This window comes from Oncorhynchus nerka, linkage group LG13, assembly GCF_034236695.1.
Source record: "Oncorhynchus nerka isolate Pitt River linkage group LG13, Oner_Uvic_2.0, whole genome shotgun sequence".
NCBI lineage: Eukaryota > Metazoa > Chordata > Actinopteri > Salmoniformes > Salmonidae > Oncorhynchus > Oncorhynchus nerka.
This window is the reverse complement of record NC_088408.1, coordinates 71,685,355-71,757,443: the sequence shown is the minus strand read 5'-3', so window position 1 is coordinate 71,757,443 and position 72,089 is coordinate 71,685,355. Positions and strand designations below refer to the sequence as shown.

Below are 72,089 nucleotides of genomic sequence, written 5' to 3'. Positions count from 1 at the left end.
CTGTGAATGCGCCAGGAATGAGCCTGCACTTTGTCGTTTCCCCAAGGTGTCTGCAGCATTGTGACGTATTTGTAGGCATATCATTGGAAGATTGACCATAAGAGACTACATTTACCAGGTGTCCGCCCGGTGTCCTCTGTCGAAATTATTGCGTAATCTCCAGCTCCATGCACGTTTCCATTTTCTTCAGAGGAGAAAGTCAACTGCCACGAATGATTTATCATCGATAGATATGTGAAAAACACCTTGAGGATTGATTCTAAACTACGTTTGCCATGTTTCTGTCGATATTATGGAGTTAATTTGGAAAAAAGTTTGCGTTGTAATGACTTAATTTTCGTTTTTTTTCTTACCCAAACGTAGCAAAACGGAGCGATTTGTCCTACACAAATAATATTTTTGGAAAAACTGAACATTTGCTATCTAACTGAGAGTCTCCTCATTGAAAACATCTGAAGTTCTTCAAAGGTAAATTATTTTATTTGAATGCTTTTCTTGTTTTTGTGAAAATGTTGCATGCTGAATGCTAGGCTTAATGGTATGCTAGCTATCAATACTCTTACACAAATGCTTGTTTAGCTATGGTTCAAAAGCATATTTTGAAAATCTGAGATGACAGTGTTGTTAACAAAAGGCTAAGCTTGAGAGCAAATATATTTATTTCATTTCATTTGCGATTTTCATGAATAGTTAACGTTGCGTTATGGTAATGAGCTTGAGGCTATAAATAGGATCCCGGATACGGGATTGCTCGTCGCAACAGGTTAAAGAAGAAGTAACAGGTCTGTGAGAGCCAGAAATCTTGCTTGTTTGTAGGTGACCAAATACTTATTTTCCACCATAATTTGCAAATAAATTCATTAAAAATCCTACAATGGGATTTTCTGGATTTTTTTTCCCTCATTTTTTCTGTCATAGTTGAAGTGTACCTATGATGAAAATTACAGGCCTCTCTCGTCTTTTTAAGTTGGAGAACTTGCACAATTGGTGGCTGACTAAATACTTTTCTGTCCCACTGTACATGTATATGAGCAGTAGATGAGAATGTAGTATCAGTAGACAAAACATGAACCTGAACTAATAAGCTACTGTTCTCTCTTTTCAGCTATGTGTCAGCCTCAAAAATGATACTCCTGTGTAAGGGTCTGCAGCGAATCACAGCCAGCCGCCAGAGAAGCAAATGTCACCACAGGACATGTGACAGAGTTGATGGACACCCTATGTTCATCAATGGACAGAAAGTTCCACAGAATGGAATATAATCACGTGCTATCAGAAACGGCTGCACTTGACCCCAGGCTTAAGAAGTTAGCCTTCAGTGATACCAGAGCGATTGATGAGGCTCTTCAAAGAATAACAAACTATAGTTTTGGCAAGTTGGTTAGGACATCTACTTTATGCATGACACGAGTACATTTCCCAACAATTGTTTACAGACAGATTATTTCACTTATAATTCACTGTATCACAATTCCAGTGGGTCAGAAGTTTACATACACTAAATTGACTGCCTTTAAACAGCTTGGAAAATCCCAGAAAATGATGTCATGGCGTTAGAAGCTTCTGATAGGCTAATTGACATAATTTGAGTCAATTGGAGGTGTGCCTGTAGATGTATATCAAGGCTCACCTTCAAACTCAGTGCTTCTTTGCTTGACATGGGAAAAAAAAAAAAATCAGCCAAGACCAATGCTGGTTCATCCTTGGGAGCAATTTCCAAACGCCTAAAGGTACCACGTTCATCTGTACAAACAATAGTACGCAAGTATTAACACCATGGGACCACGCAGCAGTCATTCCGCTCAGGAAAGAGACGCGTTCTGTCTCCTAGAGGTGAACGTACTTTGGTGCGAAAAGTGCAAATCAATCCCAGAACAACAGCAAAGGACCTTGTGAAGATGCTGGAGGAAACGGGTACAAAAGTATTAATATCCACAGTAAAATGAGTCCTATATCGACATAACCTGAAAGGCCGCTCAGCAAGGAAGAATCCACTGCTCCAAAACCGCCATGAAAAAGCCAGACTATGGTTTGCAATTGCACATTGGGACAAAGATCATACTTTTTGGAGAAATGTCCTCTGGTCTGATGAAAAAAATAGAACTGTTTGGCCATAGTGACCATCGTTGTGTTTGGAGGAAAAAGGGGGAGGCTTGCAACCCGAAAAACACTATCCCAACCGTGAAGCACGGGGGTGGCATCATCATGTTGTGGGGGTGCTTTGCTGCAGGAGGGACTGGTGCACTTCACAAAATAGATGGCATCATGAGGTATGAAAATTCTGTGGGTATATTGAAGCAACATCACAAGACATCAGTCAGGAAGTTAAAGCTTGGTCGCAAATGGGTCTTCAAATGGACAATGACCCCAAGTATACTTCCAAAGTTGTGGCAAAATGGCTTAAGGACAACAAAGTCAAGGTATTGGAGGGGCTCTCACAAAGCCCTGATAGAAAACAAAGTCCCATAGAAAATTTGTGGGCAGAACTGAAAAAGCAAGGAGCAAGGAGGCCAACAAACCTGACTCAGTTACACCTGTTCTGTCAGGAGGAATTGGCCAAAATTCACCCAACTTATTGTGGGGAGCTTGTGGAAGGCTACCCGAAACGTTTGCACTTTGTTTATATACATTGAAAAAGTTACTTTACTTTAAATGCACGTGTAATAGCATCTTTCTTTTTACATTTATTTCAATTTGTGGGATGCTGCAGCTTTGATATTGTGCAAAATCCTTTTGAATGGTTAGATTTATATGCACTTTGTTTATATACATTACAAAGGTATACTTTAAATGCAAATGTTTAATAGCATTCTTTTTCATAACAAACCAAAGCATTTTTAAATACATTGTGGTAAAGGTAGAGTATGATTTCATTTAATAATTTCATTAGAATTGTTTTAACACCAATCATAGTCAAACTATCGCATACTGTATGACTTGAAAAAATACAAAACATATATTTTTTTAAAGAGCCGTTTGGGAGCCAAAAGAGCCGGCTCTTTTTTGGTGAGCTATGCTGAACGAGCCAGCTCACTGAAAAGAGCTGGAATGCCCATCACTACTTCCTTCACTGTTCATAGATGACAAAACCAGGGGTTTATTCATTAGTAGGATTCCGTTGAAAAACGTTTAGTAACGGAAACGTTTACTCTAGGAACCAAACGGTTCCTGCCGGCGCCACTTCCGGCGCCGGCAGAGATGGCCGCCTCGCTTCGCGTTCCTAGGAAACTATGCATTTTTTTTTTTACGTGTTATTTCTTACATTAGTACCCCAGGTCATCTTAGGTTTCATTACATACAGTCGAGAAGAACTACTGAATATAAGATCAGCGTCAACTCACCATCAGTACGACCAAGAATATGTTTTTCGCGACGCGGATCCTGTGTTCTGCCTTACAAACAGGACAACGGAATGGATCCCATGCAGCGACCCAAAAAAACGACTCCGTAAAAGAGGGAAACGAGGCGGTCTTCTGGTCAGACTCCGGAGACGGGCACACCGTGCACCACTCCCTAGCATTCTTCTTGCCAATGTCCAGTCTCTTGACAACAAGGTTGATGAAATCCGAGCAAGGGTAGCATTCCAGAGGGACATCAGAGACTGTAACGTTCTTTGCTTCACGGAAACATGGCTCACTGGAGAGACGCTATCCGAGGCGGTGCAGCCAACGGGTTTCTCCACGCATCGCGCCGACAGAAACAAACATCTTTCTGGTAAGAAGAGGGGCGGGGACGTATGCCTTATGGCTAACGAGACATGGTGTGATGAAAGAAACATACAGGAACTCAAATCCTTCTGTTCACCTGATTTAGAATTCCTCACAATCAAATGTAGACCGCATTATCTACCAAGAGAATTCTCTTCGATTATAATCACAGCCGTATATCCCCCCCCAAGCAGACACATCGATGGCTCTGAACGAACTTTATTTAACTCTTTGCAAACTGGAAACCATTTATCCGGAGGCTGCATTCATTGTAGATGGGGATTTTAACAAGGCTAATCTGAAAACAAGACTCCCTCAATTTTATCAGCATATCGATTGCGCAACCAGGGGTGGAAAAACCTTGGATCATTGTTACTCTAACTTCCGCGACGCATATAAGGCCCTGCCCCGCCCCCCTTTCAGAAAAGTTGACCACGACTCCATTTTGTTGATCCCTGCCTACAGACAGAAACTAAAACAAGAGGCTCCCACGCTGAGGTCTGTCCAACGCTGGTCCGACCAAGCTGACTCCACACTCCAAGACTGCTTCCATCACGTGGACTGGGATATGTTTCGTATTGCGTCAGATAACAATATTGACGAATACGCTGATTCGGTGTGCGAGTTCATTAGAATGTGCGTTGAAGATGTCGTTCCCATAGCAACGATTAAAACATTCCCTAACCAGAAACTGTGGATTGATGGCAGCATTCGCGTGAAACTGAAAGCGCGAACCACTGCTTTTAATCAGGGCAAGGTGTCTGGTAACATGACCGAATACAAACAGTGCAGCTATTCCCTCCGCAAGGCTATCAAACAAGCTAAGCGTCAGTACAGAGACAAAGTAGAATCTCAATTCAACGGCCCAGACACAAGAGGCATGCGGCAGGGTCTACAGTCAATCACGGACTACAGGAAGAAATCCAGCCCAGTCACGGACCAGGATGTCTTGCTCCCAGGCAGACTAAATAACTTTTTTGCCCGCTTTGAGGACAATACAGTGCCACTGACACGGCCTGCAACGAAAACATGCGGTCTCTCCTTCAAGAGGGCCACCATTGTTCCTGTTCCCAAGAAAGCTAAGGTAACTGAGCTAAAGGACTACCGCCCCGTAGCACTCACTTCCGTCATCATGAAGTGCTTTGAGAGACTAGTCAAGGACCATATCACCTCCACCCTACCTGACACCCTAGACCCACTCCAATTTGCTTACCGCCCAAATAGGTCCACAGACGATGCAATCTCAACCACACTGCACACTGCCCTAACCCATCTGGACAAGAGGAATACCTATGTGAGAATGCTGTTCATCGACTACAGCTGGGCATTCAACACCATAGTACCCTCCAAGCTCGTCATCAAGCTCGAGACCCTGGGTCTCGACCCCGCCCTGTGCAACTGGGTACTGGACTTCCTGACGGGCCGCCCCCAGGTGGTGAGGGTAGGCAACAACATCTCCTCCCCGCTGATCCTCAACACTGGGGCCCCACAAGGGTGCGTTCTGAGCCCTCTCCTGTACTCACTGTTCACCCACGACTGCGTGGCCACGCACGCCTCCAACTCAATCATCAAGTTTGCGGACGACACAACAGTGGTAGGCTTGATTACCAACAACGACGAGACGGCCTACAGGGAGGAGGTGAGGGCCCTCGGAGTGTGGTGTCAGGAAAATAAGCTCACACTCAACGTCAACAAAACTAAGGAGGTGATTGTGGACTTCAGGAAACAGCAGAGGGAACACCCCCCTATCCTCATCGATGGAACAGTCGTGGAGAGGGTAGCAAGTTTTAAGTTCCTCGGCATACACATCACAGACAAACTGAATTGGTCCACTCACACAGACAGCATCGTGAAGAAGGCGCAGCAGCGCCTCTTCAACCTCAGGAGGCTGAAGAAATTCGGCTTGTCACCAAAAGCACTCACAAACTTCTACAGATGCACAATCGAGAGCATCCTGGCGGGCTGTATCACCGCCTGGTACGGCAACTGCTCCGCCCTCAACCGTAAGGCTCTCCAGAGGGTAGTGAGGTCTGCACAACGCATCACCGGTGGCAAACTACCTGCCTTCCAGGACACCTACACCACCCGATGTTACAGGAAGGCCATAAAGATCATCAAGGACATCAACCACCCGAGCCACTGCCTGTTCACCCCGCTATCATCCAGAAGGCGAGGTCAGTACAGGTGCATCAAAGCTGGGACCGAGAGACTGAAAAACAGCTTCTATCTCAAGGCCATCAGACTGTTAAACAGCCACCACTAACATTGAGTGGCTGCTGCCAACACACTGACACTGACACTGACTCAACTCCAACCACTTTAATAATGGGAATTGATGGGAAATGATGTAAATATATCACTAGCCACTTTAAACAATGCTACCTTATATAATGTTACTTACCCTACATTATTCATCTCACATGCATACGTATATACTGTACTCTATATCATCGACTGCATCCTTATGTAATACATGTATCACTAGCCACTAGCCAAAACGTTTTGCAACAGGCCAGGCTAAGCAGGGTTGGTCCTGGATGGGAAACCAAATGCTGCTGTAAGTGGTGTTGGAGGGCCAGTAGGAGGCACCCATTCCTCTGGTCTAAAAACAAAATCCCAATTCCCCAGGGCAGTAATTGGGCAAATTGCCCTGTGTAGGGTGCTGTCTTTCAGATGGGATGTTAAATGGATGTCCTGACTCTCTGTGGTCACTTAAGATCCCATGGCACTTATTGTAGGGGTGTTAACCCTGGTGTTCTGGCTGAATTCCTAACCTGGCCCTCATACCGTCACCTAATAATCCCCAGTTTACAATTGGCTCATTCATCCCCTGTAACTATTCCCCAGGTCGTTTCTGTAAATGAGAATATTATCTCAGTCAATTTACCTGGTTAAATAAATATAATCACTCAATTTTTTTCCTGGCCAATTACAATATATGAAGGAATCCAGCAGAGGTCAGTACAGGCCTTCTGATGGTGTGATGAACCTTGATATTGATCATCCAGCTTGGCCTCAGAGCCCTACGAAACATACTATACATATTTCTGCACCTACAATGATGCAGTATGATGTACTAAAGGTCTAGTCATACTGAACAAAAATATAAACGCATGTAAAGTGTTGGTCCTATGTTTCATGAGCTGAAATAAACAATCCGAAGAAATGTTCCATATGCACAAAAAGCTTATTTCTCTCAAATGTTGCGAACAAATTAGTTTACATACCTGTTAGGCAGCATTTCTCCTTTGCCAAGGTAATCCCATCCACCTGACAGGTGTGGTGCATCAAGAAGCTGATTAAACAGCTGATTAATCAGCATAATCAGCTCCTGAGTGGCACAGCGGTCTAAGGCACTGCATCTTAGTGCTAGAGGCATCACAACAGACACCCTGGTTCGATTCCAGGCTGTATCACAACCGGCTGTGATTGTGAGTGCCACAATTGGCCCAGAGTCATCTGGGCTTTGCCGGTGTAGGCTGTCATTGTAAATAAGAATTTGTTCTTAACTGACTTGCCTAGTTAAATGTAAATTAAAAGTTCCACCTTGTGCTGGGGACAATAAAAGGCTCCACTAAAATGTGCAGTTTTGTCACGAAACACTATGCCACAGATTCCTCAAGTTTTGAGGGAGCGTGTAATTGGCATGCTGACTGCAGGAATGTCCACCAGAGCTGTTGCCAGGTAATGGAATGTTAATTTCTCTACCAACATTGTTTCAGTGAATTTGGCAGTATGTCCAACCGGCCTCACAACCGCAGACCACGTGTAACCATGCCAGCCCAGGACCTCCAGATCCGGCTTCTTCACCTGTCTGGGACCAGCCATCCGGACAGCTGACGAAACTGAGGAGTAATTCTGTCTGTAATAAAGCCTTTTGTGGGGGAAAACTAATTCTGAATGGCCTGGCTCCCCCGTGGTTGAGGCTGGCTCTCAAGTGGGTGGGCCTATGCCCTCCCAGGCTGGGCCCATGCCCTTTCATGTGAAATCCATAAATTGGGGCCTAATGAATTTATCTCAATTGACTGATTTCCTCATATGAACTGTAACTGTAAAATAGTGGAAATTGTTGCATGTTGTTTTTATATTTTTGTTCAGTATACATTTGACAGAAACAAGTATTCCATTCATAATGTAGCCTAATGTAACGTTATATATCATAGGCTACTAAATGCCGGGAATAGACTTGCATACCAAATCCGATTAATTATATGTATGTTTTATAAATGGTTTATATTTCCACAGACGCCTACATTTTGGGGGGGCATTTAATATTTAAAAATAGGAACATTAATACAATTGGAGTAACAGAATGCTTAATTTGAGTCATTCTCCACAGCTGTGAAAAACACACTGTGTCACTGTTGCACTTTTAATTCAACATCAACTGGATTAATATTACCTTTGTGATACATTTCCCATCAGAATAGGCCTGTTAGTTGCAAGAACCTGTCACAATCTGTATACAAGAAAGGCCAGTTTGGAGCTAATGTCTAACGAAAGTTGTTTACAGACCAAACTTTTGTTGGTTCAAATCCCATAAGGAACATTTTGTTATCCTTCAAGGTGGTTTGGTTTAAGAAATCCATTGTTTTTAATAAGTAAAGGACTTTTTTCTTATATTGAATGAGGTATCCATGCTTGGCTACAGTGTTGTGAACGATCTTACTGTGAACACATTCCTATGCAAATGCTGAGGGATTCACTGGAGTCTGACTACTTCCATGGAGCTGTTTGCAATGTGTTTTGTCAATTTGTGTGATAGAAAGCTCTAGATCCTCCCAGGTACAACCAAATAAATGTATTTCAGTAAGTGCAAAATCAAATAAATTGCAATTTGTTGGAGCACATAACCTGATATTTTGGGAGACATGACAATCATCCAACTGTTAATGAGAGGTATTTGACATCTCAGCTGGAAATGGGAGACCTGTGGATTCTTGTAATGAATGTGTCTTAATTACGGTGTTTGACATTTAGAAATTCAGATGATCACTCTCATTCTTCAGTTCTATTTGCATTGCCTTCTTTAAGGTCAAATGGGTATGAATAATACATTAAGCAGGGGGTTCTTCAGCTCACAGCCAGCTCAGTGCCAGCTGAGTCTTGTCAAACTCATTGAACGTTGGGGATACAGTCAATTAATATCACGTTGGGAAAGCAGGGTAAAAGCACATACACTGGAACCTTCCAGACACTTCCAACATCCTGTATCTATCGATAGGAGCACCAAGATAATGACAAAGGAAAAATGAGCCGTGATTGGATAAGGTTCAAGTTTTAATGAGTGCATAGAGACAGTGCAAAAATAAAATACAATGGTCAACTCAGTTAGTCCATGTAGCCATTTTGTTAGCTATTTAGCAGTCTTATTGCTTGGGGATAGAAGTTGTTCAGGAGACTGTTGGTGCCAGACTTGATGCACCGGTACCTCTTGCCGTGTGGAAGCAGAGAGAACAGTATATTGCTTGGGTGGCTGGAGTCCAACGATTTCCGGGCCTTCTTTTCACACCGCCATATATAGAGTCCTGGGTGGCAGGGAGCCCGGCCCCAGTGATCTACTGGGCTGTCCGCATCACCCTCTGTAGTGCCATACGATTGAGGGCGGTGCTGTTGCCTTACCAAGCAGTGACATAGCCAGTCAAGTTGCTCTCAATGGTGCAGCTGTAGAACTTTTGGAGGATTTGAAGGCCAGTGCCAAACCTTTTCAACCTCCTAAGGGCGAAGAGATGCTGTCGCGTCTTCTTCACGACTGTGAGCATGTGTGTGGACTATTTTAAGTCCTTAGTGATTTGGACACTGAGGAACTTAAAGCTGTGCACCCGCTCGCTCCACTGCAGCCCTGTCGATGTGGATGGGGGATAAATACAGAAAGTTTACAATACAGGCTGTTCTAAAGTCAGTTTTACTGTATATGTAAACCCTTTGTATAATGTATTACTTTAGTTGACGATATGTTAGCCTCTGTTTGTTCTGGCTGTAGACAATAACACAATTTAAATGTGAGACTACACTAATTGTGTGTTTTGCAGCTCTGTCTCAGACTCCCAGGCTGTCCATGTAGAATGACACTGATTACTTACTCAACCTGACTTCTGTTATTATGGCTCATACTTGCTAGCTAGACCTGACTCCTTGTAGCCTATAGGCCACTCCTAGGATTTGATGTCCTTTTGACAGCGTGCTACCAGCATATAACAACAGGATGTTACATTGTCTCCTCCATGCCAAACCAAATAGATTTTTCTCTATAATCCCATAGTATGATATATCTCTAAGAATGAACCACTGATATTCTAACCTGAGAGGAATCATATGAACTCCTCTGTCTAATTGGGGACTTATTTGTGTCTCTACGGTGGAGATGTGTCTATGCAATGTCTCCACATCATGCATTTGAAATATCAAAGGGTTAACCTGGAATTCATTTGTGATCAAAGGAGGGCCCAAAAAATAACCTTGGCAAGAGACTGCAAGAATTTAATGAGCAAAATTAACATGTATTAAAGCTGACATTGTGCTTACATGGCAGATGTCTAGTAGAGCAACCAAATACTACACTTATTATTGCATAAACAATTCAGACTCCACAATGTTGTGCAAATAAAACTTAAAATACAAATATCAAGAAAAGAAAATGTTGTATCCTATATGTGCAGTATGAGAAAACAAATAGGAGAGGATTTGTTCAAATATGAATTGTACACATTGCAGCTACATATGAAACACCAAAACAACTAACACTATTGCCTCATCACAAATTGTGAAGCTGTATTCCTGTGATAATTTTGAAACAATTATGCAATGGTGGATATTGTCTGAAATTCATTGACAGTTATTAGATGGCTTGAAGCCAGCCTGGAATAGCCAGTGTGCTACATTTGAAGTTATTCACCTGGAGTCTCTCAGTTTCATAATGTGTTACTGTCTAAGGAGAATGCAACATTACAATAGATCTGTATCCTTGAGGAGGCAGTTTCACTGGCTGTGTTTTACAACTCATTACCTGTAATTTCAGTGACGGATAGGGGAAGCAGCTTGAGGGCAGGCAGACATGGCACCAGAGACCACGGCCTCTGCCTGGGATGAGGTAAGAAAGAGAGGCAAATAAGCAGAGACTTATTATAGCTAATGATTGGTTAAAACATTGCTGGGAGACTGACAGCTCAGTATCTCACCGCAGGGCAAAAAAAGGCACAGTCTGTCGCTTGTGGTTCAGACCATAAAGAACCCAGTCTGAGAGAGAGACGCCCTTGTCTGAGGGCATTGTACAGCGTGTTGAGGAAATGGTTCAAGTTATGGCTTCTGGAAAATACTAATGAATGACAGCTATTGGTATTGGCTGCATACATAAAACATTTGAATAAAACTCATTTTGACTCTGCTCCATCCTAATTAGGCTAATGTGTATGTTCACAGCCTCTCTATAAGAGCTGATAAGGATACTGAGCATGGTAAGCAGATGAGAGAGTATGCATGTGGTTAACCATTGTTACTGTCAGACTCAGAAGGGGCTACACTGGGCCCTGGGGAACACACAGAGCTGTGGGTTTGGAAGGCAGGTCAGTCTCCTACCATCTGGATGTTGCAGGAATACAATGCATCAACTAATTGCTTACGTCCATTTGTTTTTTTGAATTACCGAACTGCCACTTAAATAGATGGGCATTTCAATGACAATCTACAGTCACAGCAGCTCTGCTTTCACCCTTCTTTATAAGAAGTGTGGGTAAGGTCTAAAACATAGTCACAAGGTGAAGGAACTTCATGTGCCAGTCCTCCAGCTAGAGGCTAATTGGTCCATCCCTGGCACTGCTCCCCATGTCCAAAGCCACCAAAAACTAACCTACCGTGTGTATCTTTTACTAATTGAATTGCCTAATGAGGTCCCAGGGGCTACATCCCAATACCTCAGAGTTAATTAAAGCCTCAGCACTGTGCCAAATGGTGAATAAAGATGCAGTAAAACAGGGAGAGCGCGAAACGGGTTTGGTGTGCTGGGGACCAGTCTGACCTGCTTTTTTGTCGTTGTTATGGGACTCTACATTCCAGGAAGGAACAGATGCCTATTTATTTTTGTTGGCTTCAAATTTTGTTACCTTGGCACGGCTTTTCATTTTCCGGTGTGGTTAGCCTAAATTCACCCAATTAAAGATTAACTAGTGATTCTTCTCCCACTATCGTCATGATCTTCATTATAAACAACTAAATTGACAAAAATATAGAGATGTAAAGATGAATGACCATTTCCAATATTTATCTTGAAGAATGTCAGAACTTAACAACTGATGGAGTTCTAAAACTCCCAGCAAATAGTCTTCTTCCAAGTTAGTATCTGTACCTGTATTTACAGGTTTGAACCTGTAGGAAATATGTTCATTGCTTATATTGCATATATGTCGTCAAAATTATGTTATTGATTCATATATATTCAAATGAATGTGCGTGATCAGGCAGTGATGGAAGAAAAGAGAACCAGGCATTTCTAAAAAACAATCTCAAAGGTTTATTTAACATGTCAAAAGAAAGTCACACTCTTGGGAATTTAAAAGGGGCATTTGCAAGGACTGAAATTATTGTCCAGAACTATAAATCGAACTCAATACTAACATTAATAATGTTTTGGCTAAAAGGAGAGGGTGTTTTTTGTTCCTTTTCTTAATTTTCTTTTATACAAGTAGTTTATTGGATAAATGCATCAAAAAAAGAAACCTGTTCTGCAGTAAACTTTACAAAAAATACATTTTGTTTCATTGGAGAGAAGTAGAAAAGGATGGGATCAAATATTGACCAATAATATTTATTCCTTTTCATCATTTAAAAAAAAGTTCTAATATCTATTTTTTGAAAAGTAAAAGCAATATACAGCACAATAAAAGAGAAAAAAAGAATTGCTTTTGTAGATTTAGTCAGACGATTTGGTTACCAAGGAGAGGGGCTGTGACTGGAAGAGGGCATGATGGGAATGTAGGGCTGCTTGATGGAAAGGAGAGGGCGGTGAGAGCATTGAGTGGTGCAGGGAGCTGAAGGGGATTGGCCGAGGGAGAATGGGTGTGGAGTGGCTGCCTGAAGTACCAATAGGGATGGAGATGCTTGGGTGGGAAGAGGAGGAGGAAGAGGATGAAGATGACGAAGATGAAGCAGATCCAGAGGGTTTGCCAGTTAGAAAATGGTGGTGCAGGCGTCCTTCTGGTTTGGTGGTGAGGGACAGTGGCTGGGCCTGCTCTGAGTGTGTGGCGGCGGGAGCAGCCGGGGAGGCCAGAGCTGCAGAGGGTGTGGCTGGAGAATCCAGCATGCTGCCGTGAGACGAGGCAGGGCTGTCACACATTTTCTCTGAGGGCAGGTATTGTACACACTGCTTCTTGTTACTGATTGAGAAGTCTGGAGAAACAAAAGGAGGGGGCTTTGTCAATATTGCTGTTAAATAAGCCTATAATCTGTTACAAGTCCTTCAACAGTGCCAGTTCCCTTGCATACATGATAGTTGGCCAAAAATACAAAACATTCACAGACAATGTACAGAACATGGAAAACCAAAAGGTCTGTGACAATTTTTTTAATGTAAAAAAAGAAGAAGAGAAAACAAAGAACACTACCGCAATGGGTGAAATGCACAACTAAATGGCATAGGTTTTTAGAAACTAAACAGTTTGGGTGAAAAAAAAGTCTATGTCTATGTCAATAACACATTAAATGCCTCTATGTAAATGAGGTTTGACTGCTGTGCTGCAACAGACCAGACCAAACCACTGCGGGTGGAGTGGAGAGCAGTGTCCTGCAGTTCAGCCTTAATGGTTCATAACAGCAGACATACCTGCCTCAACGTCACAATTAGCACTGCACTTCATATGCTGCTTGTGAAAGTATAGAGGGAAGAGAGGAGTTAGTGGCAAGCCAAGTGTAGCTAGCAGCACTGTTTCACACAGGCCTATAGATGGAGTTCTTTCTGCCCTAAATAGAGAGGATAGGTCCAAGAGAAGAACAGAGAGAGAAAAGGACCCCTTACCCTCCGGTGTTGAGTCTGGCTTATTATCTCTCTTCCTCTTTTTCCGCTTTCCCTGCACAGATAAACAAAACAATGTAGTCAGAAAAAAACAGGTTACTATCAAAATGAAAGCAACATGCTTCAACACTACATCAAACAACTTCAGTGTATGAGAACAAAAGTCTTGTAGATCATTAGAATCACAGTATATATGGAATTATTTTTTAACCAACTGGAAATGAGGCGCTTACTTCCGTAACCCACATTTCCCTCCCTTATTGAAAGATCCATGGGAAAAAGTCCTACTCACATAGTTATCTCGTGCTGACCAGCCTGGGTAGAGTTGGGAGTGGAGTTGCCTCTCTTTCCTCGCCAGCTCATAGTATTTGGCTTGCTCTTCTCTCGATAGTGAGTGCCACTAAACACAAACATGACAAAAGTCAGAACTGGCCAAAGCATGTAAAGAATTTACACACAAACATACCTGCAAACTGTGGTGTGTCTTTGTGTGGTCAGGCAGTGTGTTGTGCTCACCCTTCGGCCCAGTATCTGGTTGATGGCAGCGCTCTCCTTCAGGGTGCACTCAGCCACCACCTTGGCCCTCATCTCCTTCATGTACAGCATGAAGGCATTCAGAGGCTTCTTGATGTGGGGCTTTTTGTCCTCCTCCTTCTTCACCGGGCCGGGAGACTTTCTGCTGAGACACAAAATACACATTGCAAATGTCACTTAAAATAGTCCTCCTTGTGTATGAGGTCCGATTCCATTCCAGAAGACCTGGCTGACCTCTTACAAAGAAACAGGATGCTCTAGAATCCTGGCCCTCCAAATGGAATTATGAATAGAGACGGGATACTCAGTCAACAACCAATTTTAATAAGAGTAAATAAAGTGTTTATATGTTTGGATAAAGGTAAATGTGAAGAATTTCAGTTATTGGTCCTTACGAATGCATAGAGGGGCTCATGTGGTCATGAGTGTTTGGTTCCTGCTTGATGGCTGGTGATACGATAGCAGGATGAGGGATGCCAGTCTGGTGCATGCCGTGGGGGTGGTGGGGCATCATGTGGGGGGAGAAACGGCTAGACACCAAGCTGGAAACAACAAAGACAACACAACCCTAACGGTTAACAAACTTTCAACAAACTTCTTACACACTCTTTCGGTCTGACCTGTCAAGCCGACTGTTTGTCTGGAGTCTAGACTAAAGTAATGTCCACAATGAGCTACATATTTCTTTTTTTTGTTCAAATAAAGGCTTTTTCAAAAGTCCCTTTATCCAACCATGCCTGGAGAAAAGTGAAGTGTATGGTAACCATGGTGACAGAGGGGACCTGACACCGGAAACCACTGCTTCCCGTGTTCAAAACCATGCAGGGTCTTTCTTCCACAGCTATCAGAACAGAACACCTTCAGATAGCCGTTGGAAAATGAGAGTGGTGCTAACACAATGGTACATTGTACATGGACAAAGGGGGAAATTAAGTTCCATGCTCCTCTGCCACACATTCTTGTTAAATAAACGAAAGGAAAATCCTTTAATGCTTCATAAAAATCTCAATTTAACAGACAGATATGGTTTTTGAAAGTCCAAAATACACTATAAGCTTGTACTTCATGCGAGTGTGTCCAGACGCTTTTCTTGCTATAAAAAAGGTTACTTAACAGTAGCACGTCAAATTGAGGACACCCCATTCGTAATTGGGTGTACACTTTAATCTCTCCAATATCTTTCTACTTAAACTATCATGTCATACATAAAAGAGGGGGCTCTTCCACCATTACGATCCCAGCAGCCACTAAAAAACTAGCTGAGGAGAAAAAAAAAAAAAAAGAGTAGAACATCAAATACAGTGGCTTGCAAAAGTATTCACCCCCCTTGTCATTTTTCCTATTTTGTTGCCTTACAACCTGGAATTAAAATGGATTTGGGAGGTGGGGGGGGGGTTGTATCATTTGATTTACACAACATGCCTACCACTTTAAAGATGCAAAATATTTGTTATTGTAAAACAAACAAGAAATAAGACAAAAAAAATGAAAAAAACTTGAGCGTGCATAACTATTCACCCCCCCAAAGTCAGTTCTTTGTAGAAACACCTTTTGCAGCAATTACAGCTGCAAGTCTCTTGGGGTGTGTCTCTATAAGCTTGGCACATCTAGCCACTGGGATGGTTGCCCATTCTTCAAGGCAAAAAACTGCTCCAGCTCCTTCGAGTTGAATGGGTTCCGCTGGTGTCGGGCAATCTTTAAGTCATACCACAGATACTCAATTGGATTGAGGTCTGGGCTTTGACTAGGCCATTCCAAGACATTTAAATGTTTCCCCTTAAACCACTCAAGTGTTGCTTTAGCAATATGCGTAAGGTCATTGTCCTGCTGGAAGGTGAACCTCCATCTCAGTCTCAAATCTCTGGAAGACTGAAACAAGTTTCCCCTCAAGAATTTCCCTGTATTTAGCGCCATCCATCATTCCTTCAATTCTGACCAGTTTCCCAGTCCCTGCTGATGAAAAACATTCCCACAGCATGATGCTGCCACCACCATGCTTCACTGTGGGGATGATGTTCTCGGGGTGATGAGAGGTGTTTGGTTTGCACCAGACATAGCATTTTCCTTGGTGGCCAAAAAGCTCAATTTAAGTCTCATCTGACCAGAGTACCTTCTTCCATATGTTTGGGGAGTCTCCCACATGCCTTTCGGCAAACACCAAACTTGTTTCCTTATTTTTTTTCTGGCCACTCTCCCGTAAAGCCCATGCCCAGCTCTGTGGAGTATACGACCTAAAGTGGTCCTATGGACAGATACTCCAATCTCCGCTGTGGAGCGTTGCAGCTCCTTCAGGGTTCTCTTTGGTCTCTTTGTTGCCTCTCTGATTAATGCCCTCCTTGCCTGGTCTGTGAGTTTTGGTGGGCGGCCCTCTCTTGGCAGGTTTGTTGTGGTGACATATTCTTTCCATTTTTTTATTATGGATTTAATGCTGCTCCGTGGGATGTTCAAAGTTTCAGATATTTTTCATAACCCAACCCTGATCTGTACTTCTCCACAACTTTGTCCCTGACCTATTTGGAGAGCTCCTTGGTCTTCATGGTGCTGCTTGCTTGGCGGTGCCCCTTGCTTAGTGGTGTTGCAGACTCAGATATATATATCATGTGACACTTAAATAAAGTCCACCTGTGTGCAATCTAACAAATTATGTGACTTCTGAAGGTAATTGGTTGCACCAGATCTTATTTAGGGGCTTTATGGCAAAGGGGGTTAATACATAAGCACGCACCACTTTTTTTTTTATTATACATTTTTGAAACATGTCCTTTTTTTCATTTCACTTCACCAATTTGGACTATTTTGTGTATGTCCATTACATGAAATCCAAATAAAAATCCATTTAAATTACAGGTTGTAATGCAACAAAATTGGAAAAACACCAAGGGGGATGAATACTTTTACAAGGCACTGTACATACAGTATTATCATATATTTATGACAAAACTGTCAAATATTACATGAACAAGCCTTGTTCAGGTGGGACAGACGGCAAGACAAACTTTGTAACACTGTGGCAGGAGCTGAGAATACTATTGATCATACAGAGACCCTGATGAATATTTCATCCCATACTAACACCGGAAGGCTCGCTACAAATCTTTCAAATTTTGACAGTCGGGCAGAAAGTTCAATCAGATGGGAGTTGTCGGTTCAGATGAGCTTTGATTTGTCGTAATCGATTCTCAGCCCTTTCATCTTTGTGTGTGTGTGTGTGTGTGTGTGTGTGTGTGTGTGTGTGTGTGTGTGTGCGCGTGTGTGTAGCAGATCAACTGAGAACATTGGCCTGGCCAGGGTAGTATAGTTCACAGAAAAGACTGTGCTGTCTACAGCGTAGGGTTCTGAATGCCAATAATCTGTTCACGCTCTCTTTGGAAGGAAGGCTGAGCTCGTTTTTAGAAGACTTAGCACCCCTATTCCTTTGTAGTCCCTACCCACTGGCTGTCCACGGTTGGATACCCCTGTCCTAAGACTGTTATAAACTCAGCAATGAGAACATCATAAACATGACTACAGAATGCATTACAACCACAAGATATTGCTCTCTTTTTGGGGATGGCTAGGGGTTGGTGAGACTGGGTGACAAAGAGCAAAGCGATCCACTCACCTGGACATAGATGCATTCATTGCGAGGGTGGGATAGGGGTGTCGGAACCCCCCCGGGGAGATAGAGTACATGTGCTGGCCCTGCCTGAGAATCAGAGGAGTAGAGGAAGGCACCAGTGAGAAGAGGATCAGACACAGCTGACAGATAACGCACCAGCACTAATCCAGCACTCAACTGCAATCCCCTGCTTGCGGAAAAGCACCGTTCAAATTGGTTACAAGACCCATAGCAAAACCCATAGAATGCGAAGAATTTATCCTAAATATCTCAAATATGTCAGTGTTTTATTATCAAAATTGCATCAGAATGTGCCTATACCGCAAAGTTTGACAAACACTGTACATATTATACCGTATTCAAAGTTTCTCCTATACTATACCAGGTTAGGACTGTACTTTGAGATAAATGGACTTCAACAAAACTATTCTCCATGTCTATGAGTTAGGAGGATGTGGGTTACTCCACAGATACATTACATATTGCCATGGGGCAGAGAGGAAAATGTGCAGTTTTATAGCAAACCTCATGTTATTCTACATATTTTGCAATGAGGCTGAGAGTATTTTGCATTTCCTACTATTCTACACATTTTGCTAGGAGGCTGAGATTATTATACATATTTTTTCTGTCATTTTAAACATTTTTTTTGCCATGGCTTATGACATGTTCATATGCTATCTGGGGAGAAGGGTGTTTTGTGGTTGTGGCCCCCAGAGCCCATAGCAACCCCCGCCCCTCCCCCTTGTGGGGGCTGCAAGGGTGTATGGTATGCCAGTGCATAAATATGTATATAATACTGTTCTATTTAATGCTGTGTGTTACTCACTGTGGCACCAGCCATCCCAGAGGGTGAGGGATCTGTCCCACAGCACCTGGAGACAGGGGGTAGTACGGAGAGAGCTCTGATGGATGGGGAGTCCGAGGAATGCCTGAAGGGAACACAGGGGGGACAATTGAAGCAATAGATAATTTAAAGTCACAGTCAAGGTCATTTTCTCTAAGAAATTAATAGATATATAGACTGCAGTTTAAGTTTAATGCAAGCCATGTAATGCTTGCATTGAGGGTGTGTGTGTGTGTGTACCGGTCTTTGGGTCAAGGATCTCCGGGGAGAGGTGTGAGGGAGGGGTTCCGGGGGAGAAATGTTCATTGCTGTAGGTGATGAGGGGGGTCAGCGGGTGGACGTGGTGAGCATGCTGCACCACTGGGACCTTGTTGGACTGTAGGAGAGACGAGAGGAACACACAGAGGGGCTTTAGACACCAGAGAGAGAGGACTAGATAGACCAGGGGTTTAATAGTCTCCCTGGGTCTCCAAAGACTCAAACAGAAACAGGCTCATTCATAAGTCTGACATTTGTTGTGCCTGATGCTTGCCATGTATGACCAACATGCATGGCCCTCTGCATCCTAATGCAAACTGTTCCAAATCCACCATGGACTCTGTTGGCATAAAGGTCATGACACATGTTGTTGGTAGTCACTGTATCATGTGGGTAAAGGTGAGTCCCTATGCCCGAGAATGCTGCCCGTCTTGCCTGCCTCCCTCCCTGGTAAACAATGCAGGCTGTGGCTGTGTGTGTGACAGGCCCTATGATGCAATCTGGATCCCCACCAAGACACAGTGAAAGCCTGCAGATGCATACCAACACCATTACGGCCATTACGTGGAGGAGAGAACTGTTTGTTCAGCCCAACAGGCAAAACAACAGGGCCCAAGATCTGAAAGTTATACCAACACAAGCCCCCAGTACTGTAGGTAGCTCAGTGCCCATACACATGGCTAATCCCTAATCTCAAACTGCTAACTTGCCCGCACACTATTCAGTTCTTCATTGATCCATGTAGGATGACATTAACCCTGAACAGTGTTTTTAGTTCCTCATTGATATGGTTTGAGTACACTGGTACTAGATCTAGCGATCTAGTCTAAGGGAATCAAATCCTATACACTCAAAGCACTCACAATACAGCATCAATCACAATGGGAGGTGGGGTATACATACACTTCAAGGAGTTAAATAACTGATTTTGTTGGAGCAGACTCATTGTTATTTCAGCTATTTTAATAGGGCTGTGTGGTGGCAGAGAAACGCCATATCCCCTGACTCTAGTGCAGCTAGCTAGCGGACCTGGCCAGGACAGCCAGGAGGACGATGATAATAATAATAACCAGCGTCTCTACTTTCATTAGGCAGCGTTCGGCCTCACAGTTATTTCCTCTGGCTGCCCTGCTCAATGAAACGCTTGTTGGCCCAACTCGTCACATGTGAGGGCCAGGGGGGGGGGGGGGGAGAAAGAAGTCTTGTTCCTCCAACCTAACCTTTCTTCAGTATCCCTCCCAACCCCCTTCTCAACCTCTCGTCTAACCAACGAGGTCCAGGATGGAACAAGGTTTGCATTGAAACGACTGTACGCTCTCTTACTTCATGCTGCTTAGAATTGTTCCAAATATCAGGCATGCATTTTCTGCCCTTTTTTTTAAAAGCAGTTCCAACCTCCCCCTTTTTAAGTCTTAGCAAACGTGTTTCTCCTGCTTCCAAAGCCTGCTTTGATTTCAATAATGTCCGTTGTGATGAGGAAATTGCAGATGCAAAGCCTTGTAAAAGGTAGAGTACATAATTGATGTAAATAAAAAAATAAGCCAATGATATATGGATAAAGCTTTCATATTATAGGATTGCGTACGTACGATGATAATACATACATACACCTAGTTGAAGTTTACATACACTTAGGTTGGAATCATTAAAACTCATTTTTCAACAACTCCACAAATGTCTTGTTAACAAACTATAGTGTTGGCATGTCTACTTTGTGCATGACATCTACTTTGTGCATGACACAAGTCATTTTTCCAACAATTGTTTACAGACAGATTATTTCACTTATAATTCACTGTATCACAATAACAGTGGGTCAGACGTACACTTTGCTTGACATCTTGGGAAAATCAAAAGAAATCAGCAAAGACCACAGAAAAATAATTATAGAGCTCCACAAGTCGGGTTCATCCTTGGGAGCAATTTCCAAATGCCTGAATGTACCACGTTCATCTGTACAAACAATAGTACGCAAGTATAAACACCATGGGACCATGCAGCCTTCATACCACTCAGGATGGAGACGCGTTCAGTCTCCTAGAGATGAACGTATTTTGGTGCGAAAAGTGCAAATTAATCACAGAACAACAGCAAAGGACCTTGTGAAGATGCTGGAGGAAACGGGTACAAAAGTATCTATATCCACAGTAAAACGAGTCCTATATCAACATAACTTGAAAAGCCGCTCAGCAAGGAAGAAGCCACTGTTCCAAATCCGCCATAAAGAAGCCAGACTACGGTTTGCAACTGCATATGGGGACAAAGATCGTACTTTTTGCAGAAATGTCCTCTGGTCTGATGAAACAAAAATAGAACTGTTTGGCCATAATGACCATCGTTGTGTTTGGGGAAACGGGGAGGCTTGCAAGCTGAAAAACACCATCCCAACCGTGAAGCACGGGGGTGGCAGCATCATGTTGTGGGGGTGCTTTGCTGCAGGAGGGACTGGTGTCATGCAATAAAATGCGAATTAATTACTGAAAAATCATACGTGATTTTCTGGATTTTTGTTTTAGACTCCGTCTCTCACAGTTGAAGTGTACCTATGATAAAAATTACAGACCTCTACATGCTTTGTAAGTAGGAAAACCTGCAAATTCGGCAGTGTATCAAATACTTGTTCTCCCCACTGTACATACAGTCAAAGGTTTGGACACAATTACTCATACCAGGGTTTTTCTTTATTTGTACTATGTTCTACATTGTAGAATAATGGTGAAGACATCAACACTGTCGTAAGCAAAAAAAAGTGTTAAACAAATCTAAATGTATTTTAAATTTGAGATTCTTCAAAGTAGCCACCCTTTGCCTTGATGACAGCTTTGCATAATCTTGGTATTCTCTCAAACAGCTTCATGAGGTAGTCACCTGGAATGCATTTTAATTAACAGGTGTGCCTTGTTAAAAGTTCATTTGTGGATTTTTTTCCCTTCTTAATGCATTTGAGCCAATCAGTTATGTTTTGACAAGGTTGGGGTGGTATACAGAAGATGGTATTTTACCAAATAGGACTAAGTCCATACAATTGCAAGAACAGCTCAAATAAGCAAAGAGAAAATGACAGTCCATCATTACTTTACGACATGAAGGTCAGTCAATTCGGAAATGTTTAAGAACTTTGAAACTCTCTATCATGAAGAACACCACAGGAACGGAAGACTCAGCATTACCTCTGTTGCAGAGGATAAGTTCATTAGCGTTAACTGCACCTCAGTTTGCAGCCCAAATAAATGCTTCACAGAATTCAAGTAACACACACAACATCAACTGTTCAGGAGACTGTGTGAATCAGGCCTTCGTGGTCAAATTGCTGCAAAGAAACCACTACTTATGGACACCAATAAGAAGAAGAGACTTACTTGGGCCAAGAAACACGAGCAATGGACATTAGACCGGTGGAAATCTGTCCTTTGGTCGGACAAGTTCAAATTTGAGATTTTTGGTTCCAACCGCCGTGTAGGTGAATGGATGATCTCCGCATATGTGGTTCCCACCGTGGTGTGATGTGTGGGGATGCTTTTCCGGTGACACAGTCCCTGATTTATTTAGAATTCAAGACACAATTAACCAGCATGGCTACCACAGCATTCTGCAATGATACGCCATCCCATCTGGTTAAGGCTTAGTGGGACTATCATTTGTTTTTCAACAGGACAATGATCAACACACCTCCAGGCTGTGTAGGGGCTATTTTACCAAGAAGGAGAGTGATGAGTGCTGCATCAGATGACCTGGCCTCCACAATCCTCTAGGCCTCAACCAAATTGAGATGGTTTGGGATGAGTCGGACCGCAGAGTGAAGAAAAAGCACCCAACAAGTGCTCAGCATGTGAAACTGTTGGAAAAGCATTCCAGATGAAGCTGGTTGAGATAATGTGCAAAGCTGTCATCAAGGCAAAAGGTGGCTACTTTGAAGAACCAAAAATGTATTTTGATTTGTTTAACACTTTTTTCGTTACTACTTAATTCCATGTGTGTTCTGTCATAGTTTTGATGTCCCCACTATTATTCTACAATGTAGAAAATAGTACAAATAAAGAAAACACGTTTTCCGTGTTTGCCAACAGTGTAAACTTAAAGGGATATTTGGGGATTTTGGAAATGAGGCCCTTTATCTACTTTCTCAGAGTCAGATGAACTCATGGATACCATTTTTATGTCTCTGCTTGCAGTTTGAAGGAGGTTGCTAACTAGCATTAGCGCAATGACGAGGTCAAATGGGTATCCCCTCCTTTCTGTGACTGTTGCCACCGCTGCTAAAGAAAACTAGAGAAAAAGACTGGATGGTTGCATAAAGCATTTATGCATAATGTAGAAAACCCAAAGCCCAAATGTCATGTATACTTTAGACATTCTTTGTTGTTCCACTTCATGTACAATGTGAGTGAATTTTCCCTATATTGTGGATGCTGTTTGAGACCTCTAGACCTGAGAGCCAACATTTTTGGGAAGCACTTCAGTGAGAATTGGAAACGATCGCCATTAATAATTCATACTTTGGAATACACCAATCATGTGTTCGCTCAGAAGAGAGTTTAAAGTTTAACAGCGCCAGTTTCAACATGAAGACCAGTCTGCATACGAGTACAGCAAGCAAAACAATGGAACAGAAATATGTAGACGTGGGCTGTCCACATGCAAAAGCATTTAGACCAGCGGCCTACCTGCTTAAACCATCTTCAGAGGAGAGGTCCCATTGTGGTCTACATTTAAGTACATAGATGGTTACCTCATCAACTTCTACTGTGTTATTAGGTGCTGACAGAAAAGCAATAAGCAAGTCCCTCCCTCTCGATCAGAATATTGCGAGTAGTTACAATTAAATAAAAGCATTGGTATTACACTTCTTCATTCTTTCACATTGAACTTTCAGTTGGATAGCAGTTCAACAGTAGTTACCAGTTAGCCAACATGAAAAAAATAAATTGCCCAAAAACAAGTAGTCTTGATGTGTAAAAGTGAAGAACGCCAACTTAAATCATGGTTCTAAATAAAAGGAGGAACTCCCCAGCCCATCAATACCTCCATTCAGCCTCTAATTACCCCTTTACCCATCACAGCCTCACATGCTTGGGTTCATGAGCAATCTGGAGACAGACGGGACCTGCATTGACACACAGACATCGTGCTCTCTACATAGACCTGCCTGCTCGTTAAACTACCCAGTCCACTGTAACAAAGCACAATGCCTTCACAACTGACGTGTGGCAACACTGTTGAATGATATTGGATTCGAGTTGACACGGTAACAGGAAAATGAAAAATAGCAAAAAGTTGCTGAGCCAGTGCAGAGACAAGGTGGCTGTCTGTTAAGCGGTTTGAGGCAAAAGAGGCCAAGGTGGCAGTACCTCACTGGGCCGTTAAACTTGGAACACTGCTAAGAAAAGCTTAGTCCTTGGTCAATGTGGGTGGAGGGGTAGATTTCATTCAAATAAACATGTTTTTGGATCCTGCACATCTGAATTGAATTACTAGGCAAACAGCCGATGGGGAAGAGCGCTCAGAAGAAACTGAATAACCCCAGAGCTTTGTGTGTGCCTTTCTGCTACGTGACCCCTTCTGGGTGGGAGGCTCAGAGGCTTTTCAAAACTCCAGGAAAGAAAGAGTGAAAAGAATGCATGGCATGCTGAGAAATCCAATAATTGTTTTCAATACCAACAGGAAAAAGGACATAAGAGTGGACTGACTGTCATATGCTTTTAGAACAAGCCCACCAAAAACTATGGCAGACAAGTTGCGTCGCTTTACGTCTGAACAGTCGTCCCCACTGAAAGGGTCAATGGCAATTACATTTAAAGTTAACAAAATGGCCGTGTCACGTTGCAGTTGCTAGACACCAATAAATAATTGAGTGTTTCACCTAGGTCACGAGGAACTGAGAGGGCAAGCGAAAAGGCAAGCATTGACACAAACATAGTCACCACTAGTTACCACAGCCACAAAGTCATAGATTCCGGCCTATTTGTTCAACTTATCTTCTTTAAATGTGATTTCAAGCCTAACCACACTGCTAACCTTATGCCTAAACATACCCTTAAAATAAAAACAAAAAGCTACATTTTGTTTTCATGAATTTGTGGCTGTGGTAACTTCTGGAAACCTACAAACATGGTGAAATTACTAAAAAAGGATGTAGAGATTATTCACCACTGATTAATCAAATAGCCGATTTTGAAAGTTTTGGTTTTCAGATGACTGTGTACTTAGATGTCGGGACTCGGTTCCTATATTTGACTTTCACTGAGGTACTGAGTCCAGTGTGTGTCTATAAAAGCAAGGTTTCTGCAGAGCCATGGAAGGACTGCAGCCTTCCCATCAGTATTCAGTTAAGGCTTTCCAAAACCTTTGATTTTATGATGGACTCTGGTTGTTTAATGCGTAATGCAACATGGCAAATCTCAGAGCACACCCAGTAAAACACATTTTGACTGCAAGCTAGCAGAAAGTAGCTTTGCCAAAACCAACCTGTACCATTCTCATTCGATGTCTTTACAAAAACTGCTATTCAGTCTAATGTGCCGCAAATATCAACGGAAACTCCATGGATAGGCCATTTTTGGATGCACACCCATGTCAATGCTGAGCTCTTACTACTTCGATTCACTTAACAAGCAATCTGGTGACCTCCATCCTGCTCTAAGTGAGTTATGACAAGCTGCTGACAGTGACCAAGACCAACGCTCCTGTTGTCAACATGATTGTTCTGTAATGGGGTACTGAAACACAAGATAGAAGAATTCCTCTGTCTTTGTCAAATTCAGAGCATGAGGCCATTTTGAGCTGTGAGTACTGATGATCTGATGACTGGACTGGGCAGACAAACACTGAAGTTAGGGCTATCCGATCTCATTAGGAAGTCACATTCTTTGTAAACATCCCCCATTGATGTTTTAACTTTTGCTAGTGAAAATTATGTGGACACCCCTTCAAATTAGTGGATTAAGCTATTTCAGTTACACCCGTGTATAAAATGGACCACACAGCCATGCATACTCCATAGACAAACATTGGCAGTAGAATGGCCTTACTGAAGAGCTCAGTGACTTTCAACGTTGCAGTCATAGGATGCCACCTATCCAACAAGTCAAATTTCTGCCCTGCTAGAGCTGCCCGTCAACTGTAAGTGCTGTTATTGTGAAGTGGAAACATCAAGGAGCAACAACGGCTCAGCCGTGAAAGTGGTAGGCCACTCAAGCTCACAGAACGTGACCACCGAGTGCTGTAAAAATCGAGTCCTTGGTTGCAACACTCACTACCAAGTTCTAGACTGCCTCTGTAAGCACCGTCAGCACAATAATTGTTCATTGGGAACTTCATTGGTTTCCATCACCAAGCAGCCGCACAGAAAGGTCACAATGTGCAATGCCAAGTGTCAGCTGGAGTGGTGTAAAGCTTGCCGCCATTGGACTCTGGAGCAATGGAAACGCGTTCTCTCAAGTGATGAATCACGCTTCACCATCTGGCAGTCCGACAGACAAATCTGGGTTTGGCGAATACTAGGAGAACGCTGCATAGTGCCAACTGTAAAGTTTGGTGGAGGAGGAATAATAGTCTGGGGCTGTTTTCATGCTTCAGACTCAACCCCTTAGTTCCAGTGAAGGGAAATCATAACGCCACAGCATACAATGGCACAATTCTGTGCTTCCAACTTTGTGGCAAAAGTTTGGAGAAATACCTTTCCTGTTTCAACATGACAATGCCCCCATGCACAAAGCAAGGTCCATACAGAAATGTTTTGTCAAGATTGGTGTGGAAGAACTTGACTGGCCTGCACAGAGCCCTGACCTCAACCCTATTGAACACCTTTGGGATAAATTGGAACGCCGACTGCAAGCCAGGCCTAAATCGCCCAACATCAGTGCCCAAACTCACTAATGCTCGTGGCTGAATGGAAGTAAGTCCCTGCAGCAATGTTCCAATATCTAGTAGAAAGCCTTCCCAGAAGAGTGGAGGCTGTTATAGCTGCAAAGGGGGGACCAACTCCATATTAATGCCCACAATTTTGGAATGAGATGTTGGACGAGCAGGTGTCCACATACTTTTGTAGTGTATAAATACAGTGAAGGACACATCAGGGTTTCCATTAGGAAAAAGTGCCGCTTGATATTTGAATTTACTGGACATTTGAGAAATGTACTGGACCCATATGCATTGGGTGCATAACCTGATTAGGGTGTCCATTCACGTTGCTCAAAATGACAGAAATCACATTTAGATTATGGTCATTCATATTAACAGAACATGCAAGTCGAAGATGCAACGATGTGCGGTCCTTCTTACCAAATTCTGATGCGCACTTTGAAGATGCTTAGACTAACTGTCCACATTTACTTTTCCTCAGCCTACAAGAGGAGTAACGCACAACAAAATCACTAGCCTTTGTCAATCTACTATCCCCCATAGTAGGAAAGTTGACCTGTTCTATTTGGTCAGCTTGTTGAGAAATGGCTTATTCTAAACAGACTCTGGGACAGTTGTGGGGAGATTGATCCCAAATTCATACAACCAGTAGGCCTTGGCTACATCAAACATGTTTTTTATTTTTATTTTAAGCAATGCGTCTGATGAAACAGATCAGAACGTTTAGCTTAAAATGTTCTTCACATTATAAGCGCAGCAATCCACACAAGGCAGTAGGCTACACGTGAATGTTCGTTTCGCAATGAAATTAGCAGGAAAACACCATTGTCAAAAGGGCACTTTCATGTGAGAGGTTTCATGTGACAGATGAAAATATCCACTAAGAGATCTAGTAGCCTACTTTGAAGCAAGAAAATACATGCCTCATAATGTATTCAGCCATTCAGGTTTCAAACAATGAAGTATGTTGTTTTCAAAATGCATAGCCTACTGCCTCCAGCTCATTGCAGAGTGGTGTGTGACACGGTGATGAGGCCTGCCTTCCCTTGGCCTTTGAGATGCTACAGCAGCAGCTCTCGCGCTGTCCGACAGATGTCCCACTCAAGGGCTCTGTATGCTGTACGTGTGTGATAAATAAGGTACATAATGAATATACTGCAGAATACACACTCGTCAATTTAATTCCACTAAATTATGCCAATTAACATATAGACCGATAAGCATGACCAGTCAAATGAATTTCCATCAATGAATAGGCTAAAAAGCATGACTTCGCAATGGGATTTTCTTCTTTTCCCCGACAATTGGCCAGAGGCAAATTTGATTTAAAAATCGACTTATCTACCCTGGTACACACACTAAAAAGGTTAAAAAATATATGTTTTTAAGAAAATAGTGTTTTTTAGACAAGGGCATTCTATGAGTTGGTATGATGGGCAGCTGTGATGTCATCGGCCTCCCACTCCATTGCAATAGAGAACAAAAGAGGAAAGACCCACCCTCCTTGTGATGTCATGACTTACCTGGACCACCTATTGAGATGTGCCTTTTGTTAACTAAATCAGGTGTTAAATGAGGTGAAAAGGAGACTGGAGTTCCACTTTAATGTTGAGTCACTTATAACTAATGACATGTCGAACAGTCTAACATGGACCAATCAGTAGGAATGGTAGAATGACCTGAAGGGTATTGGCAGCATGACCTCCATGATTATGATCGGACTCCATTACTCTAGTTTGAGGAGTACGTTATTGCTGCTGTGCAAATGCACATGATCTGTGGTACCAGATGGCAGACAGCTCTCTCCCTGTCCAGTCTGCTCCAGCAAGGCCGGACACTACTGGTGGAGAGACGAGGCAAGGGCTGACTCCCACAATACATCAACTGGCCCTGCATCGCCATTGATGTATAATGAATGAAGAGGTAGCTCTCTGAGTATGATATGGGGGCGGGGGTGGGTATTCACAGACAAGCAATGTTCCCTTCTATTGTTCCCTTCTCCCTAGTCTGCCCACCCGTACCACCAAAAGCAATACCAACTGAATGCTAAACAAACCTGTCTCATAAATAATTGAGGATCTCGGCCAGAGCAGGCTCTGATTAGCATACGGGCCTTATGGACCCAATCTGCACAGCAGCTACAGGACAGACTTCCCCGTTCCACAGGCTTCTCATATCCAAACAAGGGTTGAATTTCTTTTTCAAAGCTTCCTCTCGCTCCTGGTCCACTAAGACAACGAGAGGAGTCCAAGTGAGACCAGCTCCATCATTCATTACAATTGACATTGTTGTCTGCTGCAGGCCAGGCACCGTGAGGGACACTTGATGATCTGAGTCACCAGGAATCTGATCATCAGCGATGGCATCACCTCATTACTGCTGTAGAACTGCTGCTAAATGACTAATTCATCAGCAAATACACTAAGGGGGAGAATGCCTTTCTACAAACACATTCTAGGGCAGATAAATCATCAGTAAAAGGGCCATATGTGTATGAACAATTTAAGATTCTGAAGGTACATGCATGTGCGCATACTTGAGGGTCACCCCCAGGAGTCCCACAATCAATATCAGAGAAAAACGCTGTCTCCACGCCAGCCATCATGAATATACAATTATGACATGTAATGAGTGCTTGCAGAAGAGAGCAGGAATACATCAATATTGTGGTTGATGGAAGCCCTGCTGCTGTCCCCTGGCTCCCTCTCCTCAGGTCCCTCTGGCTGGTGTTGGCCCTGGCCCCTGGGCAGTAATCCCTGGACCCCCGTGTACCTCTGCATGTTCCCATCCGCTCCCATTGCTCTCATTAGAGCAGTGCTGGGGCCCTGCAGGCCTGCAGAGCCTGCCTCCTGCTCCCCCTCTCTGCTGCCTGGGTAATGAGCACATAATCAGCCTGGCTCCCTGGCAGCAGCTCACCAGAAGGGCATGTGGGTTTATTATGGCCGTGGTGTGTGTGTGTGCGTGTGTGTGTGTGTGTGTGGGGGGGGGGGTTAAGGGCACAGTGGGGTGTTTCAATCTGAATCCCCAGTGGCCCAGCCTTCCTTTGCTACACTCCCTCTGTATCAGAGGATGCTTCTGCTCACACATTTGATGACCCTTTGTCTCAGATCACCTGATCTAGAATGGCTACTTCCTCTTCTAGTTCACATGACCCAATACTCTATTGGCAGAAAAGATTTAAGGGGAAGAACATATAAACAGTGAAAGACAGTGACTTGAGATGGGAACCAGCAAACTGTCCACTACCAAATCTAAAGTTAGGCCATTCAAATAAGTCAAATATTCTCCTTCAAAATTAGCTACAGTAAATCCCTCACGCCTGAATGGCAAAGTGCACAATAAGTCTCTCTCTATTTGACCTTCCTGGTTCAATAGACGTCGCACAGATATAGAAGGCTCGCCACAACAGAGAAATCCGTAGTTCAGCCAAGGCAGGGCAGCATGGAACCAAGCCAGAGTCCTCAGTGTTCACGTCAAGTCTTCAATAGTCTCTTTCAATTCCTCCTGATTCACGTCCCATTACTCTGCTCCTTATTCACATTTTCTGCTATTCCATAATGCAAGACCATGCATTTCATAATGTTATATATTAAGTAAATAAAATAAAATCCATTGGCAGGAACAAAACAGGGCACAGCGGACAAACGAGCCATGCTCACAGAGTCACTGACAGGTCAGCACTTATTGTAATCAAATATATTTAAATTGGCTTCCAAGACCATTTTAACAGAGAGTGAAGTCAGCCACAGAGAAGCTCTGGATTCCCCAGGGCAAGGCCTACACTACTCCCACTGACAACAGCTTCCCATTGACACCACTCAATGAGGACTTTGTCAAGTGCATCATTGCGTTTATGAGATCCGACAAACACACCAAACTAAACAGACCCGTCTAGCCGGGATTACTGAGGTCACAGGCTGAGTCACTGTGGTTATTTTCCCACAGCGTGGTGACTGAGGCTGGTTCTCTCGGAGCACATCTACAGATCACTTCCCTAACCCCAGATCAGCAAGATATGCTGTTCTTTCTCTCCCCACTTCATGGTATGTTGATCCCTAGTGGCGTTTATCTAGTGTTATCAATAAACACGGTTCCATATGAGGTGTAACAGGCCCAGCAGGTCCTGCACGTCCAGAGGTGCACAAAAGAGGCTGTGCCAAAACATAATCACGGATGACTTCTCTACGGAAAGGCATATGAACTGGCCGGACGCGACCTTAAACTATATGATAATTAATGATATATGATGTATTGGACTGGCATGGTATGGAATGACTAGATGACTGTTATGTAATGATGTAGTGTAGTGAAGGGTGCTGTGAGCTGTTACTAGACCCAGTGGATGGATAGATGGTATGGTGTACTCACTAGGTGTCCTGGGGTGGGGGAGCGGGAGTCTTTGAGTCCAGCAGCTCCAGGGACATCCAGTAGAGGCCATTTCATCTGCAGGTACTGTGGGGTGAAGAAGGAGTAACATGAAATCAGAAATATTTAGATAGATTCAAATGAAAGCGATCACAGAGAAAAGGAATGTATTTCTATACCTAATCTGCTTCATATACAGGGTAAAGCTACAATCACACAGTTTTACACCATATGCTATTATCGAACCTGCTATAATGTGTCGAGACTAACTCGCTAATGCTTGTTGAGAATGAATAGCATGAAATATGGTTTAGCTATTCCAGAACAGACCACAGTGTAATAAATGGTGTGGGAGCCAGCAGAGAGCCATAACTCTGACAGACACCTGTATGAGACTCATATGCTGTTGGAGTCAGACACCGGCTTTTGGCAGCAGGGGGAGAGGGATGTGAACACAGCGGACTGGAGGGGGACTGTGAAATCGCAGTTTGTCAGGGAAAAAACAAGATTCCAGCTGTGGGCGCCCATCGACTAGCGGGTGGGAAGGGACAGCTGGAAGGAAGCTCCATCAGGAGAGGGGAAAGGCAGGGGTGGGGTCTCCGCACTAAGCCTATGGCATCCTGGTGAATTGTTTTGGCCTTTTGACCCAAACCAAACTAATCCACTTTTATTGTTAACATTTTTCAACTTGCTATCATAGTTGTTATCATTGGCTTAAACATTACTGTTTTCTTTTCCATTTTTTTGGCACAGAGTTTAACACAATTGTTCATTTATGGCCGCCCAGCCCATGTGTAACTCCCCATGGAACAGCGTCATGTATGGAGGAGTTGTTTTATCTCCTCCTGAAAGCAACACGTTTAAAATAGATTTTCGAGATCAGTCTTGGTGCGGTGTGTGGAGCTGGTGCTCAGACCGATGCAGAGCTCGGCCATCTGGTTTGTGAATCAGTTTAAATACCGAATACAGCAGACTGTCATACATGTGCATTTTCTCCATGGTATCCAACGATTTCAAATGAATTAAAAGGGTTTTCCTTTCAGTTTCTGCTGCATTTGTGGTATCATAGATATTCTACATTGCCTTTTGGGCATAGAATACCAACACGATTCCAAAGCCTCAGCATGTGTCAGTAGTAATGCAACAGCATTGCTGTTTAGTAATTGCGAGTTGTTTTGCACATTACTCCGTAGTTTAATTTATGTTCACTATGACACTCCCCAAAATGGCTAGGTCAGCAGCAGGATAAATAGAGAAGGAAGAACGACGTGCATCTCAGAGTCCCCATAATCAACCTCTGCCACTGGGGCTTGGGTTTTATCAGGCAAACTTTGACTGTTTCGCTGTACTGATTTGAAGGGTTTAAGACCATTTTAACAGTTTAGCTGTTTCAGCTATTTTACTCATCTCTCTCTCAAAATCCATATCCCAGATTAAAATAAAATATCTATTTTGCATGGAAAAAAGCCATATTGTACAATAAGACATGGCACGTTTCCTCATCTTACATAAACCAAGGCTGTGCACTTAATACATTATACTGTTGCACAAAGTCTATAAGGGGGAGAACTCGCTGCATGCATGTGAAAGATGACAAAAACCTTTTCAAGGCTTAAAAGGAGTTGACAATCATCTGTGCAGGATTAGATTTTTAAAGCTTCATTCATCACTCTGAGTTCATAGGGAGGAAGGAAGCTTGGATGACTGCAGGTTAAAAATGGAAAAGACATAACAGGAGGGGGAAAGGGAGAGAGGGAGAAAAACATTTTCAGGAATGAGTTTGTCGGAGCAGGCAGAGGGTATTGTTTCCTGACAGCTGGGGCCCAATAGAATACTGAGGGAGGGGGGGAAAGGGGACCCTTATTCCCATCCAAAATGGGGGGGGGATTCTTGGAGTTGACATCAGTCCTCTTCATTTTCACCACACTGCTCAAGGCTGAATCGCAGGTCCTAATGGGCCCAAGTCCATACAACTGTCAGGAGGCCCTTGCTTTTAGATGCTGCTAGCTCCCTATTGAAACTTTATTTTGTTCTGTGCATACTGCTTAATGAATGCTGCTTTCTGGAGGGATAACCAAAACAATACATTTTTCACTGTCTAATCTATGTCAATCACAAGTCCCTCCACAAATGAAACAAGCCCTATTGTGAGCATTTGGTCTACCCTGGCCTGACCATGCCAGCCCCCAGCTCTCCCACCCCCTCCTTCCCTTATTGGACAGCTTCCAAGGGGACTGGGGAACATACCCTGAGGCACTTTTAAATGTAAAATGAGCCAGCCTCCTTCATAAAATTGTCACTGTACTCGATGGAGTGGCTGATGAGAAAGACCCCTTCAAAACGACCATCTTCCCCAACCCACCCTGTAAAATGTCTACCTCACACACCCAGTATCAGCAGTTCCTACATCACTGTAGTCAAATACACACCAGCCGCACACTACGAGAGAGGGAGAGGTGGTAGGGGATCAACTCAGGGGGGCTTCAGAGTTATTCAACTGCTTTCTAGAAATCTTTCCACACACACACACACACACACACAGGTCAGTGTTCCTCATGCAGGAAAAGCTGAGAGTCTAGATTTTATATAGATATTTCCTTCACTCCAAGTTCGGGGCAGAAGCCTCAAATTAAAGTGGGAATGCAATGTTCTCTCTTCAAAATAACAGAACATTTAGGCTAAGAATCAAGGGACCCTTATTCAATCAAAATCAATGAAAAATTCTGTTTGACTAAAAACACAAAAACCTGGTCAACAGATCCCCCAAAAATAAATGCACATACATAAAACCCAGAAAGGAACGCATGGTAAATGGGAAGATACTGTTAAAATGGTTATTCCCATGGCTGAAGTCTTGTTGAATAATCTGTAAAAGATTGAAACTAAAATCAGCAATTACACGTTACAGTAAACTTCAGGCAGTCAAGTAATGCTTTGTAGATGCCCTTAATTTCATTAGAAACAAACACAATTTGAGCAGGCCTAGGTTGGCCTCCATAGAGACACTGGTTTCACTGTAGAGTCTGCTCTGGTGAAGAGTTTCAGAAAGCTGTGAGAGCTGTGCAAATAAAAGTCAACTTCTGCAACTATCTGATCCATTTCCATGCCTCTAATTGTCTTCCAGCCTCCCTCTGCCTCCAGAACTCAGAATAGACATCAGTAGAATACTGTGCTACTTATCAGGGACCCAGATGCAACAAAGGTGGCAGAGTCACCACAGAAAATTTCCCAAAAGCCAAGATGAAGCCCTTTGGTTTTCCGAACAGAGAGAATACAACATATGCTCTGGGGCATGCGGACTGCCAGAGTTGGGTTCTAATTGTTACATCTCTCACACAGAGCAGGGGGGGGGAAACATGGCCAAGTGTCTTTGTCATCTCTGAAGTGTGTGCCGTCATACTGCTGGCCAGGCAACATCATCAGAGCATGGAGGAGAGGAGAGGCAGATGTCTGGACATTTGTTGTCAAAGTAAGTCAGACACTCTGCCAGAGACAGAAAAAAACAGCCCAAACTTTTCCACTAACTATCTGCCGTGTCGTTACAACTCCTTGAAAAGGTTTAATCAAATCTGCGATTGACACATCCTCAGGTTCTTTTGTTCTATAGTCAATCAACTACAAAAATGTGTCTTTGAAAATGTCTACAATGTCTATTTTAGGGACCACACACACTGCACCAAATGCTGATCTGCCGTTCATTCGGCACGGTGTGTTTTAGGGTTCGCTGGTGGATGTCCTTTCTGCACGGTTCTACATGTAGAATCGGTTTGCACTAGGTTTCTACATTATGGCCGGCACTCTGTTCAGACGTTCTAAGTACTATCGGCCAGCAAACGCTACCGTGTGTCTGTGCCGAGCAACCTTGGCTAAAATCCTATTTCTTGCTCCCCACATCACCGTGAATCTCAGTGTTTGGAAATCACTGTTTAATGTTCTAACTTTTGATGATGTATATAAAAGTTAAAAGTTGTAGCTGATGACATCTTTTTTTGAAATGCGTATTTTTCGCATACAGTATGTTGACACTGGTATTGTGCTGGAGATAATAAAAATGAGGTTGAAAAGTGGTGGAGTTGCCCTTCCAATACCAGCAGATGAATTGACAGGGACACTCCAGGGCAGAAAACCTGCCTGGCGGGCAGGGTGTCTGCTCTGGGCTGGGGCCATCAACCCCACTCTCAACACTCTCTTCTCCAAACAGCAGGGAAAGAGAAATGCTTCCAGGGATTGCTCCAGCATATATGTCAATCACCTACTTTGTGGAGAGCCCCTCCCCATTGTTTTCTTTTGCCCCTCAACAGAAAATGGGCCACACAGCTTGCTGTTAAGAGTGAGCTGTTAATGATCCTCTACCTATATGAACAGCAGCACCACACAATGGCCTTGCCAATCCTTACGCCATAGTCCCTCCCTGTTTATTTCCGCTCAAATCACCTGCTGATCCACCTCTACGCAGACGACACCATTCTATATACTTTCGGCCCGTCATTGGACACTGTGCTATCTAACCTCCAAACGAGCTTCAATGCCATACAACACTCCTTCCGTGGCCTCCAACTGCTCTTAAACGCTAGTAAAACCAAATGCATGCTTTTCAACCGATCGCTGCCTGCACCCGCATGCCCGACTAGCATCACCACCCTGGATGGTTCCGACCTTGAATATGTGGACATCTATAAGTACCTAGGTGTCTGGCTAGACTGCAAACTCTCCTTCCAGACTCATATCAAACATCTCCAATCGAAAATCAAATCAAGAGTCGGCTTTCTATTCCGCAACAAAGCCTCCGTCACTCACGCCGCCAAGCTTACCCTAGTAAAACTGACTATCCTACCGATCCTCGACTTCGGCGATGTCATCTACAAAATGGCTTCCAACACTCTACTCAGCAAACTGGATGCAGTCTATCACAGTGCCATCCGTTTTGTCACTAAAGCACCTTATACCACCCACCACTGCGACCTGTATGCTCTAGTCGGCTGGCCCTCGCTACATATTCGTCGCCAGACCCACTGGCTCCAGGTCATTTACAAGTCCATGCTAGGTAAAGCTCCGCCTTATCTCAGTTCACTGGTCACGATGGCAACACCCATCCGTAGCACGCGCTCCAGCAGGTGTATCTCATTGATCATCCCTAAAGCCAACACCTAATTTGGCCTCCTTTCGTTCCAGTACTCTGCTGCCTGTGACTGGAACGAATTGCAAAAATCGCTGAAGTTGGAGACTTTTATCTCCCTCACCAACTTCAAACATCAGCTATCTGAGCAGCTATCCGATCGCTGCAGCTGTACATAGTCTATTGGTAAATAGCCCACCCATTTTCACCTACCTCATCCCCATACTGTTTTACTTATTTACTTTTCTGCTCTTTTGCACACCAATATCTCTACCTGTACATGACCATCTGATCATTTATCACTCCAGTGTTAATCTGCAAAATTGTAATTATTCGCCTACCTCCTCATGCCTTTTGCACACATTGTATATAGACTCCCCCTTTTTTCTTTTTTTTCTCTACTGTGTTATTGACTTGTTAATTGTTTACTCCATGTGTAACTCTGTGTTGTCTGTTCACACTGCTATGCTTTATCTTGGCCAGGTCGCAGTTGCAAATGAGAACTTGTTCTCAACTAGCCTACCTGGTTAAATAAAGGTGTTCTCAACTAGCCTACCTGGTTAAATAAAGGTGAAATAAAAAAATAAAATAAAAATTATGCGAGCCATTGCCACCTCTACTTGATCTATGCATGACATAAAATGAAGGAAAAAAATTGTCTAAATTTGAATTAAGATCCATTGTTTACGGACATTACAGGCAATTACATAGACAATTATTAAGCAAACTCCAGCCCTCATTGTGCTAATTAGTGGTTAACTGACAGGGAAACGATGGGAAGTTATGCTGGTCAGCTTGGCTGCTACTGGCCACAGAAATAGCTGTTAGTGGAAAAACAGCCCATTATCCAGTCTGCAGTAAAGTGGATTACCTTATAAGAGGAAGTTGTCCATGAAAACAATCCTCAGGAAAACGAAGGAACTTACACAGAGAAAATATTATGGTGCCTACATAATTGATGGAAATAACAATTAGTTACCATGAATATATCCACACCCTGTATTTACCATTTCTTATGTAAACATAGATATACACTGCTCACCTTTATGGAGTTGTCAGCTATTAACAAAAATGTTTTCACATTAAAGAAAAATATTACCTTGAATAAAAGTTGATGAGCTAATCCAATGCAACAACAACTAGAAACACTTTATCAATTCACTTTCAAAGCCCCAAAAACAGTCCTTTAAGGATAAACTGTGTGCCAAATGCACAAGCCTTCAAATAGATACATTGCAAACTATGCCATTTTGAATCTGAGAACATAAAAATGATAGATGTGTTTGGTAGGATGTGTGAATAGCGGGGTGATATTTCCCAATGCCCCAGCCCAGAGCAGACACCCAGGTTATGCATGGGGTTAACCCCGAGAAGGCTGCCGTCTCAAGCAGTGTCACTAGCATCCTTCTAATGGCTAGCACATTCAAAGTGTCCATTAGTACGTGGAGGAGTGAAGTTAAGTGACTGTGACAGGGGCACTCCCTCAGCTCTCTGGGCCTCTATTGTGACCAGGTTGGTCGCCCTGCTCTCTTATTCACAGCCAAGGAAAAACTGGGTCAAAGGTCAGCCATCCAGAGTGCACTGGTTTCTATGGCAACATGGCCTATTAAGGCCAGGCTCATAGGCCTCTTAACATGCTCTTGTATACAAAAGAACTATTAGCGCAAAGAGGGAAAGAGAAGAGTGAAGAGGGGAGGCAGCATGAGGGAGGTCTTAAAAACACAGTGGAGGGGCTTTGCCAAGATTCTAAATCAGTTACACACTGTGCCAAACAGTCCCAGATAAATCCAACATAACAACCATCCATGCTTTCTTTACAACCATCAGTCTTGGTCAAATAAAGAGGTGACATCACTGGTCCATGCTCGTCTACAAGCTACAAAGTTGACGTTTAAGACACAGAAAAACAAAGAAAAACTTGCAGAATCATCAACACTTTTTAAAAATTCAACCTTTATTTAACTAGGCAAGTCAGTGAAGAACAAATTCTTATTTACAATTTTGGCTTACCTATGCGATGCTGGGCCAATTGTGCGCCACCCTATGGGACTCCCAATCACGGCCAGTTGTGATACAGCCTAGAATCAAACCAGGATCTGTAGTGACGCCGCTAGCACTGCAATGCAGTGCCTTCGACCGCTGCGCCACTCAGGAGCCTAATTGGTTTGATGCTCAACAGTAAAAAGGCAGCTTGCATTCTTCTACACATGCATTAGATTCATTTGTAAGGAATTCTAAATCACACAAAAACGAAATAGATTCAATTGCATTGAACTCAGTGAGCTTTCGTGTCATATGACTAGTTCATGTATATTCTGAAAAATGCCATACTGGTCTGCAAGCCCTGATTTATTTAGGCTGTTATTTAGGCTGCTAAAAATCAGGTTCTGTTTGTAAAGTCCCCACTCATGAATTTTGACTTCTGTCTCATTCCACTAGGCTAGCTGCAAAAACAAATGTATACAAAATCTATTTTTACACAAACAAACAGTGCAAACCCAAGATATACCTCTTATTTTGGCCTTTCTGAATAGTGCCTTGAGGGTTTTACTAGAGAGAAAAAGACTGTGGCTTTGATGAGACTGCAGTTTTTTGTATCTCAAGCAGTTATTTGTATCAGGGTTAATTTTTATTGGGGGGGGGGGGGGGGGGATTGACATGATCAAGAATTATTGCCAGAGTTTAAAGAGTGTTGCTACATCAGAACAGTGAATGTCTCTTTAAACGATGTACAGTATCGTTTTACTTTAAGGCAATTTCAGATCAGATTTGGTTAGGAAAATAAGCACTTGTTGGGGTGAAAGTTTAGAATAAGTTAGCAATTGTATTACAGAAAACAACGGCAGGCTGGTCAAATAAAACAATGTATAATTAAAGCCACAAGACAATAATAATGTGTCTGGCAGGAGGCTCACTTTCTCATTCAAAGAGAGTAGGCAGTCATGCTGTTACACTCAATTATTTGAAGTCAATTATGTGGTATCTGGTTTCAATTGTGATAGACTACCCTGGTAAACGCAGTATTAATGCGGTCCAATGTCAAGCCATGCTACACTTTTAACGGAGGAGACATTGTCAGTCTTTCACGTAATTTCCCCTGGCACCGTTTGTCCAGTAACACAACATTTTATTGTTTGGGGAGCAGCCTACTTTCATTGAAATGCACAGCCGTAAACCTCTGTAATTAACTCCAAAACTAGTTGTGACTAACAGTGGTTGGCTGGATGTATAATAAGCTCAAGAGAGAAATCAAATTAACTCTCTCTCTCTCTCTCTGTGTCTGTGTCTGTGTGTGTGTGTGTGTGTGTATGTGAGCTAAAAGTGCAATATCTACACAAATGACATCAATGAAACCTGCATTTTTCATTTATACCCAAACACAAATGTACTGACAGAGACAACATGGGTTACCAACATAATAGAGTGTGTGGTGCAGCCAAGCAGGTTATGATCGGTAATAAGTCCACCATACACCCCCACACAACAGGATAAATACCTCTACACAATAACCACTTCTAAACTGAGGTAGAAACAAAAAAATAAACTTTTTCCAGAAAATGTAGATAAATATTTACACCTCTGGGTAAATTTGATCTTAAACGAGGATAAGTCTTGCCAAATTTTATATAACTCCTCAGACCAGCTGACACAGGCAGGAGGCCATGAAGCATCTTTGAGAAAAATCAGTATAAAATAGGAGTGGTTAGGTGGGGTGCTGGGGAGAAGGAGAGAGAAAAAGGGCCTAAATTAAACACATTTGTTTCTGCTCTCACATACCACAAGTCTTATGAAAACAGAGGGTTGATTGTGTTCACTCTGCAGCCCCCCCCCTTCCAACTCCCCCCCCCCCCTCGCTGCCCGAGCACCAGCCCCTCCCCCCACACACAGCTGCCTGCAGATGCCTGCTGTGTTTGCACTGAGAGTAGGCACAAATCTCAGGGCCTGAAGTCTCAGCCCTGCCTCATCTCAGTTTTACTGCCCGACACCCCTCTCACCCCACTGCTAACCTAGTCTCTCTCTGACACATGCACTGTGGGTATGCATGCCTGAACTTGCAGCCCATACATCAGAGTTAAGTTGTTCAAGTTTAATATGGCAGCATTTTGGACTTTAAAAAAAACATTCACATAAAAATTAGTAATCAAACAAAGTCAGCCCTTATTGCTGATTTTTTAGAGATCAAAATGGGTAAAAATGCGCCAAACAAAGGAAACAATTTTTAAAAAGTACAAATATTCAAATGTTCACTAGTACAAACATATATAAAATGACACTTTCCAAAGAAAGTGACATTTCTGAAGAATTTAGGCCAATGGAAATCACCCTGCCTGCCAGTCCCCTGCCTGCCAGTCCCCTGATTCCAGAAACATCAATCTTTAGGAGGGATACGGAGCAAAACGAGCCTGGGTCATAAGGTCCTCTACCTCTTCAAGGTTCACCAAGTCGTCAGAGCAAAACAACAGAGTAGTAAGCATATGCAAGGAACCTTCCCCTTCCTGAGCACACAAGAACCGCTCAATCCCTGTCAACACTCAGGAAAAACCTCTGGAACAAATACTTTCCGGAGTGTTTGGCGAAAAAGGGAGGAGAATGAAATTCAGTGAGCTTAAAGAAAGAAAAAAAATCTTTACGGATAATAAATGCCATGTCAAATTAAATCAAATGATCTGTATCTGAAAGGGATTATAGGAAGTACCAAAAGGCACAATGCTAGCCAATAGTCCTGATGAATGCCAATGATATCATGGAGATTTTCAAGATATCAGGGAGAATGGGGGCCACTAAATGTCAATGGAATGATATTGAATCAGAGTTGGGGTCAATTCCATTTACATTCCAGTCAATTCAGAAAGTGAACCAAACTCCAACTAAAAAACAATGAAGAGAATTGGAATTTTAGTGTACTTCCGGAATTGACTTAAGTTAAATGAAATTGACCCCAACCCTGATAGAAATCCATACACCAACTCATGGTTAGCCTTGCCAATTTCAAAAAAATATTCCAGTCTTTGCATATTACTATCATTCAATCTGAATACATTCTTATGAGAGGGGAAAGGTGATTATGACCAGGGGCTGCAGCAAATATCAGATTCCCAGGCAGGGGCAGAGCTAAGGGGAGGCCCCTACCAATTACACTGAGTGTTCAGGAAAGCAGAGCCAAGACCATGCTGCCACAGACCTACCTGAACACCAACCACTCTCCAAAAATCACCACTAGAAATACTGCGTATACTGTTCAGCTCGCATAGTAGTTTTGTTGAGATTGGAGAAAAAAAATATTTATATCTTGATATAGTCTTTCCTAAAAAACAAAACAATTCTCTCCCACTTCACAATGCAACAACTTCTTCCAAATCCAAAGTGCTCACTCCTGCAAACAATTAGAGATGACCTGAGCACTGTAAGCTGTGTGTGTCAGATAGAGAGGGGGAGAAGGAGCTGATGGAGGAACGAAGGGGGAGAGAAGGGAGAGGGGAGCTTGTGCACAATTACAGCAGGGATTTATGGCCTGAGAAACAATTTATAAATCACAGCGCCTGAGCTAATGTGATCCAGATTGCTCGCCATGCAGCTGCAATTTTGGTCTGTGTGAAACTGCATAATAAACCTGACTGGAGGTCATTTGTTGGGTGGTGGTGGGGCGGAGAGAGACTGGAGTTGTGGGTGGGGGCTAACGAGGGTGAGGTCTTTGGCTCGCAAACTCTGGAGGTGTTTTGGACAAACATGCTGGGAGTCTTATATGTTGGGTGGGAAGTTTTGCTGAGGTGCAAAACAGGATTGTTGATCTTGACAGATGCTCGAGACGAAGTGTTCTTGCGTAAACCTCACAATGACTTTTCACATGCAAATAATAAGTCAGACGTTTATAAAAAGCTCAGTAAATCAAAATGCCATTTTGTATTGCGGTGAAAGGTAATTGAAGGAGAGCAGCAAAGCAGGCCTCTAGCAAAAAAACCTCATCTTGTCTTTGAAGAAATCATATTTATACAATGACACTAGCCTAGCTTGCAATAAGACGCTATATCCATGTCTCAGGCACAAGTTCTAAGCCAATGTCATTGCACCCATGTGAAAGAATTTAGCCACCATAATCAAATCAATGAATTAGACCGAAAATGTATTTTAGATTGTGATGAGAAAAAAAGAATAGTGTGGCTTTTTCCCCCTCTTTTCGTATCTTAGGGCTGGTGTGAAAAAGGGAACGGATGTGCTCAGTGAACCTGGGGCTTTGGTGACCACTCAGCAAACTGGCCCTGAACCTTGACCTCTCACCCTTCACCCTGGGGGGCAAACAAAGCTCTGAGTGACATCTGAAACAGGAGACCCTATGGGGAGAGAGTGTCTGGACAGGGCTGAACTGACCCATTAACTCTGCTGATAAGATTTAGTGCCTTTTTTGTTGTTTCGTGTCTTAAACCATGGGGTAGCACACAGCTCAATCAAAAATAACGAAGCAAGCAACAAATTTGAGGTTAAAGTCTTCATTTCATTTATTTGCCAACGCCTCCATATTATACGAAAACAAACAAAAACTGTTCCCTAATGAACGACTTCACCCGCCTGACGCCAAGCTTAGCTGTGATTACCAACAACAAGCAGGAGGGGGGTTCCATGGAGCTAGTGTTAATACATGTTTAACGAGGGGCTTTGCTAAGCCCAGACTAATATGAATTATAGCAAAGGAGGAGGTGGGAGAACAGAATAACATGGCAAAACACATTACTGAAAAATACAATAAAGATGAAACAAACAATTCCCAGTCTGTTTATAAGGAGCTCACTGAAGATTATTCACCACTCTTCCAAAAAGTTGCAACACAATAGCTCATGTAAATAGCCTTCTAGCATTAGCATGATGTAAACAAAAACACTGGAGAAAGTTGATGGAGAATGTGGCATATAGAAGTGATGTGAGCCTTGGTCTCCAGAATGCTTAAAGCCACTGTAGTATTTAAATCAGGCAAGGAGGGAGGAAGACTGGGTGAAGGCAGCATTCTGTAGCTCAGCTGTGAGGCTCTAAGCCGTTGCCCTAGGGTCTTTGTCCTGCCTTTCAGGGCAGGTCTGAGGTAGTCAAAGACCCTATTCATGAACAGCGCTCCCCCTGCCAACACCCATACAGCCCCAGTCAACTCAGCCCACAGCTATAGAGCCTTTCCATTTCACACGAGAATCAGACTTGCCCCCAAAGCCTGCTTCAGGGATTTCCAATAGCAGGCCTTTCCAGCCCATGTACAAATCAAACAAAAGGATTCCTTGGACTATTCCATGTCATATAGGCTTGATTAGAGCTATTTTTTTTAAATGTAGCTAGCTGGTCTGACTATGCAGCAAATAAGTCATTCACATTTGTAAGGATTTTGTATCAAAGCATGTAAATTGATGAGGGATTCTGCCAGTGGAAGGTGTAGAGGGGTGTGCATCCCAAAGAGTCGCCATATTGCAACTGAACATAGAGACCCCACACTATATGTTTTTTAGAATACATTTCAAGTCTTATTCTTTAGTATACCATTGATCAATCATGCTAGTGGACAACCATTTCAAAATTCTGAAAACATATTTGAAGACAAATATGGAAAAGTGTCAAATGAAGGAATCACAAGGACAATCCTTGGCAGAAGGAAAAATCCCAATATCACTTGAAACCGATGCTTTAGGATCTCAGCTGGAATTCATCGGTGTGTAGAACATTGCATCATGGTTTTAAATATGCCATGAAAGGCCATAAAACCACAAATCAAACTATGAAAAGCTGTAAAAAAAAACATAAAAAATTAAGAATATATACATACATAAAATATACACACATCTCATCTGACTAACTGGATCCACAAGTCTAGGTGGAGACAACGAAGCTACACATTTCAGATTACTCGAGTCTTCGCTTTGGTTTTAATCAAATTTGACGCTCTGTAGAACATTGTGACTCCTTAACAAGTACAATTGGTTTACAGGGGTTATGTGGAGGTAGCTAAGGGCACCCAGGGGCAATAGAGAATTGCATGTTAGGACATCATCCACATCAACAAGCTGAATGATAACTAAATAACCATTTTCGTTATGGCGTTACACCGAAAGCTGTCAGCATCCATCAGCTGTGCTCCTAGGACTGACTGTCACAACGTGCAGAGCTGGCGGTCCAAAACTGCTGTTCCACCTATATGCCTTATCCCAGAGCAACCTTGGTTTTTGATTTAACCCACCTGGAAGACCAGGTGTGTTGAATTTAGGCAATCACTGAACTGATCAATTAGCACAGTTGGTCAGGTGTGGGGCCTAGTTGGACCAAAATCCTGCAGTACCTGCGACACTCCAGGAACAGGGTTGCCTACCCCTGCCTTATCCTAAGAACCTTGTCTGGGGAAGATGCAACACTTTCAAACATCTTCCTCTCCACAAATTAATAATTTGAGTAAAGGTTTGTAAATTGGGTACATAAAGTGGATACACTCTTCCAAGATACATTCATTTGCTGCTTGTAAATGTATTCAAGCTTACAGTGCATGTACTATAAACACTAGCGTTATTACACTGTAAATATGTATGAAATTGTAATAGGAGTTGAAATGGGAGTAGCACGCCAGTTCACACTTTAGTGAACTTGTTACACATTGTATTGACACCATGAACACTCATATTTCTGACAAATGTTTTGAAGTGTCATGTAATCACCTAGGTATGTACAATTTATAACCAACGAACACTTATGTATGCCCAAGAAAACACATTTTCATCCATCTGTGTTAATGTGGCATCTAGGACCTTTCTGTAGAATGAATGCAGGTGCAATGTGCTGTCTCGACATCCCTTATCAGGAGACTTGAGCCGGGACGAGCAGTGCAAGCCACAGCACCGTTATGGGGATTTGCTTTTTTGGAAGGAGACGAACTGATTTACAACTTCAACAAGAAGAGCAGCTGCTCCGCTCACTAAACTCATCCTGGAAAGATACCCATTCATGTATTTTTATAAACTGGGTGGTTCAAGTCCTGACTGCTGATTGGCTGAAAGTTGTGGGATATCAGACCAAATGACACAGGTATGACAAAACATTTATTTTTACTGCTCTCATTACATTGGTAATCAGTTTATAATAGCAATAAGGCACGCGTTGGGTTGTGCCTAAGAGCAGCCCATAGCTGTGGTATATTGGCCATATAGCACACTCCTTCGGGCATTATACAGTGGGGCAAAAAATGCAGCCACCAATTGTGCAAGTTCTCCCACTTAAAAAGATGAGAGGCCTGTGACAGACAAAATAAGAAGAAAAAAAATCCAGAAAAATCACATTGTAGGATTTTTTATGAATTTATTTGCAAATTGTGGTGGAAAATAAGTATTTGGTCAATAACAAAAGTTTCTCAATACTTTGTCATTGCCAACAAAGGGTATATAACAGAGGTCAAACGTTTTCTGTAAGTCTTCACAAGGTTCACACACACTGTTGCTGGTATTTTGGCCCATTCCTCCATGCAGATCTCCTCTAGAGCAGTGATGTTTTGGGGCTGTTGCTGGGCAACACGGACTTTCAACTCCCTCCAAAGATTTTCTATGGGGTTGAGATCTGGAGACTGACTAGGCCACTCCAGGACCTTGAAATGCTTCTTACGAAGCCACTCCTTCGTTGCCCGGGCGGTGTGTTTGGGATCATTGTCATGCTGAAAGACCCAGCCATCTTCGATGCCCTTGGTGATGGAAGGTTTTCACTCAAAATCTCACGATACATGGCCCCATTCATTCTTTCCTTTACACGGATCAATCGTCCTGGTCCTTTTGCAGAAAAACAGCCCCAAAGCTTGATGTTTCCACCCCCATGCTTCACAGTAGGTATGGTGTTCTTTGGATGCAACTCAGCATTCTTTGTCCTCCAAACACGACGAGTTGAGTTTTTACCAAAAAGTTATATTTTGGTTTCATCTGACCATATGACATTCTCCCAATCTTCTGGATCATCCAAATGCTCTCTAGCAAACTTCAGACGGGACTGGACATGTACTGGCTTAAGCAGGGGGACACGTCTGGCACTGCAGGATTTGAGTCCCTAGCGGCGTAGTGTGTTACTGTTAGTACGCTTTGTTACTTAGGTCCCAGCTCTTTGCAGGTCATTGACTAGGTCCCCCCAAGTGGTTCTGAGATTTTTGCTCACTGTTCTTGTGATCATTTTGACCCCACGGGGTGAGATCTTGCGTGGAGCCCCAGATCGAGGGAGATTATCAGTGGTCTTGTATATCTTCCATTTCCTAATAATTGCTCCCTCAGTTGATTTCTTCAAACCAAGCTGCTTACCTATTGCAGATTCAGTCTTCCCAGCCTGGTGCAGGTCTACAATTTTGTTTCTGGTGTCCTTTGACAGCTTTTTGGTCTTGGCCATAGTGGCGTTTGGAGTGTGACTGAGGTTGTGGACAGGTGTCTTTTATACTGATAACAAGTTCAAACAGGTGCCATTAATACAGGTAACGAGTGGAGGACAGAGGAGCCTCTTAAAGAAGAAGTTACAGGTCTGTGACAGCCAGACATCTTGCTTGTTTGTAGGTGACCAAATACTTATTTTCCACCATAATTTGCAAATAAATTCATAAAAAAATCCTACAATGTGATTTTCTGGATTTTTTTCCCTCATTTTGTCTGTCATAGTTTAAGTGTACCTATGATGAAAATTACAGACCTCTCATCTTTTTAAGTGGGAGAACTTGCACAATTGGTGGCTGACCAAATACTTTTTTGCCCCACTGTATCTTTAATACAGTAGAGGTTGGAGAGTCTACTCCGGCCATACTAGTATACACTTAAGATTTTTTTTTTTTAATCTACGGTAACCTACCTGTAGTTACTATACTTACTGTACCCTGCGTTCTTGTAAGTAAAGATTGCAGAGTAGACCCAGAGAAAGCATTTCCATGGCCTTCATATGAACTTAGGTGAAACCAGATTAATATCTGAGTACCAAGGAATCTAGAACTGTACGATCTGATAGTATCATGCAGCGGTCTGATTGGCCTGCAAGGGAAGGGCAATGCATTCTGGTCCACAGCAGAGTAGCGCTCTGTGGGGGAGAGAATCCCTCAGATAAGAGAGCCTCAAGGTCTGGAAGCTGGCCGACCTCAGGATAACAACCAAAAGAATAGAAAGGCCCATATCTACCCCAGTTTATGCTCCCACCACCACCACCACATCTCATCAACAATCTCTCCTCTTCCCTTCTCAGCTCCCTCTGTCTCCTGCAGAGCTTAAATTAAAACCAGCTGTTTGGAATACCATACCGATGAAAACTTATTCAGATTTTTTTCTTCCTGCTGTACAATCAGGTTTTATAGCGTGGAGTGAGGACTTTAGTGTACACTTTAAGAGAGCTAACGTTACTTAATGTGCTATAAAACGGGGCTCCACGACATGAGGACCACATACAGAAGGAATCCCAAAGCCCTGAGTAGTGGTGCCGTCACTGTGTCCTATCCCCATCCATCAGCCAGGGCCCAATCACCTGGGAGGCAGATTGATTACCCAGACCCCTTGATAAAACCAGGGAGCCAAACTCCCTCCTAAACGGAGGCTTACTCCTAATACCGGAGACCATAGACATTAGTGAGCATGAGACATGCTGGCATTAACATGATATATTATCCAGCCTCCACAACCTCCTGCTCATGTCATGACAACCATTTTATTTTCAATACAATTAACAGCTGTATGGCCTTGCTAGGAGCTCCATTGTTTAGGGGAGGATTCCACATATCATGACGGTGGTGTCATGGCTTAGCCCTTACCTCCATGCCGAAGTTGACAAGTTTGTCTCCGAGACTCAAATTGCATTGCTTCTACCGTAGCTCATCTGGCTCTCTGAGCCCCATGACGGCCCATCCCAAATACGCTAGAAAAATAAGAGCATCTGCTAACAGAGGGCTGTCCATGTACACCACACAGCCTGTGGTATGTTGAGAGCTCTTTTCCCTTTAGGCATGGGGGAGGTCAGGAAACTGCCTTCACAGTGACAGCGTTGAAGTTATATTATGTGGAATGAGTGGCATACAGGCATACATGATCCACACTCTGGTGTCCTGAAACCTGCTGCTGGGGTTTAAATTGATAGTTCGAGATTTTTTTTTTTATCTACTTCCCCAGAAGCAGATAAACTTGTGGATACCATTTGTCTCTGCATTCAGTGTGAAGAAAGTCCCCAACTTGCGTTAGCACAATAAAATGTACGTTTATGGGAAGCTGTTCCTGTAGACTGCCAGTCATTACACTAACGCTAGTTAACATTTGCTCGCAAAACTACCTCAAACTTGGTTCATACTGGACAGAGGAGTTCAGCTGACTCTGGGGCAGTAGATAAAGGGCTTCAGAGCCAAAATCCCGAACTATCCCTTTAATGATCCGCAACATGCCATTGACTCATCTCACCTTTTAAATGTGATAAACACTTACTCGCTACACTTATTCAGTCGATCCACAGACCACACCGTCATTTACCATGTGTGCGCTTGGGTGGTCTGTTTTTTGGAACAATGCACATCTTTTGGTTAACCCGATACCTCAACGGTCCATGCATTTCTAGGCTCCCAAATAGCAAAATTCACAAAGGGGCTATAGCAGAGATTCTTGTTGTCTTCTCACGTTGGAAAGATTACCAACACTGTACACTTATTTGAAAGAAAACCTCCTGCATATTCAAATAAATAACTACATGTAATGAAAGTGTAGTTTTTTTAAAAACATTACCTTGCTACTCCGCTCGCAGCTTGCTAGCTAGCTGGCTAAAAACAGCAAGCAAGCTAGCCTTTTATCTTAGCACATCTCCCCCATGTGAAATAATATGCCCTGGAAAATATTATTATACTTGCCAGTGTAACCTACATCATCCCAGTTTGATATTTTTTCATATTTTTTTTATTTAATTAGGCAAGTCAGTTCGATTAGCCTTCGATTACTGGCCCAACGCTCTAACCACTCGGCTACCTGCCGGCCCTGATTTGCTGCTTGAATGCATCAGATAAAAACACAACACATAGTTACAGCGGTTTTTACCCTTTCAAAATAGCCTACAATCATGTAATTATTGCTTCTAAACAAAACGCATTGGGGGGGGGGTTCTATTAAGGCTATAATGTTGCTTGGTTTATTGTTTTAAAACAGTCGCTGAGATTATACATTTGGTTATCAATGCAAAATAGACTGCCAGTTTGATGCATATAGATCAGATCAATGAACCAAGCGAGTTGTTTCAGCCTCATTATCTTCACAACACTGCCCCTACCCGAAGGAAGGAATAATGCGATGCTTTTCAAAATTTGAGTGCCGTATGCAGGCCTACGTACTACAAGAGGCCGCCCATTTTGTGATGAAAAACGACATGCATGTAATGCGCTACGATCTAAGGTGCCTGTCAACCAGCTCCTTACTTATACCTGTAAAAGTAGGCACAGTGAGTTTGTGTTATATATATATATATATCATTTTTATTTTTTTACAAACATGTTATTTCTACATACTGTATCAAGTAAAACAGACACTATCAATGTGGATTTGAAAGGTATTCATGCTTTGGCTGGCAGATCTATCAAGTTCAACAAAAAGTAGTCCCGATTTTTTCATGAAGAAAAGTACTGTACCACATCTGAAACTCTGAAGTAGTTCTGGCCAGACCTAATGGATGTGAAAAACACATATCTGGGATAAATAAATTGATAAAAACACATTTGCACACATATTCATCTTGGCACTTCAAAGGGATTCATTGATGTCACAGAACGTAGGGAGTCTTTGGCTGAGGGGGGGGTTATCCTTTCCTCAAAGGGTGCTGAGATGCTCCTGATGGGCCCTGCTCTTGAGAAGCCAGCGAGTGCTATAAACAGAATTTCTAATGGCAGGCGGGAGGGTTGGTGGGTAGGTGGTGAGCTAGCAGGAGAGGGGTGGCGGGTGGAATTGAAGCCAGCTCATGCTTTTCCACAGAGACCAAAGAGGGAGGAATAGAAACCAGGACTGGCACCATTTCACACACACTTCAATACAAGTGCTGTTATGAACTGTACATGAACAACCCAGAGTCTGAAAGATGAAATACAGAGAAATAGCCCTCCTCCCAGAGACACCGGAAAATAGGTAGGCTGAGATTCTAGAGCAATGACCTAAGTAGCATCTTCACCACTTCATGAAGTAATCAGTAGAAATGTTAATGCCAAAACAAATGCAAATGCCTCATCTCTCAAGTGTAAAACCAAGTTCCTATAGTGTTAAAAGTGGTTTGTACTCTTTTCATTCAATTACTATAGAAGGGGTGGGTACGCCTACTAGAGAAAGGTTTTCATACAGACTTTAGGACATGCAGTGCCTTCAGAAAGTATCCGAATCCCTTGACTTTTTACACATTTTGTTTTGTTACAGCCTGATTTTAAGATGCATTACATTGAGATTTGGTGTCACTGGCCTACATGTCAAAGTGGAATTATGTTTACACATTTTTACAAATGAATTACAAATAAAAGGCTGAAATGTCTCGAGTCAATAAGTACTCAACCCTTTTGTTATGACAAGCCTAAATAAGTTCAGGAGTAAAACTTTGCTTAACAAGTCACATAATAAGTTGCATGGACTCACTGTGTGCAATAGTGTTTAACATGATTTTTTTAATGACTACCTCATCTCTGTACCCCACACATATAAGTATCTGTAAGTGGAATTCAAGCACAGATTCAACCAAAGACAAGGGAGGTTATCCATTGTCTCGCAAAGGGCACATATTGGTATATAGTTACAAATAAAAAAACAGACATTCAATATCCCTTTGAGCATGGTGAAGTTATTAATGACACTTTGGATGATGAATCAATACACCAAGTCACTATAAAGATACAGGTGTCCTTCCTTACTCTGTTGCCAGAGAGGAAGGAGAGGGCTGCAGGTAGCCTAGTGGTTAGAGTGTTGGGCCAGTAACCAAAAGGTTGCTGGATCGAATCCCCGAGCTTTCATGGTAAAAATATGTCATTATGTCCCTTCTGAACAAGGTGGTTAATCCACTGTAGGCTGTCATTGTAAATAAGAATGTGTTCTTAACTGATTATATAAAAAAAATAAAGTGAAATAAAATATTAAATAAAAAATAGGAAACCGCTCAGGGATTTCACCGTGACGGTGACTTTAAAACAGTTACAGAGTTTAATGGCTGTGATAGGAGAAACCTGAGGATGGATCAACAACATTGTAGTTACTCCATAATACTAACCTAATTGAGCTTTCCACACAATTCAGGTGTGAAAAGCCCTTAGAGTCTTACCCAGAAAGACTCACAGCTGTAATCATTGCCAAAGGTGTTTCAACAAAGTATTGACTCAGGGGTGTGAATACTTATGTAAATGAGGTATTTCATTTTCAATACATTTGAAAAAATGTCTAAAAACTTGTTCATTATGGGGTAGATGGGTGAAAAATAAATATATTTAATCCATTTTGAATTCAGACTGTAAATGTGGAATAAGTCAAGGGGTATGAATACTTTCTGAAGGCACTGTATCAGAACTTTAATCTGGGTTACAGCTGGATATTAAAAAGTGTTAGTAGAACACTGTTATACAGAACCTTATTTTCCTTTAGTTTAGCCAAATAAACTTGTAGGACATTTAATTTACCAATTGCAAGCAGTAAGCCCACTTATGACAAATACTGTATACCATTTTAGAGGCGAGATGTTTGCAGGTCTTGACGTTCCTGAGGGCACATGCAATCTTTTTTAATCGAAATGCTACCACTAAATTGATGTAGATTTGTTTGCCTTTGAAGAAGAAAAAATCCTTTCCAAAACATAAACCTCGTCCAAAATGTTGCTCTGTTTACACAGTCCTTGGTTAAAAAAATATTTGCAAGCTTACATCGAGATTACTTTCAGCAGTCGCACACAGCATCGAGGCTTGTCAGAATGAGAGCTCTGGACACTGTTCCCTCTGTAGCAGAGCACAGACAGAACCTCCCCTGCTGCTCTCCTCACCACACCCCTCCACCTCCACCATTGGGACTGCAAGGTGAGTGGAAAAGGCAGTGTTCTACCTGATTAAAAGACAGCTCCACACAAATGCCACACTTCCGACTTACCCCCACACCAGTTTGTTGCCAGTGTTTTATGTTAATGTCAACTCTAGTGTAATTGTGTTTCCATAGCTAGGCCTGACAGTGAGACTTGTGAAGAGCAGAATCAACATCCTCTGCATAATCAAATCAGTTGCCTTGTGAGAAGGTGTTAAAGTTCATAGTTAGACATTGTTATGTAAATGGTGGCTGAAAAGTACCAGTGGCCTGTCTGGCTTTGGCCCCAGGTGAAAAAGTGGTCCGCCGGAGCCATGGCCCAATGAGACATGGGTGCCAGCCCCCGTAGATGGAAACAGAAAAGTCTGAGCCTTTTGGGTAAAACACTGACGTAAATCCTCAGTGGAAATGCGCCAGAATACTGTTTGCTTATACAAGGTGAGGCCCTTTTATTCAACAAGACAATGTCACTGTTTACTTTTCTTTGTCTACATATTTTTAAGCACCAAAAAGACTGGAAAAAGGAAGACGTCAGAGAGGCATGCAATTGTAGTACTGACATGTTCAGACATTGTAGCAGCACATTCACGCCCTGACTGACTAGCACACATGCATTTGATTCAGTTGTATCCAGGTGACTTTAGCCTACCTGACAGACTGCACACACAAGAGATAATTCACTGTTTACTGATACAACATTGTAAAAAGGGAGTCCCTTTAAAAAAGAAAAAAAAAAGAAATCTTGACTGAAATAGAATAGGGCCAATAAACATTAGTGTTTTGAACAATTCCTCCAGCACTCTTCACTGAGAGTTCCTAATCACATCCATCTACAATAGGCCTAAAAAGAACAACACTGACAGTCTACCTCACAGGGGGAAGCCTTCTTGGCCCTCACCCATGACAAAAGTCTGGTGAAACGTCTTTCCAAAAGCAAAGTTCCTCCTGAACTCTCAGCGGATTACAGCGGAATTTCAGCTCAGAACAGCCACTAAATCAGTTATGCTTCACCCTCTAGAGATTTGTGTTGTGCTGAGCCAAAGTGTCTTACATTGCTCATGATAGGGTTGTCATATGCACATTCTAAAGTTGTGCCTCAAAACAATAGACATACCATACTAGATTAAACCAGGAACACTGGACTCGGGTGTAAAAACAAGGCGTACTCTACAGAAAGCATGCTGGTCTCTTGAGAAAAGCCGAAGAATAATGCTTATTCAGCTGTTACGGTTTTCTTCGTCTGGATATTGCATTACTTCTAAAAACATGGAATATCAATTGATTGAAAATACCCATCTATTGTCATAGAAATAAATATTTGAGTAATTTAAAGACTATCACATAGCTTGCAATTATTTGATCCAGTTACTGGGAGGCCAGAAGGGGGAGTTGTTGACAGTATTGTTCGAGAGAGAGAATGTACCATGGGGAGAAAAATACTTTCCTAACAGTCTCACCTAAAAGTTGAGAGTTGTTGAAGCATCTCTACTGCTCCTGTTTGTGTTTACGTTCCCTTTTCTGATCCACAGGTATTCTGAACTCTGTTTTATTCTTATTCCTGATTTACATCTTTAAAAACAGACACTGCAGGCCAAATCCATTGTTGTTGTTTATTTTTTATGTAGTAACTGTTCAGAGCTGAAGAGCAAAATATTTTCAACACCAGACTACTGTATGAAACAACTTTCCCCCCCTTTGGAATTAAAACTTGAAATCTGCAGCTTGAGGGCTATTAGGTATTCTGTTTGAGATGCTTAACTGTTATGCCCTTCATTTATATACATAGGAGAGGACCAATCTGGAGCAATGATGTCAATGTCAACATGACAAAGTTCTGGTATGAGCCTGTATAGAGATCTCAATCACAGTCTCCAGCTAACGAACCAATTAGGAAACATTGCAGGTATGTAAACAGAGCAAATGTACAGAGCAAATGTTACTGTGGAACTCATTAGTTTAACAAACTTGTGTACCCAATGTTTGAGCAGAGACCAATGACCAAGTATTCACCATTAAATGCAGCTGTATCCAACTCGGCATACCAATTTTAAAAACTATCATTGTAGGCTAAAAAGATTATAAATTCAATATCAGATTATTCAAAGTCAGAGCATTTTCTACTAAGTCCCAGGCAGTGAGTTTTATTCAGCTCCATATGGCAATACCAGTAAATCAGTCACAGTTTAAGACTACTTGTTCAGTAAATACCCAGAGTATTCCAGCCAGCCATTGTCTCACTGTGGCTTCTCTACCATGGTGGTGCTCTTTGACAGAGCGGGTTCAACATGGCCCATTAACCGGATTCTTTCCTCCCCCTATAGTTTGGGGGAGCTCCAAAAGTATTGGGACAGTGACACATTTGTTGTTGTTTTGGCCCTGTACTCCAACACTTTGGATTTTGAAATGATACAGTGCAGACAGTCAGCTTTAATTTGAAGGTATTTTCATCCAAATTGTGTGAACCGTTGAGAAATTACAGCACTTGTTGTACATAGTCCCCCCCCATTTTAGAGGATCAAAAGTATTGGGACCTCATTTACCTTTATTTAACTAGGCAAGTCAGTTAAGAAAAAAATCTTATTTTCAATGACGGCCTAGGAACAGTGGGTTGCCTGTTCAGGGGCAGAACGACAGACTTGTACCTTGTCAGCTCTGGGGTTTGAACTTGCAACCTTCCGGTTACTAGTCCAACGCTCTAACCACTAGGCTACCCTGCCACCCCAAAATACAGTATACAGTATGTGTATGAAAGTATTCAAACATTTAGTATCTGGTCCCATACTCCTACCAAGCAATGATTACATCAGGTTTGTGACTAAAAAAAACTTGTTGGATACATTTGCTGTTTGTTTTGGTTTCAGATTATTTTGTGCCCAATGGAAATGAATGGTAAATATTATAGTGTCTTTTTGGAGTCACTTTCATTGTAAATAAGAATTGAATACGTTTTTAAACACTTCTACATTAATGTGGATGCTACAGATGCACACATATCAAAATGCTAACCTCACCCGTTATTGTAACGGTGAGAGGCTAGCATGTCTTTGGCATATAATATGCGTCTGTATCTTTCTCACTCGTCATTATTTATGATTAATTCAGGACTGTCCATAATCATAGTAGCATCCACATTTATGTAGAAGTGTTCAGAAACATACTCTATTCTTATTTACAATAGAATTGACTCCAAAATAGCACAATACATTATTTAGCATTCATTTCTACTGGGCACAAAATAATCTGAAACAACTAAAACAAGCAGCAAATGCCTCCAACAAGTTTATAGTCACAAGCTTGATGTAATCATTGCAAGCTAGAAATATGGGACCAAATACTAAACTTTTGACTACTTTAATAGACAGTGAATTTTTCCCCAATACTTTTGGTCCTCTAAAATGGGTAGAATATGTGCAAAAAGTACACCTCATTACCTCATAGTCATAGCATCATTTAAAATCCAAAGTACTGGTGTACAGAGCCAAAACAACAAGTGTGACTGTCCAAATCCTTTTGGAGCTCACTGTAGCTCCAGCATTGGTACACTTAGAGGGAATGTGGATCCCTCCCTAAAGCAACTGAAATTGAGAAAGAAAACCGACAGCCCTCCTGACTCACTTTTTGTTTAGGAGGTTTTTTTCTTCTTTTTTCTGAACAAAATGAAAACCATGGTGGGAGGTAGAGCTCTGGGTCCCAGCATGCTTTGTGAGGGGTCATGGAGGAACAACATGAGGTCAAGACAGGGTTTACCAAAATGTTATCATTTCCCTCACTCAACATAATAAATAGGATACTTCTGCTAAAATACTAAGTCCATTTTCTGTATCTGGAATTGGTTTTCGTCGTAAATAACATTAGTATATGGGGTCTGGCACATTTACAAAAAACACCCAGAAAAATCTATTTCACTGACCTTGGATATGTTTAACATTTTGGTAAACTTGCACGCAAAAGATAAAGTGAGGAGAAAGGAAGGAAAAATATCCAGAAGGAAGCAACAATTAATATTATTGTGATGTGAGTGAGGTGAATGGATTGCTTCCAAAAACATGGATCATACAAAATGTTCTAAACAAAATGGTCTTCATTTAAACAACTTTTCATCATTGCCAAATTCCAGATATGAAGCCACAAAAATAATTAAAATGATAATCTTAGATCGAAGGAACCGAAATTAAGGCAAACATCTGAATGTATCCAGAAAAATGTCAAAAAGGGACATATGAGTGAAAAGTACAAGCAGAAAACACAGGCCTTCTACTTAAACTACTATTTTCTTTTGACTATTCATGCAAAAAAAAAAAATCATGACTTGAAGAACAAACAAATATCTCCACGGTGGTATGAACCTTGTGTGTAGAGAGTAGCCATTTAGTTAATGAGCCCCAATGGAGACCTCCAATGAAGCCATCAAGCGCCTGCTCAGAATAACAATGGTCAACTAACGCCTCACTAATTGAATGGAAGGTCCATGGAGGAAGGGAGAGTTGGTTTGAAACAGTGAAAAGGAGACAGAAAAAAGCAGATAAAGGAAGGGGGTTATTGCTTTTCAGTGAAATGCTTCACTGGTCCCATCCAAATCACTCGCTTTTGGGGCTGAGAGAAGGATTGTGGGATGGAAATGCTCTTAACAACAACAGTATTTCATTAGGTGGTGTTTCAGGGAAGTTTATGCTAGCCACATTGTTTTTTAGTTGATTTGATGCGCAGAAAGGATATTTTCTTTAACTGATAATTATATACAACGGATAACAATATCTACATGAAATGCATACAGAAATCTGAAGTGTGTACATAATTCTTCCCTATAAGCAGGCCTCGTAATAGTGTATTAGATTAGTGCACACTGTTTTTCCATAATATGCCACACAAACTGCTATATATTGTGGTATATGGAAAATAGATAATGTCATTACAGTAGGCATAATTTTCTTTGGGGGGGGGGGGGGGGGACACTTTCTAAATCATGGGCATATGATTTTGGGTAAATAACTGGTCTAAAGCTAATGCTGACATGACAGTTAATTGAAGAAAACAAGGGCATTCAGCAAGATAGCTTTTGGGACACTACTGTGACCTACTGCATCTTGTTTTGATCAGGTATTTAAACTGCAACATCTGATGCCATGTGCATCAAGTGTCTAAGAGTACAGGTATCATGCACCCATACATTATTGCCACGGTTTGCTTTATGCAAATTGTTGAATTTGGGCTCTAGGGAACATTGAATGGGCTTGAAACGTATGGATCTCAATGTAGTATGTACTTAGTTCTGTAGTCTGATGAGTTTTTGCTGATAACTACTTTATTGAGGAAAAGTGTAATTACTATGCCTGCGATATGTGGTTGTCCCACCTATCTTCAGACGAACGCACAAACTGTAAGTCACTCCGGATAAGAAAGTATGCTCAATGACTGAAATGTAACAAGTTGTTGCTAACCAGGCCAGTGCCACAGCTTCAGTTGAAGAATCACATTTACAAAATGACGATAGTGCTCATTTTTATCATATCATATATACATTTCTGCCTCGAAATAAATAGATCAACGTCTTGATTAATCATGGACTTCATGAGAATTGGAAATTGAGTCTAAATTGGCAGTTAGTATCCTACAGAAGGCTGACGGGGGGAAATCCCCAAAGAACAAAGAACTAGTTACTCCTTGAGAGGCCACACTAAGGGAATATGGCGGTCTGGTTATGCAGAATTAACTTTTACGCATGCCTTCAGTGGACAGCAGATGCAGATTAGTGGCAACACTGAAGAGTAACTTTTGCTGGACTTTGTTATGGCCACTCACCGTTCTTGCGCTAGGGGACAGGGCCCCATTGGATAGGTAGGGGTTGGTAAGATCTGGGATCATGAAAATCGGGTACCCAGGATAATGGGGACTCTTGAAAAAGCCACCATCTTGCTGTCTTCTGAATGCTGTAGGGACAGAGCATGGAAGTCAATATAGAAAAGGGACATCACTGTACATGTAATGCATTAAAAATATATTAACCAACAGCATTGCAAGAGGTAGTTTTTACCTTCACTAAAGTAATCCCTGGTTTTCTCGTAACTGTCTAAGTCTGGTCTTGGTTGAGGGCGCCTCTCTGCTTGCTGATAAGGACAGAGGCACACACAGAACAAGAAGGGAAAACATGTTATTGTAGGCTCGTCTATTTCAGCAATACGTTCATACCAGAAAAATATTGTTTGAAATGTGATGTATATGGCCTATTTAGGACAAGCTGTTCAGTAGATCACCCTTCACTGCAACGTCCTTACCTCGGAGTCTGATGAGCTACTGTTGTTTTCCGATTCGTTTACTAAAGAAGACTTCAGATCATCCAAATCCCTCTCGGCTGATACATTTTCGGATATTTTTTCCTCTTGCTCCCCTTCATCTTTGAATGATATCATTTCATCATTCGCCCCTAAATCATCGCCGCCGCCTCCGTTAAGTTGTGGCATTTTGTGGATAAAAAAGTTTCTCCCTGATAAAGTTGGCAAGAAGGCGCGATCGCTCCAACAATCCGAAATAAATAGTCAATTTGCAAAGAAGAAAAGTCCAGTTTGCGCAGTAGTATAAACAACACTGACAGTGTGAAAACAAATGCCACGTTTTCACATCTCCATTTTGATATACTGAATCTCCCACTTTTCCATGATGATGAGCTCCAATAATCCACCAAATACAACTGTTTTAATTTCGGCGTCAATATCCGGATAAAACAATTTCGCAAAGTATCTTCTTCACTCTTCCCAGTCGGTTACCTGTAGCACACTCTCCCTCAGTATGGGTGCTGAAGAATGCAACTTCGATATTCTTCCTGAAACGCACACAGGCAAACAAACTGGGTACGAACCAATTGAAATTGAAGACTGACGTCCAATTTCACCTCCTAAAATCCATCCATACGTGAGTTACAATTCGACAGACAAAATATGTCTTATTATAAGCATGGAACTCGAACCACATCTATTGCTTTCTTTCTCAAGTCACTCTCTCGTTAGTAAATATAGTTTCGACCAAAACTATATTTAGTTCGAGGAAGTTTACCTTGTTATAACTAACCTTCGTATGTTCTAAACATGAACTGAAATTATATCCGGTGCAAAATCGATATTTTCGGGTAGGTCGACCGAGGTCTTTCCCTCCACATTAGCTGACGGGGAATGCGCTCAAAAACTACTTGGTTGTTCAAGTGGAAGTAAAAGCGCAGCCTGTTCAGAATGCAGAGGAGGAGTTAGCAGAGAAAAACGACACTTAATTTATCATGTAAACGGGGAATGCTTAAAGGAACAGTTTGACCATATTATACATTACAAAGTTACCATTGATATTGAAATTGTATCCTGTTGTTTCAACATCAGTAAGATATCGATGGTTATGTGACTAACAATTCTTCCAAGATCTATGACAATGTTATAGGTACTTCACTTTAATTTAGACCTTTAAATGACAGTTTAGTAGGCCTAGCTACATGCTTACAATCCATTTAGTTGTATCTTATTTATTATGCTAATTATTCTATGAAATAAATAACGTATTATTCATAAACGTTTGTTCTAGGGTGCACTTACTGACAGAATTTGACAGAGAGAGTGAAGTTGGACTTTCTATCAAGAAAACCAAATATTATGGAATTTCTCTAGGAGGGTATAATAACTCCTATTATAATAGCCTATACAGTAATCTTTAGAAATACTTAATCCTCCAACAACAGTGTATTTATTTTCTTTGTGCTGCTGTGTAGCAGCACTGTCTTTCATCCTTGTGTGTTCCCATGCAGCCCTATCTCCCGTCCAAGCTGTGAACCCAGCAGCAGCCATGCTGCCTACAGCCATGCAATAATGACAGGCTCAGTAAAAGACTCTTAATTACACGCTGCCATGCTAAATGTGTGTTGGTGTGTGTTCTTGGAACAATGCACTTGGAAAGGCAAGGCCCAGCATCATGGGGATAAGCATGGTCTGTTTGCAGGGCTTTAGGTTTGGCTTGGTAATAAAATCCTCTCACTATATGAGGTTGGATCCCCAGCCCTCCCACCCAGACAGGACTGTCCTGGCCATATCACTAACATTGCCTGCTTGATGCCCTCTGCATTGAGTTAGGGCTTTTGGAAGTACCATTGAGAGGAATCTACATGTGTTTTGTGATGTTGACTAATGAAGACGCAGCTAACGACTGGAACGAGCTGTAACAAACACTCAAACCGGACAGTTTTATCTCAATCTCTTCATTTAAAGACTCAATCATGGACACTTACTGACAGTTGTGGCTGCTTTGCGTGATGTATTGTTGTCTCTACCTTCTTGCCCTGTGTGCTGTTGTCTGTGCCCAATAATGTTTGTACCATGTTGTGTTGCTAACATGTTGTTGTCATGTTGTGTTGCTACCATGCTGTGTTGTCATGTGTTGCTGCCTTGCTATGTTGTTGTCTTAGGTCTTGTTTTATGTAGTGTTGTCTCTCTTGTCGTGATGTGTGTTTTGTCCTATATTTATATTTTACATTTTTAATCCCAGCCCCCGTCCTCGCAGGAGGCCTTTTGGTAGGCCGTCATTGTAAATAAGAATTTGTTCTTAACTGACTTGCCTAGTTAAATAAAAAATAAATAGAGGGATTTTCCCTGCTGCAGCTAATATAAGTAGTAGCAATATATATATATTTTTTAAATTTAACTAGCAAGTCAGTTAAGAACAAATTCTTATTTACAATTACGGCGTACCCCGGCGGTGCTGGGCCAATTGTGCACCGCCCTATGGGACTCCCAATCACAGCCGGATGTGATGCAGCCTGAATTTGAACCAGGGACTGCAGTGCTGCCTCTTGCACTGAGATGCAGTGCCTTAGACCGCTGCGCCACTCAGGAACCCAATACATTTTTACTGAAATTATTCTACTAATCTTATATATTTCCAACGAGTTGTGCTATATTCCCAAAGATCCAAGATAAATATGTTTTTTAATTGTAATTCAAGATAAAAAAACGCACCCCCCTTCGATCATCATCTATTATGAACCAGGAATAGCTGTCACTGTTACTTGTATATCAGATCAGTTCAGAGAATGTGGCAAAGAAGAAAAATAGTCAAATGATTGCTATTAGGGGGATACCTGTCACTGTGCATGACTGTTATAGCATCTACCTGCCACAGGCAATCTTTACCTAACCCATATTTTTCTGTGACAAAAAAATACAGCCCTGGAAATTGTGCATCTTTCTAGGCTGAGCATGACATATTGGTGTGGCCTAGTGCATGAAAATGCATAGCTGATCTATTCTGTTATATCAATAACAACAAATGTACAACTGTGAAACTGAAGCTTACCAAGGAAAACTTTATATATTCAAGCCATTTTTTCCCTGCATGGAATCTATCTATTGATCTGTACTGAAAACATAAATTGTGAAGTGTCAGTGAGGATTGGTATAAATGTTACAACGATTACAACAACTGTCCTGATCATTTAGTTGAAGTCAGAAGTCATTTGCCCTGATCTGATGCACATAATGAATGATTCATAGTAAACAGATCGACAATATTATTCTGGAGGAGTGGCACAACAGAAAATACTATATATTTTTTACTCAACCCCTCTTTCCTTCTGCTTTTCCTCTTCTTTCCTCATGTCCTCTCAAACTTCCCTCTTCATCTTTCTCACTGAAACTTCCGATTCCCTTCTCTTCTGATGCAATCTGACAGGCTTCTCTGTTTGAGAAAATCTTATTGAAGTTGTCGACCGTGTGTCGGCTAGCAGAGGTTTGATTGACAATCCAGCAGGGTCTCCAAGGGCCTCATTAGAGTCCCACTCCCCCTGTATGTATGTGTGTGTGTGTGTGTGTGTGTGTGTGTGTGTGTGTGTGTGTGTGTGTGTGTGTGTGTGTGTGTGTGTGTGTGTGTCCATGCGCATGTGTGTGTGATCGAGCAAGAGATATAGTGTGTGAGATTGTGTATGTGTTTTGCAAGTGCATAACATATCACTATGAAGTGCATGTATGTGGATCATGAACAATAGACCCAGCTTAAAGTTCCTCACACAGGTGCATTTTTGCCCCAATGCCTACATCTTAGTGTCTTCCCCTACTGCCGCATACCCAGCACATAATACAAAACCTTTCCCTCATGATGCGTAGAAAACTCTTGCACTATTGTATTTCCAAATGGATAACCTAACCATAACCGCAATAGTTACTCCCACGATTGTTGGTGCTTACACAACTTTTCAGGTGTTAATTACCTTACACAAGTCCATTATCATGAGGATACTTACAGGACAAATTATATCGTTCTTTGTTTCAAACAATTATTTTAAAGGATTTTCGATTTCTAATCACTGAAGGGCACCTAGCATCACATTACATATTAGTCCTTCCAGTGGTGTGTGTTTGTGCGTGTCCCAATAGACATAATTAACTTAATTCACACACCACACACTTAAAAATAATTTACTCAATCAAATATTAGATGACAACCTTAGAAAATGTATTACAATTACATATATTTGAGGTTTTAGCTCTTCCTGAACCAAAAATCTCCAACACACGAACACTTCTAATGCATGCATCAATGACACTGAGTACTACTGCTGTTGTACATTTAAGAACCAACAGCAGCACACTGCAACATGGCACTTATATGATGAAGTGAAAACTCAAGGGAGTATACAGAAAATGAATTACTAATACAGTAGTGTTTCATCAATACGTATTTTTCTTGAAGACAAATTGCAGTCTGTTTTATCCATTATAGCACTTCTACAGTTGATTACAGGATCTCTATCTCTTCTAAATATCCACTCCTATCATATCATTCTATCATTTTCTCCATGTCTCCCTTGTTGATAGGGATTCGTTTTAACTGGGAGCTGATGAGGGGTCAGGAGAGATGCGAACCACCACAATCTTAGCCTGAGGGCAGATCGACTAGGGCCCAGAAAATGTATTCAGAGGGTGCTGTCCCTGCATCTGCCTTACTTTGAAGTGGCTCTCTCAACTCTGGCTGAGAGAGAGGGAGAAAGAAAGAGAGAGCGGGAGAGAGAGGGATACTCAAGGTCATTCTTTCATGTTTTGCCAAGCTTCGCTCAATCAGTTTCCCATCCAAGTAATGCTTAATTCAGAGCTAATTCCAGCCTCCTAGTCACGAATTTGCCTCACTGTTGTCTAGGTGTTAGGGGTGCTATTTTCTGTGCTCTGCTCTGCGTCATGTATGTGTTGCTGGATAGAGACATGTCAGACTCCACACTGGCTGTCCCCTTCTGTCACAGTCAACCCTTACAGGTTCAAGTTTTACTCCACAAGTTAAAAGCTTGATCCACACATAACACATGTGCTGTTTTATTACCCTCAGGCCCATTCAGTGTCACAAATTTAACAACAAAGCCAGTTAACTGTGGATATAACTACTGATATAACTGGTTTCACAGGTGGAAGAAGAATACTTCTGTCACACTGATCATTGATCTACTTCAGAACATATAAATTCTCTCCTTAAGTGGGATTTTTCCATAATACCTTTATTGTTATTCAAAGAACTTCTTTATGACAGTTGTTGCCGGAAGTTACTCAGGCACACAATGTATAATCTTCTCTCTGTTATTCAGAGAGAATGTTTTCTGATGCTTAGTTGATTGACAGGGCATGTCCCCAGGTTTATATAGTTGTCTCTCTCCCCCTCCTATCTCTCCCCCACACACATCACTCAGACTTTTAGTGAGAGTGCCTCATGCAATCATGCATTTTATTCAATTACACCATATCCGTTTTTCTCGAAAGAAAGACCTATTTTTCAAGCTGGTTGGGCGTGCGTGCTATTTAAGACTGCATGAGGACACTATATTAGATGACAGTGTTCACTGCCCATAGGGTGTAACTGAAACACTAAACTATGCAGAGAAGAGAACATTTTTTAAAAGGTGTTTTAGCATGCTATTCCTCCTTCTGTTTCTCTTTAGAGTTGTATTTCACTTAAAGTATTCATTTGCAAAAAGCTGTATTTTTCAAGTTACAGTATCCACAGGTGTCAATTCTCACACACACAATTCACATTATCTCTGTCTAAATTCAGTGAATCTTAACACTGTATATAATCCCAATTTAATCAGTTTTAAAGCTCATATGAGCACAATTACACTTTTCATACTGAATAATCCTGTCATACAGTATACAGTTGTACTTTATATGCAAAACACTGTTGAGGAAAAAGATGAAACATGTATCAGTGCATCTTCCATTGTGGGTTTACGGTTTACATAGCCGCCTACAAGTGCCTGAGCCTTTGATTGAAATACCCGTTCGTGTTCTCTGTAATGCAGAGGATGCTTTTAAGGAGCATTATTTCTGAGAACTTCAAAGCCTGCCAAATGCACTCTGCTTGTGAGTGTGCGGCCTCTTGAAAATGTCCTTATATTTTCCAAATGGACAGGAAGAGGCACTCACTGGTATTGAGGTGATGTTAATGCAGTGCAGTGCTTGTTTTCCACATAACCCTGTTTGTCCCTGGTGACTGAGCCAGCACTGTACTCAGCCCAATTGAGATCATTTATATACAACTCTAGATTAACCTTATTTACCATCTAATGAAGAGGGAAGAGTGCCACGCATGACAACATAATGTTACTAACTACCCTGTAAAAAAAATACTTGATGCTTTCTACATTTGCTTGAAGCAATTCCTTATTTTCAAAACTGAAAAAAAGATCTGGTACAAAATGTAAAGTTACATCATCATCAAAGTTATATCATCAACTATATCCTCTGGCTAGATTATTCACAATTAGTTCAGTTTGCATGCAATTGTAAGATTACTGTAATTTACCTAAATCACTGTTAAAAATGTAATATACTCTATTGTACTATTGGACTGTGCAAAATAAATTGATGCCCTCTCTGGATACGGGACTCTCCCATTCTGCCGTCAAAAAGTATATTTATCCAGTTAAAGGCCCAGTGCAGTCAAAAACGGATTTCCTGTGTGTTATATATATTTCCACAGGTTGGAATAATACTATGAAATTATGAAAATTATGATAATGCCCTTTTAGCCTGTTTTGGTGGGTGGAGATTTGGCCTTCCATGGTGACATCACCATGTGGTAAATTACTTTATAGACCAATAAAAAAAGGGTTCCAAACCTCTGCCAATAACAGCTTTTTTTCAGTTTTCCCCTCCCTATTCAGACCACTCCCAGACAGTCCTAGCAAAATTATTGCTTGAGAAATTACCCTATTTTTGTTTATTTTTTACCATTTAATTGAGAACAATCCCAGTAAGGTACTTAATTGTTACCCAAAAATGATTTGATATTGAGATAAAAATGGCTGCATTAGACCTTAACATGATCAGTTACAAGACAAGCCCTCTATCTGTCTGATGTTTTGTCAGCTGAAGATGCACAGCAGAGCTCCTTGGAAGATTGGAGGTCCTTTCCTGTGATGTAAACCCTATACAAGTGAGAAGCTATTGACTTTATTTCATATGTTTCCCAGATTTGATGAGTTTTACGTGCATGAGATGATTTGCATTATGCATGAACCATATGTTGAGCAGTGGCATGCATCACTGTAGACAGCTGGAAGTAACTCGAGCCACTTAGTCACTTATCAGTACTGGCATCCTTGTCATTTCCCATAGCCATCCTCAACCAAGAAGAATCTACCCATTGTTTTAATTTCTGTGAGCCCTGTGTTAACCCAGCAATACCTTGCTGATTGCTGCAGAGATATTCAGGAACATTTTAGATTTGTCTTTGTCCACATAACACTCGTCTTGTGACATCCAAGTCTGTGTGTGTGTGTGTGTGTGTATTTGTTTGTGTATTGAGGGGGGTTAGTTGGTAGAGTTCGAGAGAGAAGCTGCACCTGCCCTATATGTCAACACAGGGGTCTGGAGCAGACACTCAAGTAGAGCGATGGCTTTCACACCACTGCCCTCACTAAAGCTGCTTACTTTTCTAAGACAACAATAACCGCTCTGCTGTGCTGTGGAATGGCCGGGGCCAGGGCCATTCTTCCACACAATAACCTGGGCGCCTGCTCTGTGTGGGCCTCAGATTAACTCTCGACTGAGCCTTGCTATGTTCAGGTTTACTGGCTTTCCTCATGTCCCCTTGTTTTTTGGGGTTTAGAGATTCCTGGATGCTTTCTAACGGTCTGTTTTACACATAGAGACAGGATCCCCTGTGGGGGGTTGTTTAGAGGTTACAGCGGGGTAGCAAAGAGGTCAGGGAGAAACTGTCAGTCTATTTCCTTTCTCTGGCCTTGGGAAACAGCACCACAAGTCGTTTGCATATTTTTAGTGTTCGAGCTGTTTTTCTCAATATGAATCCACAGGAAACAATGCAGTTATTTCCAGTTTATAGGATCTTTCATTTCTCTGATGGATTACTTTTTAGTCTCTTTTTTCTTTCCCTTCTTCACATAAGATCATGTCCAGCACAGAGTTGGTCAATATAATAGTATGGAAGCCATCATTTTTATGTGTTAGTGTTTAAAACTCTGGACCATAAAATTACTACACAACCTTCTTCAGACATTAGAGTATCAACCGTGTGTCTTCAGCTGTGATTTGGGTGTGAAAGGAATGTAGGCCTTAGTGTTATTTATTTTCTCTTCGCCATCGGTGAGACTATACTAATGGGCACACATCTCTTTATGCCGATCTGAGATACCTTAATGTATTACCTCAGATAGTAAACACTATAGGCTAAAAATATATACAGGGGTTATTTTCTGATGTGGAACTTTACTGAAGGCTCTCTTCAAAATGTAGAAGTCATCATGTTTGAATGGACAACTTGTTTTTCTTTTTGAGTGTTTAAGGGCTGGCATAGAATTTCTGTTTTGGTGAAGAGCAAATCGGGATATTCAGTTGGCGCTGACCCCTCTTCCCTCTGTGACAGACCAGTCCTTCCCAAGGCCTTGCCAGGTGCATTCAGATGTGAAGGTACTCATAAACCTTGTAAGCAATCATGCTGATTCACATTAAACCTGTCTCACCGATTGCATGGCAGATACTATCCACAGACATTCTACCTGACCCTCCACATTCCTCCCTGTGTTTAGGAATTACACATGCACATCACAATACCACCCACTACTTCACCATGTTCTGTCATCATCTGATTATTGACAGACTGCCCAATCACCCTATTGTGCTAGCTGATAGTGAAGGTCACACTGTTGTGTTAAAAAAGCTACTGTAAATAAAAATACTAATAGCAAGGCCTCCCGAGTGGCACGGTGGTCTAAGGCACTGCTTTTGCCACTAGAGATTTTGGGTTTGAGTACAGGCACTGTCGCAGTCGGCCGCGACCCGGAGACCCATGGGGATGCGCGCAATTGGCCCAGGGGAGGGTTTGGCCGGCAGGGATGTCCTTGTCCCATCGCGCTCTAGCGACTCCTGTGGTGGGCCGGGTGCAATGCATGCTGACACGGTTGCCAAGTGTACTGTGTTTCCTCCGACACATTGGTGCGGCTGGCTTCCGGGTTAAGTGGGCATTGTGTCAAGAAGCAGTGTGGCTTGGTTGGGTTGTATTTCAGAAGATGCATGGCTCTCGACCTTTGCCTCTCCCAAGTACAGGAGTTGCAGTGATGAGACAAGACTGTAACTACTAATTGGATACCATGAAATTGGGGAGAAAAAGCGGTAAATAAATAAATAAATACTAATAGCAAAAAAATTATCATAAACACCCAATAACAGAAAACATATTTGTGCACATTAAAATTGTCTTAACCAGACTGTTGTCCTTTTTCTCCACTGATTCTGCAATGCAATTATCACTTATAGTGAAAGGACTTGTACATGCCAATAAAAACAAGTAATTTCTACTTAGCACTGGCCTACTTACTTTCTAATGCTTGGCTGTGCAGCTACACTGTGCTCTGAAAAACAAACAGTGCTGTGCAGCTGGGCTCTTCAAGACACAGGGAAAGGGGAATTTTAATCCCATGTTTTTTTTGTTCTTTGGCAGCAGTCAAATGTATTTGGTCGTAAGAGAGGTAATGCACCGCACCATCTGAAGGGGCTGGGGAAGTGGGAAAGTCATGCCACAGCCAGTTGTAGACGAAGAAACACAACGTGCCAGGAAATTAATCCAAAGGGGTCAAAGTGCACCCAGAATATTCAAACTACACAGAGCCTAATCAGTTCAGTTAGTGGCACATTGCTAACATACCGTAACATTTTAGGCCAATGGCCCAGCCCCAGAAACACACATGATGATGAACACTACTCTGGGTTTGCTATTAGTTTATAAAAGCTAACATGCAGCAATATAGGTTTTATAATAGTGACAGCATTGTATGCCTCCTAAACATGTGACAAAATACTGAAACCAGATCCATTTCCTGTAGCCTGATATGAAAATAAACTATCCATGGACCCTAAAACCAGTAGTAGTAGTATTCACTGTAGCATTTACTGTGGTATTCTATAGTATATTGTAGTATTTACAGTTAACTATGGTATTTACTGTACTGTTTTTGCAGACTGATATACTGTTGTGTTTTTGCAGACTGTAATATACTGTAGCATTTACTGTAGTGTTTTTGCAGACTGTAATATACTGTAGTATTTACTGTACTGTTTTTGCGGACATTACTGGGTTAAATTATCTTTAACATCGAAGTGGAGGCTTTCTCCTTCAGGAAACCTACTGGAGAAATACTAGAGCAAATGTTCCATAACCTGTACAGTTGTGTCATTCTCAAAACTTTTGGACACAAATATTCATTTTCAAAGTCTGCTGCCTCAGTTTGTATGGTGGCAATTTGAATATACTCCAGAATGTTATGAAGAATGATCAGATGAATTGCAATTAATTGTAAAGTCCCTCTTTGCCATGCAAATGAACTGAATCCCCCAAAAAACATTTCCACTTTATTTCATCCCTGCCACAAAAGGACCAGCTGACATTGTCAGTGATTCTCTTGTTAACACAGGTGTGAGTGTTGACGAGGACAAGGCTGGAGATCACTCTATCATGCTGATTGAGTTCAAATAACAGACGGGAAGCTTCAAAAGGAGGGTGCTTGGAATCATTGTTCTTCCTCTGTCAAACATGGTTACCTGCAAGGAAACACGTGACGTCATCATTGCTTTGCACAAAAAGGGCTTCACATGCAAGAATATTGCTGCCAGTAAGATTGCATCTAAATCAACCATTTATCGGATCATCAAGAACTTCAAGGAGAGCGGTTCAATTGTTGTGAAGAAGGCTTCAGGGCCCCCAAGAAAGTCCAGCAAGCGCCAGGACCGTCTCCTAAAGTTGATTCAGCTGCGGAATCGGGGCACCACCAGTACAGAGCTTTCTCAGGAATGGCAGCAGGCAGGTGTGAGTGCATCTGCACGCACAGTGAGGCGAAGACTTTTGGAGGATGGCCTGGGGTCAAGAAGGGCAGCAAAGAAGCCACTTCTCTCCAGGAAAAACATCGGGGACAGACTGATATTCTGCAAAAGGTACATGGATTGGACTGCTGAGGACTGGGGTAAAAGTAATTTTCTCTGATGAATCCCCTTTCCGATTGTTTGGGGCATCCGGAAAAAAGCTTGTCCAGAGAAGACAAGGTGAGCACTACCATCAGTCCTGTGTCATGCCAACAGTAAAGCATACTGAGACCATTCATGTGTGGGACTGCTTCTCAGCCAAGGGAGTGGGATCACTCACAATTTTGCCTAAGAACACAGCCATGAATAAAGAAGGGTACCAACACATCCTCCAAGAGCAACTTCTCCCAACCATCCAGGAACAGTTTGGTGACGAACAATTCCTTTTCCAGCATGATGGAGCACCTTGCCATAAGGCAAAAGTAATAACTAAGTGGATCGGGGAACAAAACATCAATATTTTTGGTCCATGGCCAGGAAACTACCTAGACCTTAATCCCATCCCAATCCTCAAGATGTGGGTGGACAAACAAAAACCCACCAATTCTGACAAACTCCAAGCATTGATTATGCAAGAATGTGCAGCCATCAGTCAGGATGTGGCCCAGAAGTTAATTGACAGCATGCCAGGGCGGATTGCAGAGGTCTTGAAAAAGAAGGTTCAACACTGCAAATATTGACTCTTTGCACCAACTTCATGTAATTGTCAATAAAAGCCTTGGACACTTATGAAATGCTGGTAATTATACTTATTCCCTAGTGACATCTGACAAAAATATCTAAAGACACTGAAGCAGCAAACTTTGTGTAAAATGTATATTTGTGTCATTCTCAAAACTTTTGGCCACGACTGTAGGTAGGTAGGACTTGGGTCTGAAGGGATGGTTCAGCGCTTCTGGTATTTTCTATAACCTGTAGGTAACAAAACATATGGTCTATACTTAGCATGTAGGTTTCTCACTTATGGGTGGCACAAATTGTAATATGGGGAGGGGAATGGACACGATATATGCTAATTAAATATTGGAGAAATTACTATAGTTAAAAAGTGTGAACTGTAGTGTTTTCGCAGACATTACTGTAGTATTTACTGCAGTATTTATTTTGCGGATAATACTGTAGTATTTACTATACTATTCTAAAGTATACTACAACATTTTATAGTAAGATCTACACATGATCGAGGGATACTACAGAATTTTATAGTTAATACTGTAGTATTCTATAGTAACTGTAGTATTTATTCATGAGGGTATGTAACTCAAGCTGCAAGTATGGTGCTCAAAATTGCCTTTGAACGGAACAAATAAGCCTAGCCACATGTAACAACTACACTGGATCATATTTTAGTTGCCTATCACTTTAAGCCATCACACGAATACAACTACAAGGAACACAGAAGAACCATTTTCTGTGTGCAAAAACCGTTTGAATACTTTAGAAGTAGAATGTCAATCTATTGAGTAGCAATTGGTTCATAGAAGTAAGAGCTTTAAGCACTTTGAAAGCTGCAATATTATTACACAAATATTGTTAACCATTTTCAATCTTTATAATTGACTGTAATGTACTGTAACAACCTGTGACCTGTGTGTTGATGACGCAACAGATAACATGTCAAGATGAACATGCAGTAAGCTTACAATACCCTGGCCAAAGAGCATCTGAAATTTCACACAAAGCTAAAGTCCATCTACCATTAAAAAAAGATGAATGTGTCTCTGAGAATGTCCAGAGACAACACATAGACTCGTCCCAAACCCTCAAGACACAAGGTTTGAGGACAGACTGGAGGGTCTTAAATCTCTCTTTGGTTCAACTGTACTAAGCTCAAGGGCAAGAGCATGTGTGCACTGAATATAGAATGAATGAACTTATGCCCCTATAAAGCAAGCAGACAATGTAGCCCCACATCAAACTAATTTAGATTAGGCTATGCACAATTATTTTATGAGAAATGTTGTATTGTAAAAAATAAAATAAATAACACACACACCAAAAAAAATAACCGTAACATTTTACTTTTTTTATGTGAAACATGATTAAAACATTGTACTCTACTGCTTTAGATGTATCCTGGCTGTCATACATTTCCGCCACTTCTCTCTCTCTCTTGGAAAATCACTCTTTCCTCCATATACTTGGCTTCTATTATTCTGATTTTAAGCCACAGGTACCCAGTGTGGCTAAAAATGCTCTGATGCACTTATATGCCACACTTCAGTTGAGTGCAAGGCCTCTCCTATAAACTATAATAACTTTAGCAAGAGCCTCAGCTTGAGAAAAGGTCTAGGAGAATGATGCATTATTGAGTTGAAGTCGAAAGTTTACATACACTTAGGTTGGAGTCATTAAAAATAGTTTTTCAACCACTCCACAAATTTCTTGTTAAACCTCTCTGGGATCG

The 72,089-nt window shown here is 41.9% G+C and overlaps 1 protein-coding gene across 2 annotated transcripts; it reads right to left on the bottom strand.

Annotated features, from left to right (window-relative positions):
* Positions 1–12,189: 12,189 nt before the first annotated feature.
* LOC115131934 (transcription factor 7-like 1-B) lies at positions 12,190–59,494 on the bottom strand. Of its 2 annotated transcripts, none has more exons than XM_029664045.2 (12): positions 58,577–59,494; positions 58,336–58,408; positions 58,104–58,231; positions 31,176–31,259; positions 18,930–19,065; positions 18,672–18,774; positions 17,846–17,929; positions 14,640–14,786; positions 14,227–14,389; positions 14,003–14,110; positions 13,714–13,765; positions 12,190–13,088 (listed from the first exon to the last, which is right to left on the bottom strand). In XM_029664045.2, exons 1-12 carry the CDS (start codon positions 58,760–58,762, stop codon positions 12,613–12,615), a joined length of 1,740 nt encoding a protein of 579 aa, XP_029519905.1. In that variant the 5' UTR covers positions 58,763–59,494; the 3' UTR covers positions 12,190–12,612. The 2 variants fall into 2 exon arrangements, with proteins under 2 accessions (XP_029519905.1, XP_029519914.1); XM_029664054.2 differs by having other exon boundaries at positions 14,227–14,386.
* Between the last annotated feature and the right edge of the window lie 12,595 nt (positions 59,495–72,089).

Coding starts and splice junctions, on each gene's coding strand:
- LOC115131934 (XM_029664045.2), bottom strand. CDS start 58,762: ATGCCACAACTTAACGGAGGCGGCGGCGATGATTTAGGGGCGAATGAT. Junction 14,390..14,639: donor ATGAGCCCCTCTATGCATTC/GTAAGGACCAAT, acceptor TTTGTGTCTCAG/CAGAAAGTCTCCCGGCCCGG. Junction 14,111..14,226: donor ACCAGATACTGGGCCGAAGG/GTGAGCACAACA, acceptor GTTTGTGTTTAG/TGGCACTCACTATCGAGAGA.